Source organism: Pararge aegeria, chromosome 1, assembly GCF_905163445.1.
Source record: "Pararge aegeria chromosome 1, ilParAegt1.1, whole genome shotgun sequence".
NCBI lineage: Eukaryota > Metazoa > Arthropoda > Insecta > Lepidoptera > Nymphalidae > Pararge > Pararge aegeria.
Window position 1 is genome coordinate 13559050 of NC_053180.1, and position 72089 is coordinate 13631138.

The 72089-nt window shown below is 33.7% G+C and overlaps 1 protein-coding gene across 1 annotated transcript; it reads left to right on the plus strand.

Annotated features, from left to right (window-relative positions):
- Window positions 1-24778: 24778 nt before the first annotated feature.
- On the plus strand, window positions 24779-41705 carry LOC120626412 (titin homolog). The gene is made up of 6 exons (XM_039893936.1): window positions 24779-24854; window positions 26465-26676; window positions 27917-28130; window positions 36698-36875; window positions 40631-40767; window positions 41515-41705. The coding sequence occupies exons 1-6, from the start codon at window positions 24779-24781 to the stop codon at window positions 41592-41594; spliced, it is 897 nt and encodes a 298-aa protein (XP_039749870.1). The 3' UTR covers window positions 41595-41705.
- Window positions 41706-72089: the final 30384 nt, after the last annotated feature.

A 72089-nucleotide genomic window follows, 5' to 3' on the forward strand; every position in this document is an offset into this window, starting at 1 on the left:
AGGCCTGATGATCAAAGTCTTCGATCAGTGCGTGTTGCGAGTCGACTTATGGCTCCGAATCGTGGTTGCTGACTATGGTGCTCATAAGAAGGCTCCGAGTCACTCAGCGGGCGATTAAGAGAGCTATGCGTGTAGACTCTCTACGTGATCAAATTAGGAAAGAGGAGATCCATAGAAGAAGAAAGAAACGAAACATCTCGATGAGCACTTTGATTACAGATTCTGTTCACACTTACATTCACAAACTGCTTCATTGGTTTACGAAATTTTCACGATGTTCGAATAGTTATTACGGAGTCCAGATTTTAGTTTACTGTGTGGACCAAAAATGGTAACGTTTTGGGGTTTTCTGTCATTCAACTCTGAAGGTGACGTTATGTATTTCCGTGTTTTAAAGAGAGCCTCCTAGTAATAATACGTGGAAGTTGTGATAGGGCAGAGGTTAGGAACTCGACTTCACTTTCGGGGGACCGAGTTCAAATCCCAGCACGTACCTGCAACTGTAAGTTAAGTGCGTTTCAAGTAAGTAAAAACATCTCTTGCTTCTACGGTGAAGGAAAACATCGTGAGGAAACCGGCATGCCTGAGATTTCTACATAATGTTCTCAAAGGTATGTGGAGTCCACCAATCCGCACTGGGCTCTCATTGTGGGAGGAGACCCGTGCCCAGTAATGGGCCGATAATGGGTCGATATTATGATGATGATGATGTGGTTGTAATCGTTCAAGCCCGAAAAACTGCGTCAGAGCAGCGTGGAGGTTCTTAACTCTAAATACCACAGAAATTTACAACAGAAAAGGTTGTAACCAGCAGTTAGACATTGACAAGCTGAGACCAAAAAAAAATTTGTCCGACCAACTTCGACGATTTATGATTTCTATGTCATAGATTGTCGGGCTTATAAAATTAAAGACACAATATTTTTACGAAGAACTAAAAAAGCCTACCCCTGTACAATAAACCGCATAAAATATTATGAGCGTTGTAGTTTCGTGTAGGGGTTAATGTGGGAAAAAGTTTCAATAAAACCTGTATAAAAAGGTAAAAAAGGCATTCTTTGCTGCCATCGTCTTATATTAAGAGCAAAAGATGCCGCATGACGTATAAAGGGCATGTAGGAAATTGGTCGCAAAAAATGTAATTTATGGTCGCCCTAACGCTTGAGTTCGGAAGGCCGTCTACATTTTTCCATTGTTTTGCTATTAATATATTTTTACTTATAATAATAAAATTTAGTCATAAATGAAACCAAAATAATTTCGCTGTTTCCCTGTGTCTTACAATATGGTCTAAGGCCTTACTTACCACTAGACCAGGGATGCATGCGAGTAAAAATATTGCAAATTTAGAAAGTACCTACGTTATTTAGTTTAAAATAACTTATAATTTAGAACCAAGTGTTATTTTTTAAAACGCGAAGATTTAAGGCTTAATTTGTATAATATGCAAAAACCAGACACATCTGTGTGTGTTTTATGTAATCTGATCCTCAGAAAATTCAGACAAATTAAATAGGCATTTCACAAAATATTTCACCCCAATGGCCTAGCTGGCTAATCAAAAACTGCCTTTGTTTCGGAATCTTATGGTTTAGGCAACATCACTAAAAAGTCAAAATAAAATATTTCTACTTTGATAACTTTGAATAGATATCTTGTTATTTATATTGAGGTTAATTTCATTGCCGTTTATGAAACAAATAGGTGCTTGTCATATATGAAAATTCATTCTTTATTGGGATCGGTTAGAAAGGTCAGTCAATTGCACTTTAAAACTCTATAATCCATTACCTTTTTATAAAAGTCCAGTGGTTTGAATTAAATAATTTCTATGAAAGCACCACCAAACCAAGAACAACTTTGCCCGCATCCGTGCGCAAAAAACGTAAATACCCCTCGGAATTCACATTCCATGAATGGGAACGTATTTAAATTAAAAAATAAAAGGGCTGAAATGATCCTTTTACCAACGCAGCGTAAAAATGTACTCCGCTATCAAACAAGCTCTGCATTAAACGTGGTTGAGCTAAGAAATGGAAGCAGACTAGATTAAAAATACCGGAATGCTAGAAGGTTCCGTCCGATTTGGAACAATTTTTTTATTAAAGTATTCTCTGTATCAGACGTTTATATTACTTTTTAACTCTCTACCGCACACTCGAATTTTTTTTAATATTTGTATAAAAAAAATTAAATTTCTTTCTTCTTGCTCTTATTAACATTAAAAGGAATAATTGCCACTTATTTGTACCTATAACTTATCTGGTACTGGGAGAGTTAAATATCATATAAATGTTTTATTAAGAAGATAAGAACAAGAATGCTTTTACAGAAGACATACAGTATAAGTAACGTAGACTTTGATTGTTGAACTCAAAGCCAGTCAACGCAGTATAACTGCGTGTGGACCGGGTTCATTGGAAAAATATAAAGGTAGCGATCGTAGGTGACGATCACACGAACCCTGTACGGTTGACTTGACAAGAACATTTATTTATTTATTTATTCAAAGCACCACCAACAGAATCACATGAAATACATTGACATACGGTAATAGCCTAAAATATTAGAAACACATGATCATCTTGTTATAACTATTCAACCGTCGCTAAGTGAAGATATAAAAAAATAATGAAGAAACTAAACATACGTTTAGTTTTGTATGATTACCAAACGAAAAAAAAGTAAACAGATTCTGTTGTGTGATGTTAGTTATTTAAAAAAGAACGAAAGAAAGAAAGAACAATATTTATGTACTAAACAAACAAAATTTGACTAGCTAAGTATAGTAGCGCATTTTTGAAGTTGGCAGTTTTTCTTATATAAATATATCGATTTTATTATTCTTTACTATAAAATATTTGTAAGAACTGCTTAATCCGGGGATCTCAGAGTGGCGACCAAGATTTGACCACAAAATCGGTGAGTGAAAAGTGAAACAGGGTAGCGCGTTTTTCGGATGGGAACTTCAAAAGAGATTTGGCCCAACTGCTCTGCTGCTGCTGCAAAGAGGTATTCAATGTACCATATACAAGCTTGTGCAAAATGTCCATGTTATGTCGGCAAGTAAACTCGGAAATAATCCGTCTGACACAATTATAACGTCAAGAAACAAGTTTAACTAACTAAGCATACTCGGTAAAATATCAGTTTTACAAAAATGCCGATTGAAGCTCAGATTGCCCAGGTGCTGAGTATAAAATAAAATAAATATATCTCTTTATGTTATCTCTGTCATACTTTGAATACACATTAAACGAACCATTCTATATTTCTATGTTCCTTGTGTAATACCGCAATGCGTAGTGCCTTGTCGGACTGTTGAAAGCCGAATATATTATTCGTTATCTGTCCCTCGAGGACGCCATATTCAGAGCTCTTATGACGTTATGTTGAACTCTAAAAATTATATTAGGTACTTACAGTGGCGTGCTCAGGGTGTCGAACGGGGCACTTAGAAAGAACTTCATCGTACTCAGCCCATTAATGTATTAAAATAGGATAGATGTATGCAGAGCCCATTAGAAAGATCTATTGAGGGATTTTATAGTTTATAGATAAAGGCTAACAAAAGTCATATCGTTTACACATTCTTGCATGACAAAGTAAGTAATCTATGTTATTAATCATTGTGTAAGTTTATCATAAAATATTTTTATATTAGATAAAATATGTAATTTAATAATGATAGAAATTAAATATTCCTTATTTAAAGTTTTTATTAAATTTTATATCTTTACTTTGTGCGCCGCGCCGTCAACTGTTCGGTAAACTTATAGCTTCTTACGCTTAGGCTGACTATAAAAGATCGCTTTAAGTTTTAAAGTCGCCTTTGCACTCTAACACTATGTATGGTATGTTTCTACTGGTACTCGTATGTTTCCTTTGTTTTGTGTATCGTTTCTTTGTGTTTTGTTGTTCATATCAACCCATTACCGGGCCACTAAAGGGTATGGGTCTCCTCCCACAATGGGACGGGGTTGAGGCCTAAGTCCAACACGCTGGCCCAGTGCGGATTGGTGGACTCCACACACCTTTGAGAACATCACGGAGAACTCTCATGTATGCAGGTTTTCTCACGATGTTTTCCTTTACCGCTGAAGCAAGTGATATAGTAATTGCTTAAACGCACATAACTTACAAAAGTTAGAGGTGCGTGCTGCGATTCGAACTCGCCTCCGAAAGTGAAGTCGCGCTCCTACCCACTGGGTTATCACCGTTTCTTGATTGGTATATATATCATTAGATAAATACAATATTTTAGCGATTCTTTTTTTACTGTCATCATGCCTATTGCCGACAAAGTAATTATTTAAATAATTAATTTTACATTAATTTTAAAGTGTTAATTGCTTGCTTGGTGGACTCTACCACGGTAAATATATACGTTGCTAATTACCGTTAGATATGAAATGCAGATTATATATCAACCTCGATTTTTGAGTTCTTAGTATATTTGACCATATATCATTACACCCTGATCCTACTTTCGTTAGTTTCCTAGGAAAAAAAGATAGATATGTTTGTGCTTAGCTCCCGGAAATCAGTATATTTTATTTTAAGTAAGGCGATATGTACAGAAGAGTAAGATATCCTGGCGGTTAACACTATGGCACCACTGATTTTTCATATTTAGATATGTGCGTTTCTAGCAATTAAATATCGCTTGCTTGAACGGTGAAGGATACCATCGCGAGGAAAGTAGCATACTTTAGAGCTCTCTACAACGACAAAAGGGTTTTTAAAGGATAACAATAAAGGTTTTAAATATAATACGCGTAGTCGTAGCCTATATAAATAAACAAATATCCTACGACAATACACACATCGTCATCTTGCCCCAAAGCAGCAGCTCGTGTTATGGTTACTTAGATGTCTGATGAATATTTAATAATACTGATGCATAATAACTTACACAAATACTTAAAAAATACAGGTAACCATCTAAACGTTCTATAGAATATCATATAAATCGTTGTTTAAAACTTTTTACACACATTTTCCCTTTTATACAGCCCAGTTTTAGATTTCTACAAAAATTAAATTTCTCCTTAGTCAGGTTAAAGTTTTTGAACGTTTATTTTACTCCGCTAGAATTTGTAAAGTTACTACTGAAATTCTAGTACATTATTGATCGAAGCTATTTTAACAACATTGTACACATTATTATAGTTGAGTAAAATTACATTTCAAAGAAGTGAGAGTAAAATAAACTCGGCTACAATTGTGCGTGGATTAAACCTTACTTGTAGACTATTGTTAACAAGTGCATACACATAGAGTAAGCATATTCGCTTTCTAACAATAAACGAGAATAATGGCCGCTTTAATTATAAAATGGGAGTTAAATATCTTGCTCGGCATTTGAACTTTTATGAAATGTTTTATCAGTTGCAACGTGAGATGGTATTTTTTCTTTTTTTTCGCACGAAATCACTTGAAATATTAATTAAAATAAGATGTTGATAATCCCATCAGTATAATGTTATTATTACCGATATTTTAATAGTTGTTCTGATATTCAGGGCTGAGTCGAAGAGGCGAATCCTAGTTGGATTCGCCTGTTCGACTCAGAATTTATGAAAATAAGTTACTGACCCGTCTATTTTTCAACATTTAGATACCATGGGTTCCCTAAAAACAGATTTCCCCGTTAAGAAGGTAAAATAAGGGTTAGAAATTTCTATGTCATTATATAATATATAATGTTGCAAAAGCTAGAAGTAGGTATAGAATTTTACAGGTACCAATGTTTGGTGACTTTGTGAAAACAAACACGGAAAAACTAAGGTGCTATCCTCGAATAAAACGCTTTTTCCATCCTATTCAAAACAGTTAAACTGTAAAGGTAGTCAAAGTCACAAAGAGCTGTGTTTCTGTGAGCTCTGTGAATTTCAGATAAAACTTTTTGCATTTTTGATGATTGTGCCATACCTACTACCGAGTCGTTAATTCCGGGTAGAAGATAATATTCTTTACCATACATCAAAAATTTAAGTTCTCGTTTCAACAGAAGGACTTCTATATTTACTTTTCTTTGTTATCCGTATAATAAGCTAATATCAAATATGTTAATGAAGCAGTGATACCGCATTGGAGTTCGACTTTAATTTTGGAGGGCCGAGTGCGAATCGCAGCAACTCTAACTTTTCTAAGTTACGTGCGTTTTAAGTAATTAAAATATCACTTCCTTTAACGGTGAAGGATAACATCGTGAGGAAACCTTCATGCCTGAGAGTTCTCCATAATGTTCTCAAAGGTGTGTGTAGTCCACCAATCCGCACTGGGCCAGCGTGCTGGACTATGTCCTTAACCCCTTCTTATTGTGGAAGGAAACTCGTGCTCTATAGTGGGCCGGTAATGGGTTGATGTGATGAGTATGAAAGACGTTAGGTACCTGTTTCTCTTATAATGTTAAATTTCACTTTCGAGAGAGCGAAAATGTCGTATAAAATTTACTTATATTATTTTGGTGCGCGCCTTTTTGTGTGATGACGGTAGATCAAAATACACTTGTCACCATCCCTCTTCTTCGTGGGTGTCGTACGAGGAGTCTACCGTAAGCGTCCTCCGCGCTACCACCACCATCTACTGCGATTACCAACCCGTCTGTCCAGCGTGTTGATTATGGGCAAACCCTCGCGCAGGCTTTTTGTCCAGCAGTGGACTGTTGTCCCCTTGCACTCGTAGGAGATTAATGGATAACCCCACGCTGTTGCAATGCCGCGTAGTGGGTTTTAATGATTTCCGCGAGTGAGTGATACGCGGTACGTCGCGGAAGGTACGTGTATAGACAACGCTAATTTCTTAACTCTGGTCTGATACTGAGAGTTATCATAAATACCAAGCAACCTTTTTTGACTCGACCCGGGATTTGAACCAAGGATATTTTATAGATTTGAAATAAGGATATGATATATTATCATAATTCGTAGGTGAACTTACTTAGCACTAACTAGTCCAACAAAGCAATTGTGTTTTAAATGGATTAGTCTTACAAGCGCTTTAATTAAACATAAAGGGCCGCCGCTCATTGTGACTTCTTGTTGCCGTGACTTCTTGTCACAGTGGAGTGCTATAAAGATATAATTTGGAAGTGCGCTTACTGTTGCGTTACAATACAGCGAGTAATAGTTCCAGTAACCAATGGCTTTGGGTGCGCAGGTCGCGCTGCCACAAGTAGCGGCAAGTTCTTTGAAATCAAGGCATACAAGGTAGTTTTAATGAATATAATAACTTAAAAAATACTTTCACGTCAAACATAAAAGGAAGCAAATAAAAATATATTAAAATTCCATTGAAGTTGTTGAAAACTCCAGCAATTCACTTACCGAATAATAAAAGAATACATTTTTCTAGGTTTCATATGCTGAAATTCTAGTTATATTTTGGTTTCTCTAAGACCAATTTTGGAACACTAATGTTAATTTGTTTTTTAATGTTAGAATATTATGTTGTAAGGTAAATATCATTTTACTTCCAAACTGCTTTTAATTAATTAATTAGTTTTGCGTGATGTAAGCATAAACAGGTGAATGTAACATTTTTATAATAGCAGAGAAAAACATTGATCTGAAGATTTTAAAGTTGATTAAAAAATATTTTACCTGTAGTGCTGCTTTATTGAGTTTATATTGAGGCAGATATTGATAACGCCGTGTAGAGTGGTGATTACAACAGAATTTCGATTAACAAAATACACAAAGGAATTTCTAAGTAGACGAAACTATTACCTGAGCACCTCAACGATAAAAGAGATAGGTATTAGGCTGTCAATGAACTTAGGATTTATTTAAATAAATTTAAATTTCATTACTTTCTAAAGCGCCAGACTGGAAGGATTATCATTTTTGGGAGGACAAGCATTTTTATATCTTCATGTCTGTCTATTATCCCGTCCGCTTTAAGTCTGCGCGACCATGTATATAACGTGTAAATAAAAACCGATATATTACTTCACAGGCTTTAGAGGCACATTGTTTACTGTCTCTGAGAGTACTCTGTGGAACCGAAACGCTAATAGTTTTAAGAAAACCACTGCTACAGTACTGAAAAAAATCAGATATACCTAGCCCTAACATCACATGCAAAATTAAAATCAAGTGACTCCTGACACTTATATAATCTGTTGTAAAGGTACGCGTGGCGTAGCGTAGGTACTATGCGCGTATCGGTCTTTTATCTTCAATAGGGTTGTAGTAAGTAAACACTTAAAACATTTTATTAAAGCTCGTATGGATTAATAAATAGTATGCCTCTTTTGATTTAATATTTTCACAGGTTGATTCTTGAAAACCCGCTTACGCATTCTATGTAGTAGGATCACGTTGAGTAGGTGTTTTGTTTCAAAATAACTTTCGTTTACAAATAGCCCTCTAACTCTTAAGATACTGCATAAAAAATACAAAAACATTTTCTGCTATATATGGTCGTCAGTGCTGTGTACAGTTTCTGGGTACAAGTTTCGGAACATGATCGTCTTAAATTGTTTGATGTTTAGGTTTATTCAAAGTTAAACTTGTAGCTACTACACTGTCTATTTTATTGTCTGGGTGATAGGTAAAATTTAATCAAACAACCGATGTCTAATACGGTTCGGAATAAGCTAAAACATTACTTAAAATGACATACAAGTTAGTAAGTGCAAATAGACAAAAAGCTTGTTGTTGTAATTTATATTATATACATGCATTCAAATAAAATTTACACCTCATAAAAAAAATTGTCCTACGAGTAGCTGTGCACTACCATGAATAATAAATGCACGTTAAGTAAACTGTAACTTATCTAACTTTGAACTTTTTTATGGAAACGGCGTAGTAGCTATTATTAGTAGTACCTATAATACATACGTTTTATGTATGTGTATGCTAGATAACTGGTTTCTTAATTAGACAACCGGATCCTGGATTTCCGGGCCGTGGCAAAAGTTACAAGGTAATCAGGTACTGGGTTTTCCATTAAGATGATTCCACAAGCGGATGGACCAATTTAACTGTTGGTTGAATATATACTATATTATATATAAATCCTATATATCCGCTTGTCTTTGAGAGTACTATAAGCTATTGATAGTAGTGTTTTCCATTATGTTTCACAACCATCATTATGTGATAAAGAACTTTTAAGCAAATTTTAAAGCCCATCAAATTTAGTACAGCGGTAATACTGCTCCAGACGAGCTCTGTCTGCTCTGCTACTAATAGAAGAATGATGATATTGATATGAATGAAGCTTCAAAATTCATTTATTTCAAATAGGCCTTGTTTATAAGCACCTTTGACACGTCAAGTCACTATATTTGTAGTTACTCTACTACCGGTTCGGTACTACTCGGTTATAACGATAAGAGCCGGCAAGAAACTCAGCAGATTGCTCTCTCTCAACATCTTTTTACTGTTTGCAATAGTTAGAGTTTTCTATCTTGTGAGGTATGAGAGAGGAGCGGCCTACTTCCAAGCAGCCTTATCGGTAACTTAAGCATTTTTTATGCAACGCAACTAAATTGTATGCCTGGGAAGTCTCTCAGGCATATAGTTTCCGAGAATTCTCATCTTGCTAACGGTGAATACTTAGACGTACATAATCAAGTAGCTCGGATAATCCATTAACAGCTTGCTATTGGTATGACCCGGCGTCGGTTCTTGAAAATAGCATTGCTCTACTAAGATCGAACGATTAGAACTGGCGGTTATATTGCAGCTGAAGATACAGTGCTAGTAGATTGATCAGTACGCCGTGCAATAATTGTTGACATCATTCCACATGAAGATAATCTGGTGAAAAAAAAAACCGACAAAATGCTTCGTGGACTTTGCTCACGAGATTACCGCTGTGGAGTGGTGAGTCGACCGTTATCGTTACTATAGTTGTTTCAGTCAATAGTTTTCTTGTGTAAAGCTTCGAACAACAACTTAAGAAGCTCTCGCTTTTTTTTTGAATTTTTAGTAGTGTTTAACATTGTTGAGAATTTAAAAAATATATAAATAAATGATAGAAAAATAATTAAAGCTTATAGTAAGAACCCAGCATTAAGTAATCCTTTCAAACGTTTAAGTGTAATGTCAATTACGCAAGGGCACCCTTGCTGAGCAATCTGAGCAAAAACAACACTTCGAAGTTCACGTAAAGTTAAACTTTTGGTTAATTTATAGCGTGTACCGTTTGTGTTTCAGCTCGTAAATCTCTGGAACAAACAAAAAATACTTATTACTATTGTGCATGACCTCCAAATGTACGCTGAAGAAAAATATTTGTTTCAGCTTTTTGGGAAATATGAGTTATTGTGTATTCAAGTTCGTTTCGACAGAATGATGTTTAATCACGCTAGAGCAGCTCGTATTCAAAATATACCTTATATAAATAAACTTTACAATTTCTTTTGAAGCGTCAAACTTTGGAATGCTTTTATGCCGTTGTCGTAAATATCCGGTGGCGTGCACTCCACATAATTCGCGAAAGCTATAAGGCAATGCTTTACTTTTGTAACGTCGTAAAAAAGTTGCAAGCATGTTCATCCTTATTTAATTAATTAATTTAAATTCTCAAAGCTATGTGGTTTTTTGATTAAGCGCAAGTTTAGATTGAGAACCCCTTTCTATTTCGACTTCGCTCATTTTAGCTAACTAACCAGTTTATCAAACACAAAATTTAGCTCGTTTTGTTAAAAGCAAACATAAAAAGTCAACATTGATGCAACGCATTTTTTTAAACCGATGCATCAATGGATTAGATAGCTGGTGTAAGATTATTTATCATGTGGAGATAGCCTAGCGGTTAGGACTTCGCCCTCAGTTTCTGGACGTTTGAATTCGATCCTCGGCACGTATCTCAAACTTTACGAAGTTATGTCAGTTTTAAGCAATTTAATGCAACCTGCTTTAACGGTGTAGGTAAATGGTTTCCTAGCCATGTTTTCCTTTACAAAATTATTAGGAACTCTCAGGCATGCGCTTGCGCCAGTTGCGCTTCAGGGTTCTCCATAATGTTCTCGAAGGCGCGTAATGTCTACCAATCCGCACTTAGTCAGCGTGTAGAACTACTGGCCAAATCCTACTCGTGTTATTATTAAAAGCCTTTGGCCTTCGAGTCTAGCAGTAGTAATATTATTAATAATTATAATACTACTGCTAGACTCGAAGGCCTAGTACACTCGGTACTGGGGGGTTTTGCCTACCCCGCTTGTGTATACACGCATTGTAGTAGTAGCACAGAGGACGCTGCTGCCTGTTCTCGGTTACATTCCCCTAGTCGCCTCGTACGACACCCACGTGGTGACAAATAAATTTTGATCCGGCGTCGCCACACGGCAAATACGTAATGACGTGGGATATTTATTATTTACGAAAGACCATATCTATAGATATGTAATATATATATATATATATATATATATATATCTATATATATATCTAATCGTACCGACTATGAGCTGAGAAACCTAATATGTGTGTATAGTGGTATAAATATCATGTTATACATGCTCCAGATTTTTTGGAGGAATCACCATTTAGTTTTCCCTGAAATGTTGTTCTCAACTGAAAAACGCGTGATTAATTGTTTAAGGTTGATAAGCGAAGAGGAAGACTAACGATGGATTCTTAATGTTCCTTTTTTCAGACAAGGAATCTTTAAATTAATTTTATCTGATGATAATAAAATCTGTATGATAAAACCAATTTATTCAGAAACCATAATTATCTACGTTATTAATTTAGCACAAATGGCATGAAATGGAATAAAATTGAAATAACTGTACATAGAAGAATGATATGAAGAATTTAATACCACTTTATTGGGACTTCTTTGGCATGGTATTTTAGAATTGTTTTGGTGATACAGAGTCTAAAAAAAAAAAACATTGACATCAAGTGATCAAAAAGTATTTGTATGTTTACAGAACAGTTAGACTACGAAACAGAATATTTTGCAAGGCGCACTGTGATAAATGTATCAACGCTGAGCACATTGCTGCAAATAAGATGTCGCCGACCCTCCGTAGTTGTTTTTCCATTTTCCGCATAAGCCTTGAAGACGTTTAATTATATGAGAACAACTTCACTTCTTTATTTATGGCTTAACTCGAGCCAGCAGAGAGAAAATATATTTTAGTAACATAAGTAACATAAAATAATGCTCTATTTTTCTGGGAAATACAGTTTATTTTAGTTAAGTTGGAATCAGTCGGGCAATAAGGGTTCCGTGCCTTGGAAGAAAGCATACAGACAATAATTATTTGACCTATTCGAAAACGGTGTTTTAATTATTTGTTTTTTTTTTGATTATTGCTATCACATCAAGACTGTTATATTCACTCATACATCTCTCTTTTTATCACTTATACTAGATGGCATAGTTTTCCTTTTACAATGAGAAGAATTTAAGCCGTAGTCCACCACGCTGGGCAACTGTGTATTAGTAGACTTCTCACCTCGCCCTTGAGAACATTACGAAGAACTCTAAGGCATACAGGTTCCCTCACGATGTTTTCCTTCACCGTTAAAGCATCTGATATTTCATATAAATTAAAAATAATAACTTTTGATAGCCTATGGGTAAGGGTTCGGCTTGCCTTTCGGGGAGACTGAGATGAACTATGGCACGCATGTTGAACTTTTCGGAGATACGTGCGTTTTTTTTAAAAACCTATAGATAACTATTTTAGAATGTGCATGGTATGAAATCGCATGTACTAAAACTAACCCACATTTCAATACTTTATGCTGAATCGAGTCTGTATTGTATCGATATCTTATGAGAAGATTAAAAGAGTTCTCTGTACTATTGTAAGAGAACCCTAAAAATTGAAATTGTTTATGAAAATCTTGCTATTTTAGAGTTTACACAACCTAAAGAAGCGGCAGTGGAAAAGTCAACTGTGCAATCAGTGTATATCAGGGAGGATATTTGTAGCTTTGGGTTGTTGTTTGTGGTATTGCTTGATATATTGTTAAGCAATAGCGCATGTTGGTTTTACGGAAAGAATTTTTAGCTTTAATATATTGCAGTATTAATTCGACGGCGTCAATATAACTAATACCTGTAACGCACACATATACATATTAATTTCAAATGAATAATGATTGATGAAGATGGAAGGTATAAGGATAGAGTGTAAATAAGAATTTCTTTCAAACTAACGTGTCTACGTGTCTTATTTTTGGATCGTGTCTACTTTATATGCTATTAAAGGTATATAAAGTAGACACGATCTAAAAAATGAGATAAATTTAACATAAATCATACTTTAATTTGAAGTTTCTGTGATATAACGTAACCGATGTTCCACATTTGCTACAATATGAACGTTGGAAAGTATCCAAATTTTAAAAGAATTTCACATGTTAATGTTGCTACGGTAGTACCTACATATCTCAGTAGGGCTTATAGTATATTTAAATAAGTTTTATTATAGTTGCTAATATAATCTTCTGGTAGGTAGGGTAGGCTCATTTCACGAGGGACATTGTTTTGTTGTTGGTTTTTTTTTTCGACTACTTTGGCATCAGCTAAAAAAGGTTTTAACATATTTTATTTTAACACCCCTTAGGAGGTAAAATGAAGGTTCAGGTAAATAATAAATGCCTGATTTCAAACCTTTGTTAAATGTGTTTGTTATAATATAAAAAAAGCTTAAAATTTATACATTTAGTAAGTAAAATGAGAGTTTTTTTTCTTTAACAAAGTCGTTAAATGAATTGTAGGGTCACTTCCTTCAGAATATATCCATAGATTTTATAAATATTTCATTCAACGTGTGTATATATACCGTTTAGACCTTCTGTCCTAGAGAACCGATATTTATGCAATTAGCTTCATGATGAAGCTTGGTTCTTTTTTTAATAGTAATATAATTGACGGATCACGCCAGAAAACAGAAGGTCTGCTTTGCGACAGCAATGCTACTTTGCAGCAGAAATACACATGGTGGTAGTATTTGTGCAGATTGGTATAGACTAAGAAAAAAATCCGTTTTTTTTTAAATTTCAGAGCAAATCAGAAATTCTATGCGGAAAGAGTCGCTGGCAACCACTAGTGATTATACATATAAATAACTGCCATAACTAAGAAATTAATATAAATATTTCTCGTATTTGGTGTTAGACATTTTTTGCAAAAGTAATGTAATATGGTGGCACTATAACTTATTTAATATTTGCCGCTTGTACAAATATCCCCTACCATTTGTGACAGTTGTAATTTGGACAATATTACATATGGCTGCTATTAAATGTAATGTACCTAATATGATACAATTTCTTGAAAATATTTGTCGCACAATGACTGAATGAATGAATGAATTTGTTGCACAGGACAAAAAGTACATAGAATAAATAGAAAAAGTAAAACAAACAATTTTTTTTGTAACAAAATAAATTATAATAAAATTACCAGCTCTAATTAAAAACTAGCGAAACCTAACTGCTTATGAAAACTAAAAGAAAAGTAATTAAAACGAACGAAACGTAATAAGTTTAGAGATTTCTTTCGCAAAGATTAAAAGCGTCATACAAGATATATGACCATGTTTCCGAATTTCGACAAAAACTCAAGTGGCTTCCTATTCGTCGTCGCCGGGATATGCATGTACTTTCTCTTCTGTACTGTGTGTTATTTCATCTAAATACTCCCTCGTATTTAAAAGAGAAGTTCACTTTTCTTGGTGAGCAATCTGGTGTAAGATCGTGCCGTGCGCTGACGCTGTGTATGCCTTATCATAGGACAAAGTTTTATAAGCGTTCGTTTAGCGTACGAGCTGTGGAATTGTGGAATGCGCTTCCATTGAGCATACGACGATCCAAATCACTGGCGATATTTAAAAGAGCAGTTAAGGCCCATTATATTGTTAACGACTTTTAATAGTATGTATATATGTACTTACTCATTTATTGTATGTTAAAGTATTTAATTATGTAAGTGTTGTTATTATATATATTAGTTTATTTTTATATTTATTTATTTATTATATTATTTACTTTTTATCTATTTGTGCACACTAGTTTATGTATTAGCATGTAGTTATTTGCATGTATGTATTTTAATATTTGTACCACCAGCAGTCTATTCTCCTCTTCTTTTTTTTCCTAATTCTAAGGTTGCCTGGCAGAGATCGCTATTAAGCGATAAGGCCGCCTTTTGTATTACTACTTCTTTCGATGTTTCTGTTTTTGTTATATTTTAAATGTTGTGGTATACAAATAAAGAGTTTAATAATAATACAAGGTGGTGGAATAAAGCGTTTTGAAAGCTGTAATATTAAAAAAAAGTGGACTGTATTGATAGCCGAAAAAGAAGCATGTATAAAGATTAGGAAAACACGTGAAGGGCAAATCTGAATTAAAAGGAATCAACTCACGGTACACCCTTCGTGCATCTAGCGTGTCACTTATTTACACCTACACACTATAACTTCACCACCACAATATTCAATGAGGTGTTATGCGAAACGATAATAAATTTGTATAATTTTTGTCACGTATACGGCCATGCTTTATGTTCTCACGAATAGTGCGTGCGAGCACGACGGTAGTCGTTGGTCGATTTTTAGATCGTAAAACCAACTATTGAAGATAAAGTACCGACACGTGCATAGTTCCTACTCTAAAGTGACTGGAGTCACTTGATTTTATTTTTGCATGTTGTGTTTGAGTTTTATCTTATTTCTTTCAGAAAAAACTATGGTAATGGTTTACTCAAAAACATAAGTCACATACATAAGTCTCAGATACATTAAATAATGTACCTCTAAAGCCTCTGAAGTGGGTTTCATTTACACGTTGTATATGTCGGTCTAGGATAACGTTAAACCTCTAATTAATCTCCTTTGATTAACTGAAAACTCAATCATTAATTAGGATCACAATGATGATTTTAATCTCAAAATACCTATAATAATTCTTGAAGAGTTTCTAACTTGTTCCACGATACAACCGCAAGTGTGTCAGATGTCTACTATTTTTCGACCGAAGTGCCCTCTGGCGCCAAGGGTGGAAAACATCTTTTTGATTTGATATCGTTAGTGAAAACTATTTGATTTTAAGAATTGACAAAATTCTTAAAATAAATAGTTATTTCTTTAATATACCATATTTAGGGAATTAAAGTATTAAGGGAGACAAAATGGCGAATTAATGAATGGGATTCGCCATGTTTTTGTGGCGGTCATATTAGATTTAAAATTTGTCATAAGCGTATTCTACCAGTCAACTCTAAACTAATATTGAGGAAGTTGTGAAAAAAATTGTATTTCGTAATTTTGTGGTAGCAGCCATCTTGGAATTGAAATTTGTCATCGTGTATAGGATTCTAATAGTCCAGTACTTTCATTTGATATCCATATTGAGGGAGTTGTGAAACAATATCTAATTCGCCATTTTGTCGCGGCGGCCATTTTGGACTTACTTTAATCGAATATGGCTAAAAACCCTCCTTACTGAAACACCTTTCAAACAAAATCGAAATCGACTTTTATAAATCTCACAGCGTTTACTAGATGGCGTTTATAACAAATTAATGCCAATGTTACTTCAAATAATCACTAGATGGCACTGCTACCAAATGGCGCCTACATATTAGGGTGGCGCAAAAAAAACGACTATTTTTTTTTTTTGAGTCTCGGATGAAAAAATGTTAGTTTTTGATGTTTTAAGAGCCCTCTCCAAAGGACAGCTCAAAAAAAATTTTTAAGAGGTCACTCAAAATTTTTTTAAATTTCGAAAATCGTCGAAAATCGAATTTTTTTTTTTTTTAATTTTTTTTCTCGTTACGGTATAATTTTATAGACCAAAAAAAAATAAGTTTCTGAAAGTTTCAGTTAAAAATTTTAATTTTGAAAGGTCGCTCATATTTTTTTTTAATTTATTAGTAAATGACTTTAGATTTTTTCGAGTGACCTTTTAATATTAAAATTAAAATTCCGGCCATTTTTTTTCCTTTATTTAGTACAATAATCTATAAAAATACACCACGAGATGAACTAAAAAATCAAGGATAACAAAAAAAACACAATTTTTTTCTAATTTTATCATTTTATTTAATCAACTACAACATTTTAACAGTATTTTAATGTAAATAAAATTATGAGCGACCTTTCAAAATTAAAATTTTTAACTGAAACTTTCAGAAACTTATTTTTTTTTGGTCTATAAAATTATACCGTAACGAGAAAAAAAATTAAAAAAAAAAAAAAAATCGATTTTCGACGTTTTTCGAAATTTAAAAAAATTTGGAGTGACCTCTTAAAAATTTTTTTTTGAGCTGTCCTTTGGAGAGGGCTCTTAAAACATCAAAAACTAACATTTTTTCATCCGAGACTCAAAAAAAAAAAATAGTCGTTTTTTTTGCGCCACCCTACTACATATATTAGCTGTACTTCTCGTTTTCGACGAGAAGTTACTAAATTGTAGCGTGATGTAATGAAGCTCATAACCTTCCTCAATAAACGAGCTAGCTAAAGTAAACATAACTTTTCGAATCAGAATCTTAGAACTTACATACAAACTATAAGCTTCATAATATTCCTGTAAATATAAATTTACGAGTATTATTTCTTGCTGGAGTACTTCAAACAAACACAATATTATTACCTATATTTGTCTTATCCAAATAGGCATCATGTTTGTTTTGTATATCTCGGATCGGAAACAAACAATTTTGTTACAAAACAAATAATAAAGATCAGGTGTTGTCTGACTGTCTGCCCAAACTAGTATATAGTGGTAGAGCTTTTTGTGACAGAGTCGTCCGAGGTAGTACTATCGCAATGTTTATTTATGCCGCTAAGCAACATTGTTGCTTTTGTATACTGCTTCTTGTGTTTTTTTTATTCTTCTTCTGTATTTTTATTTGTGTACAAATAAAGAGTATAAGTAAATAAATAAATTGGTACAATGCTGTGTAATTACAGGCGCATGAGGCTTAACACCTACACCTCAAATCGATGGACACAGGTCGGCATGTTGCAGGACGTTGCTCCCTGCATGCCCTGTGAAGTGTGGCTCTGTTTATAGGCATTTTTCCACTTACCATCAGGAAACACCATAAATTATTACAATAAATTTAAAAAACTAATTTAGGCAAAATTTTAAAAAACTAACTTGTTCCAATTTTAAAACAGCCACTCCCTGCTATTTATGTGTGATTCTTTTTTTTCTGAAAATCACGGTTCATGATCTTACCTCTTTCCTATAAGAGATGCAGTCTATGCTCTGTGATATAAAGTGTGATATGGTGTTGAAATATTATGTGAATGTGTTGTGTGTTTCGTGGAGTTAAGACGTTAAAATGTAGGACGTAGATTCCACTTAAGAATGAGGTTTGGCTAAACTTTTAGGCTCCTTAAGGATAAGAGATTGTTTGAAATTCCTATGCTTTATAAAGTTAAATATGTAGGAACTTGGAAAGGTATTTTATAGTATAATATTAATCTATCTGAAGCTGAATGACAAGAATATTGAGATTGTACAGAAACTGAAGCACCCAGGCCGTTATTTTACGTTGGACCTGGATCATTTACATGAAATAATGAGAATCAGCCAAGCCAAAGTAATGTATGTCAAAATGTCCAATACACTGTGCAACCCAAAATTAAAAATTGATTTAAAATGTCGATTAATTAAATGCTTGGTCCACCCTCTTATATGGATGTGAAATGTGGGTATTAAATAGGAAGCGAGAAACCGACTTCAAACATTCGAAATGTGAGTATACCGAGAAATGCTCAAAGTCAGGTGGCACAGTTTCACATCCAATAAGAAAGTACTAAAACTAGTAGGGTGGACCGAGAACCATTTTGCACAGAAAAGTACCTTTCTTTGACCATCTACAAAGAGGAGACCAGTTTTTTTCCCCATGACTTGTACTAGAAGGTAAAATAGTTCGGAGCAGATCTCTAGGACGTCAGAGACGCAAATGGTAGGACGATATAAGGGGGTGGACCGCACTTTGTTACCGAGATCTAAAGAAAGCGGCACAGCGGCACGATCGGCTTTTCAATTGTTTACCGCCAAACTTCAATTTAAAGAAGATGGCACCCGATGATGCAACTGCTTTGAAAAATATAGTTGTTTATATTAAAAGCTTATAAAATAGATTGTGCCAAGGTACTTAGTTTTCTGATATATTTATGTAAATGTAATCCTACAGTAACACTAGTTACAATAGATTAAGCACCAATATCCTATTATTGTGTAAACTCGCTTTTCGAAATGCAATATTTTAAACGACACAAAAGAGACCCGTAGTACGGGTGATACTTTAACGGGTTATCGCGACTCTGTCGCGCTTTAAAAATAAAATAATGTGAATTTATTGTATCACTACCTCCCTATACAGAAACGTTAATGCATTTTCCCGCGGAATTTTTGTCCGAGAACAATAATGCCTGCTGTATTAAAATGTACTAGTTTTAACGTGCGTTAGATACTATTCTTATTTATGGTGTACTATGGAATATAAGCAAAATTTACTAAATATTCCTATATATACTATTTTTAAATATTTTTACGTATATTCTTGGAGAAGACATGATAATATTTAATTTTAGACATTTTTTAGTGATCTGTATTTTGCCTTCGGTCGTAAGAGCACCGTTGCTTAATATGGAAAAAGCCGTTTCTTACGTACTGCCGTGGAAAAACGTAAAGAGTCAAACTATGTAGACATGGAAAATTAACTGGTGTTTATTCTATTACACAATACTTAAATTTACTAACAAGTAGTAGTATGACATAATAGAGATTTTATTTAGACTTATAAACTGAGTAACAATGTTGTAATTATTTATCCATTTTGGACACCAATATATAAAATCACGTAAATATAATAGTAGGTATGCTTTTACGTGCTAACACAGTTTCCCCTCCTAACTAAACCCTTTTTCCATACCTATATTTTGGTCCGGGTATGCTTGCCAAACATTCATGATTCATTTATTTAATTGATTTATAATATTAACCTTTTATAGTAGATCGATACTGTAATGTTTCTAAAAAATGCCACAACAAGTCGCTCGTACCTTCAAAGTACTGTAAACGCATATCACCTGCGCGTAGAATATACGCCCTTTAGGTAGTAGGTCCTTATCAAGCTGTATATCATGATTACCACGAGGATTTCCCCTCCTGTAAGGAAAAAAAAAAAAAAGCTGTATATCATCAGTTAATTCAGTCTCCTTAAGAATGAGAAGGCTGTAGTTAACCACTCTGAAAACGTGATAGAGAACGAGAATTCTCATGCATGCAGGTTTACTCACGATATTTTCCTTCACCGCAACAAGAAATGTTTTAAATGCTTAAATTTAAAACATAGCTCTGAAAAGTTTGTGCCGGGTGCTTCCGTTCATCCATAACGCAGGTCAAATCGAATACGCTGTAAACCTTATTTTAAATATCCGGACACCACAACTGATATAAGGAGAGATAGTTTATAATTACACTAAAAATTAAAATTAATTTGCTATATTCCGCAAACTGCAGAAGAATCTGTTTCGTTTAATTTATAATTTCTTATCTCCGACACCGTATCCTTAAAATATTTTGACTTTACAATGAACAATTTATTAACTTAACAAGACTTTAATTGGTAATGAAAAGGTAAAACATTTTAGAAATTTACCTTTTTATTATTTTTTATAATAAGAAACACTGTTATAAACATTTTAATTTATATGGTAGTATATAGGTTTATATTTAGGTTTAAATATATTAAACCAGCTTACAGGCTACGACTTAGTATTTATACAAAATGAAACAACTCTTCACACTAATCGTGGTTAATTTGCATGAAGTTTGTGTTCAAATTAGTGTAATTATTGTGTACAAAAGCCAATTAGGCCATAGTTATTCGGTGCCCAGTTAAAATACTTAGCTGGTATAAAATACAAACAAACAAAATTATAGTTTCAATTAAGAGTTTCCAAGATTTAGCTCATTTTAGTAATCAAAAAGCGTACAGTTGGATAATTCAATACCTAGATTGTAAAATCCTATTTGAATAAAACATAAATTTTCTATCTTTTTACTAAATCTCGGTTTTAGGAAGTTTAAGGTTTATTTATTTAATCACAATTCCATTACAATGTAGATTATATAATTATTATATTTACAATAGAGAATGTCAATCAAATGTACACATTTGAAATGGAACCCTGTGAGGGCGCTATAACCAGATTGAGAGGCGGACTTATTATTGCCATTATTAAATATTCTCTTTTAGAAAGTCGGTTTTATCCCATATATTTCTTTCGAAAAGAAAAAATCGAGGGAAATCGCTGCATAATATAGTAGTCGTATAAGCATCATGCATTTGATTTATCGTCTGCACTGCCACCAGCAAGGGGACTCCATTTCAAAGTGTCAAAAAGTCAACATTTTATCCGAGAAAAATGTCAGGACGAGCGCCAAACTTGGTTTCAAGTTATACCTGTGCAATATGTAGCGAAAAAATATTTTATCTCGATAACTTTATGTATTAACCCAATGTTATGTATTAACACGCTGACCCATCACTGTTATGCTTGGATGCCTCTTTTAAAGTTAACAGCAAATTTGTAATGAATATTCATGCCGTTTGAAATGCCTTCTTGCATAAACAAACGGTTTAAATTCCAATAAATATTATAATTATGCAGGTAATGCTCTAAAAGTTAAAAATCAATTGGCTGGGTAAACGATAAGTGAGAAAGAAAATTTAAATGTTTTTTATCTACAAAAGAAATGAATACCCATTACAGAAGGAAGGTATTCTTTATAATCACGATACAAAAAAAAAAAAAATTACACGTACGTAAATTATTTTTTTTTACATTTTAAAGGGTTTTATTTAGCCTTATAAGATGCCTAACTTTAGAAAACTAGCTTGCGTAGTTACACTCTTCTGTGAAGTAGGAAGATAAAAACGACGATTACCCGTTAGTCAGACGAAAATTTGTCACGGACAGGTTAAGTAAGGAACTAGAATTATGCATAATATTACTTTGATATAAATTATGAACATTTACCCATATGTAGACAAATGACCACGGTGAGTATACTAAGATTCCGTTTAACCAGAAGATCATGAAATTCAAATGATGTTTGATCATTTTTTTTCGTCCATATTTTATTTCAGCTTATTTTACTTCATTAAAAAATAATATTATTAGCAAACGTATTCACATCTGTCTACGTTACGAGGTTGAAGAAGAAAATTTATGCAGGCTATTTTATCATTTAAATGCTCTTTTTAAAATAGTACCTCTAATAAAACTGGGTAAAATATTCATTCCAATGCATTATGTAGTATGAATTCGTTTCGTAGAGACTCTCATTAAATTTAGAAATCAGCAGCGAAACGTGGAATTATAAAGTGTCGGACTATGTTTTAAACGAAAGTTTTATTAAACTACTGATGTAAATAAAGTTGCATGGATTGTTACTGTGCTGGGATGGATTAAATCAGAAAAACAAAATCACATTTTTTTTATCACCTGAACTATTTTCATGATAACTAAAATTAAATACCTTGGAATATACACACAACAACTTTTGGAAATCGTTTGTACACGCATAATGTTAAGCCTAAGTTTTAACTTAAATTTATTTGAAAATATGATGTTAATTAATTGAAACGAGGGATAAGATGATATTGATTAATGAATAAATCATAATTCTAGCGTAGTGAAGCAAGCAATAAGAAATAAGCACACATAATGTTTATTTTCCAACCAAATGCTTTCAAAATACATTTGGTATTTGCAGCAAAGGTGGATGAAATCTGCATTCAAATATAATTATGCATGCATTCGTTCCTAGGAACATCCGTTGAATAAGGAAGTCCTAGCTATGGAACGTAATACGATGATATATATATTTTAATAAACCACGACAATACACACATCGCCTTCTAGCCCAAAGTAAGCGTAGCTTGTGTTATGGGTACGTCCCCGGACTCAGAAAGCTGCCCACTGCACCAATCGGCCGTAGATTTTATTTATTTATTACAGTTAATAAGGTCGTAAATAATGTGCATTTATTATTATAAGCCCGTCAGTAAACTATAATATTATGACCATCCACCAGCTGCTGTCTTGTTCCTTTAATTTATTAAAACTGTAACATTGTAAATTATGAATAAATTCAATTTATTTTTCGGTTTACTGCTTCGCTTTACAGTTTTATGTATTTTTTAATTACTGACTTGGTAAAATGTTAAGTGAAAGTAAAACATATTGTCAAAAACAAAGCCAAATTCAAATATTTCTTTATTCAAATAGACACATAGATAGCACTTTTGATGCGTACATTGCATGTAAAATATGATATAGAAGTGAGTTGATGGCGATAAATAAATTCGTCAACTTAAAACTAAAGCTACGAGGGTTCCAAACGCACCCTGGTCTAAGAAGAAACCCACAACAAACTTAGCCGGTTGTTATTTTTTTTGTTATCACCATCTCACATTGTCATTTAAAACTATTAAAGAAGCAACCTGGTTAGAGCAATAATTTACACACAAGAATTTTTATTGTTGACGTTTTATAAATTGTGCATAAGAAATAATAGAGCTTGTCCGGAAGAATTCTATCGACATGCTTATTTCTGCTTTCTAACCTACGCCTCATGTAAATATGCACAGGGCTGTACATTTTTGGACGTGTTTCTTGTATGCCTCGTAAAGTGATGTGTTGCTCAATGCATGGGTAATGGTTTTTCCTCTAACCATCCGGTGGGTCATCTGCTTGATTAGCCAATTATTTAAAAGCGTTGCTTTGTTTCAAGGCAGTTCTACTTGGAACGCCATTTTTTTAGTGTATAATAACAATATTGTATTTTAAGAGTAATTCTTTTATAAACATATATATTTATAATTAGAATCTCGGAATCGGCTTCAACGATTTTCATGAAATTAGTATACAGGGGGTTTTTGGGGGCGATAAATCGATCTAGCTAGGATTCATTTATATTGTAATCTCAGAATCATTTATATTGGACATACGACTTTTTTTTTAAGTCGACTTATTCGCGGACTTAGTTGCGCTGGTCCGCTAGTATGTTTTAATCAAACACAAAGTACAATAGGCCTAATACTATCACGACTTTTGTACAGTGCTTGCGTATAATTAATTGATGGATTTGACCGATTTGTTTGTCAAAAAAATTCTGTATACTTTGCCTGGTTAAGAATTCTACGTAACCTACTAATTTTAGGATTTGATTCGATTTATAGGTCTGTCACCATACTAGAACAAAGAAAGGATTTTTTAAATATAATTCTACCTTAATTTTTAAATAGAATTATATTAAAAAAAAAATTTAGGTAGCACTAAAACTCTTTTGGTGGCAACTGTATTTCTGCTCCTCAATCAAGTTTATTGTCCGGTTACCTGACATCTTCCTTTTGGCTATTATAAATGCGAATCGCCTTAACTTGTCAACCAATTTTCGTGAAATTTTCTTTACGTTCTCAGGGGGACAAAAAATGAGTACTGTTCCCCAGTGGAAGAAACAAAAAATTCAGAGAAGAATAACACGAATTGATTCAATAATCTAGCATAGCTGCGTCTAACGTTGCAAGATTGCCTTTTCAGCAATTTCGGACACGAATGTTCATCGGTTCGCCGATCTATGTGCCTCGCTCATTGCTACTTAGCTTCGCGCCTCGATTTTTTTTAACTTAACATAGCATTAATTTAAATATGTCATAATAAAATTGTGTTGCTTAATCTGAAATACCATTTTTACAGGTGCAGAGACATCTAGCCCAATGAAATCTCTATTTCTCAACGCTCGCGAATGAAAAGATGACGTCGGCTGGCCTGCTGATATTCAGCACGCTGCTCACACGAACACTATGCGTAATTGCACCACAGATACCAGGTAACCTCAACATCTTTACATAAATCAATGCATGCGTTTGTAAATGAATAGGTTTGTTGTGTAAATGAAGCTATTTCATAAATGTTATTATCCTTTTCAACCTGTGTGATTCTCGAGTGTCGCCTGAGAATATATTGGAGATCGGGCAGCAGCGTTTTTTGTGCTACTACTGCGGTCACCAAGCCGTCTGATCAGCGTGGTGATTAAGTATAGGACAACTCTTCTGTTTGGAGAGACCATTTGTGTACCAATGGACTTTTATAGACATCAATAGGCGGCCGATTGGCGCAGTGGACAGCGACTCTGCTTTCTGAGTGACTGTGGGTTCAAGTCCCACAACTGAAAAATGTTTTTCAGTGTCTGGGTGTTTGTTTGTAAACTATAAGTATTTATGTATATTATGCATAAAAAATATTCATCAGCCAGTTTAGTACCCATAACACAAGCTAAGCTTAATTTGGGGCTGGATGGCGATGTGTGTACTGTCGTAGTATATTTATTTATTTATTAAACAATGTTGACCTAGCTTTGTCTATTGACGATAACACTTTGATTCTATAATGTTGGTTATAAATTCACAATGGTCGAAAACTTTATACGATGAGCCCTTGAATTGCTATTAAGATGATTGAAAGTATTTTTAAGAACATGTTCCTGTTGTGGGAATCGAACCCACAGCCAGGCAATATATAGAAAGCAGTATCGCTGCCCACTGCGCCAGTCAGTTGTCTAAAGTGTTGCTCTTTTTGTATGATGATTTTCCACTTATCATCTGTTGGACTATCTGCTTGAGATTTAAATTACATATCTTGAACTAATTCGAATGTTATTATACGGACAAAGCAAATTTAAAGAAAAGCTTATTAAATGACGCTACCTACATTTTATAACTCTAAAAAATGTAGTGTAAAATTGCATACATAAAAATCTTTACTTTATCAACAACTGCATTTTTATTTTACAGTAACTAACATACATTTACCTAAGAAATGGTAACTACTTTACACGGAGCGAAGAAATGTTTCTTAACAAAGCATCCACTCCACAGTAACGGGTAGATTTAAATTTTCTTTCGTTTGCCATTTCCTTAACAAATTTTAAAACTGTTTCATTTCTATTTAATATTCGTTTGTCTCGTCTTTTACAATTTTATTACTTTCAGTACAGTTTGGATTTTACTCGGTCCTTCAAACGTTAAAGTTGAAAAATGATTGTTATGTAGAATCTCCGTTTTAGTTCTCTTTTTTGTTGTCGTTTATGTTTTGCGTCTTTACTGGATTTAAACGAAGTGTAAAATGATGTTCTGGAATTTAAACAATTTGCTCATTTTACCGGCTGCTAATGTTACATTAGAAAATTCGAAGTTTTGTTCCATAATTCTCATCAGACAGTACACATGAGTCGCAAGTGGATAATTTTTCATACTGAATTTGCAATTAACTTTCAAAATACTTACGTCACTAACATTTACGGTCGAACATTTTTAGACTAGTTGCTCATCTCTAAGAGTGTTATGAATTTTATAGTAATTGTAGCAGTGCGAATTCTTTCTCATGGTATAGATATTACGATATTTAGATGCAATTTTAAATCTGTTTGTGGTTTGGCAGATTTCAAAACCGGTGACAAGAAGATCATCAACGGCCCGTTCTGGCACGAGGTTTTCACGGAGGTGTATGAGGACCAGGAGGAAGATGTTTCCACTACTACGACTGAACCTTTGCCTTTCTTCGAAGATGATGCTTCTACCAATAACGTGACAGCTCAACTGGGCAGTCGTGTCCATCTACATTGTAGAGTCCATGACTTGGGAGAAAAAACCGTAAGTTGTTGGTAATGGTAATGTTTTTACCATTTCTCATACGGCCATTCGGGAGAAAGAACGAAAATACATTTGCTCTTGATACTAATCAACTTTATGCGGTTATCCTTATTCTAGTACAAAAACATAGTAATTTTAGTCTATGACATAGTTAGTTGCCACGGTCATGTTTATTTAGATGCTAAAGATAAAAAAACACGACTGCTTTATATAACAAAGGTTACAATAAAATATATTAAAAAAAAACGAGCATATAAAATTAAAAATAATTACATTATTTACGTAAGTAGATTAAATACTTGATAGTATAAGCAACAATGCAAAAAATAATCTAAATAAAAGGAAGGGGATAAAGATTGTGGAAAATAAGATAAAAGTTATCTAAAGTGGATTTGTACAAAGGTATTGGAATAGCGGAAGATTCAAAACATTAAAGGGATCAACGATTCCATCCTGGAATAATGGAATAAAAATTCAAGTATAAAGGAACCCTTTCTGTTTAACGACATTGAAACTAGCTTTAAGGGATCTTTGTTCTATCAAGTATATTCGTTCTTAATATAATATATAGACTCACTCAATTATTCTATGATTTTTTGATAAAATTTACATGAGAACAAACTTAGAAAAGGGTTTTTAAAAAGAGGATCATAAAAAAGATAAAGGTAAAGATATCTATTAATTATGGTCATTTATTAACATATATTTCATTGTTATTTATGTAAATTCATTTATAAATATTTAAAAAAGTTCGCTTAAAAACTATCTCTGAAATATATTATCGTGGCCATTAAAACAAAAAAAAAACAATAGAAAAATACGAATTAAAAATTCTTGTGTTGAGTGATTGCCAGAAATAGAGAACGAAATGTTCTAAAAAACGGTTACTTAGTAAATTGATGAGGTTAAAAATATAATATAATACTTTAAGTTAAATATTACAGTGATGTATAACCATTTCTTTTTTATTAAGTTAAAGTCATAATTGACGTCAATCTGAGTCGTAGGTGTTAAGCCTCATGTACCAGTGATTGTATGGACAACACGAGCTGTCACAAAAAGGTCTACTTCTACTAAAACTATCACAGCTGATAGGTCAACAATAACAAACTTATTTATGTTGCACTGGGTAAAAGCCATACTTTGAGTTTTGTTTGTCTTTGACGTTGATCGACTTTTGACTTTATTATCTGTGTTAACCTGGAAATATTATTATCCAATAGTAAAATGTCTCTAACAGATATCGTGGGTAAGACGGCGTGACGAAGATCTCCATCTTCTTTCTTTTGGACGCCACACCTATTCAGCAGACTCGCGTTACTCTCTAGCCTTCGAGCAGCCCAATGATTGGCGCCTGCTCATACAGTACGTGAGTGAAAGGGATGAAGGATATTACGAATGTCAGATTTCTACGCATCCACCACTGGTTCGACGGGTACTGCTTAGTGTAGTTGGTAAGCAAATATGATGTGACTAAAAAAGTATTTGGTTGTAGCGTCTAGCGCTATCCAATATAATTGTAACACAAAATAGCACACCATAATATAATGGTGATAGAAAGAAGTCCTCCAGTACTAGCTGACTGTTAATAATACAAGCTAAGGCCAGGCCTGATTTTCTCCTCCTCCTGGGTTCAGGCCTCCTCATAAGAGAAGAGGTATGTTCCCAGGACCAAACTTCACTAGTCTGACAGGGATAAGCGGCCCTAATTATCACATCTATAAGTGATCATAAGCACAACTGAAGGTATAACGTGCTCTCCGAGGCAATACTTAAAAATCTAACCCGATAATGAGGAGTTTAATATATTTACGTAAACCTTGAGTATTGGACCAACGAGTTAGCGCTCAAAATTTAGATTTTTGGACCACCCAAAATTGTGACGTAGACCCAATAAAACTTTATTCGAGAACCCTGTCGAAAATAGTGAGTTCGCTTAATAAAGGATTCAATATGGCATTGTATCGTATACGACGTTATACTGTAGGTATTCACTATCCAGTCTAAATTGGAACATGTTTATAAATCTATTGGTATTGGCAGGTTATTAGTTTTTGCACATATTGGCTAGATCGTATCACCGCAATATTTCATCCGAGATAAAGGTCAGGGCTGTACACGTTGCCCCCCAAGTACAACATATTGATTTCGCCTTTTGATTAAACTTCTCTCAATTATTGGATAGACATAGGTTACTTTTGGCTATAATTAATAACGTGTCCGTAGGAAGTTTCAAATCAGATGTTTCCACATTTTGCTTGTGTTGGTAGTTAATTACCTTTTATAATAAGCCAGCTGGTGTCCATAACTTAGTACGCGTGTATAAAAGTTTTGAGAATCCATTTTGGGACAATATTAGATATTCGTTCATGTTATCTATCTCTGCAAAATTATTAGGAAAATAGATTAATAGAGAAAAAGTGAAATACACAAGTTAGAGAAATACACGAAATTTGTATAATGGATCAATTAAGTTATCTGTTTTTATACAAATCTATAGTAATAATATTATCACACCTCTTTGTCTAAGCCCCTGAAAATGTTGTATTCCTATCTCATTTTAAAAATTAGATTAACAAAGATCTTAAACGGAAATTCTATCCAGCTTTACTGTTTAGAATTTCTGCTGCAGGCCAAATAAACTTCAGGCCAACTCTTAACAATAAGGCAACTAAAATTCAAAGCACAAGTCGCTCGGAGACAGAAATCTAATCCGAATTCCAATGCTAAAGAAATAAACAAGGAGATATTTCAACTACAATAATATACCCACGATTATAGTTTCGTATTTTGTTTTTGTTTTGCTAAAGGAAATTAACATTGCTATACTTTATTATTATACTAAGCCCCACTGAGCCAGCGTGGTGGACTACGGTCTTAACCCGTTCCCTTTCGTGGGCCGGTAATGGGTTGATAAGATGATGATGATGATACTTTATTATAAGCGGTGTTAGCCTAGTGATTATGGCCTTTATGGCCTTTGGGGGGACCGATTTTAATCCGCGGCCCGCATATCTTACTTTTCAGAGCTATACGCCTTTTTAATTAAAGCAAATAAAATATCACTTAATTTTACGGTGAAGGATAAAATCGTAAGGAAAATATGCGTAAATGAACTGTGGTTGAACAATAGTTCTAAACAACTATTTATATAAGGAAGCCTAACTAACAGATATGTACAAGGATCACTTTCATAGCTTCGCTTAGCTTTGGTCTGATGAAAGCGTGTTCATCATGGCCAAGTTTTTCATATACATACGGAACCGATGGATAAGGGTGAGAGAATAAAAAGATGAAAGCGGAGATGAGTAGCGAAGGATATAGGTATGTTAAACGAAAGTGAACGAATAGGATTACTTCATTTACACAGCTAAGTTAATCTTTTGTTGAAAATGAGTAATGACCTATCGTATCTCAACTTAGTTTCACTAACCGCACTGGGTAGCTTTCTGATGCTCAAAGATGAGCAAATTTTAATACCACGTGGAAAACTATCCGTGGTAGTTTTAAATACTAATATACTCATTCTGTTAGCTCAACATTACTGAGGTTACATACGAGTATCAGCACAAAATCCTTGGCAAATTGCGAATCAAACTAAATAACTTTTTAGCCCTTGAATTTTTGTGTCTGTGTCCCAAGGACAGCTCAAGATTACCTCTGGGTGCTCAGGTCAGATTTTTATCAGAGAATTATCTTAATAAGATGTTTTACAAAACTTAATCCCTACGACTTTTTTTAGATACCGTGACAATAGTGTTAAATTTTTTAACTACACTAAGCCCTTACAAGCAAAATGTATTTGATTAGGCTCCATTGCTATAGTATCTGGTGGTAGCCCAGTGGTTAAGACTTCGCCTTCACTTTCGAGGGGCCGCGATCGAACCCCAGCCCGCAGCTCTATCTTTTCTAAGTTCAGTGCGTTTGAAGCAATTAAAATATCACTTGCTTCAACGGTGAAGGAAATCATCGAGAGGAAACCTGCATTTCTGAGAGTGCTCCATAATGATCTGATCGGCGTGTGGAATCCACCAATCCGCACTGGACCAGCATGGTGGCCTATACCATTTGCGCTGTAATAGAACACCCGTGACCTGTAGTTGGCCGGTAAGAGGTTAATATGATGATGCTATGTCACTTCTCAACAACAACAATCTAGACACTAAAAGCATGTAATAGTCGGTTACGTACCAAATTGTATCCATTAAAGCATTAGTATTTAAGCAATATCTTTACTTACAAATGAAACACTGACTACCCTAATTGTAAAATTATTGAGACATGTTGTCGCTATCTACTTTAACGTGACCTTCATAAAAAAGATCATAGGGTATCTATTTTATCCTATTTCATAAGTCCCATTACCTCTAGTTTACCCAGTTATTTAAAACAAACTTAGAAATCGATCGACTTAACTACGACTTCATATATTACTACATTGCTAATACATTTTTCTAGGCACAGAATTGCCCTAAAGATCGTGCTTGCTACGATTTCGTCTATCTTTCGATGGTGATTCTTAGTTTGATATTGCCACCATCCAGAAATCACTAACTCCATTTTCAACAGGTAAATACATAAACAACGGTAAATAACTTAGACTCTTCGAGTGAAATGGATTTAATTTCGCAATTCAGCGCATAATTTAATTTAAGTTTATCTATCTACTATAACGTTCACGTTAGAACACATCGTAGGAATAAGCAATATGAACGAGCCTCTGCGTTTTATATGCATTCACTTATGTGACCATTGTTCAAATAACAATGAAATTCTTTCATATTATTAATTTCTTAGTAATATCTCACTTGGCAAAGGACTCTAGCTCTCATAGAAAAGATGGGAACTGAATCACGCTGCTAAAATCTTGATCGTTTGGTTTTATCACCAGTTAGTGATATTATCCCGGACAAACGCAAATCTCCGGTGGTGGACAACGCCATACTCCTAACTCGGTTGGAACTGAGAATTTACACAATAAATTAATACCCAAAATTTCTTTAGCTCGACACGAAAATTGAACCCAAAATCTCGTGATCAGTAGTCAAACATGTTAGCCACTAGACACACGAAACAGTCACCTTTACACCGATTTTAGGAGTAAACATTATACATTTAATAAACGATAATTAAGGTATTGTGTTAATTAATATAACATGTTCCACTGGGAGTACAAACTTAGGTTCAACGCTCATCTAAATTTTCTACCAGCCAAATAAGTAAAACAAAGGTAGGTATTTTAGTATTTTATCGACATTGTTAAAGGTGATACTTCAAAAATCCTAACCCATCTTTCGAACGTCATTTACATCGCAGCTTTAAGGGTTGTTTTGACACCACCAAAAGGTCTGTTGAGTTTTCTTAAAAAATATTTATCTGACTGCAAATTTTAAAATACTTAACCTGGAAAAAACTTAAAATAACCATTTTCTAAGCTATTCATGGCAAAGTTTAGTAGACCTCTTTGAATGGACGCTTATATAAACATATACAATTTATAGACTTACGTGTACATTTAAATTTGTATGTGTATTCAAATTTTAAAAAGGCGTGCAACATAGAAAAAAAAGAAATTAATACATAAAACAGTGTTAGGAGGAAAACATGGAGAGAAGGGAGGGTGCTTCCGCCGCGGAAAAGGATGTCACTAAAACCTTTTTGAGAGATACTCCTCAACCAGTCTCTTAAATAAATGTTGCTAGTTACATTATCAACAGGCCATAAAAGTTCACTTTTGTACCCTAAAGCCCTAAAAGTAAAGCCCTATCCAAAAGGAACAATTTGCCCATAATCACCATTCTGGGTAGACCGGTTGGTGACCGCAGTAGATGGTGTGATGATGGCACAGAGGATGCTGCTGTCTGTTCTCTGTTATATAGTCCCTAGACACCCACGGGAAGAAGAGGAGTGGTGACTGCTTTCTAATCTGCTATCACTACACGGCCTTAGTTAGATGAGACTCGCAAGAGTTCACTCTCTCCATAATAAGTTCAGTCCACTCGCACTGACGCACCCGTTTCACCCTCTGAAGGTTAGGTAAAGAGAAAATTACTCTCTGTATAATCCTCTGTCTGTTTCTAAGTGCCGTGAAACTTTTAAGGCGTTTAAAAAAAAGTCAAAGGTAATTTTTAAAATGTGTTGTTAGGTTATTCTCTCAGTCAAATAATTAACTATCCGTGATATTTAGAATAGAATAGAATAGAATAGAATTTGTTTATTTATCAGAACAACACAAACAGACTTACATACGGAGTAACTTAAACATTTAGGTAGTACTTATTTAATAATAGCTTAAGTCTAAGATTTGTGTCGTGCCAATAAAAAGGTTCTGACTCAGCTTAATGTTCCGGATACTAATGTACCCACAACGCTTTTAGTAGTATTTAGTAGTTATTTTATCGTTATTAATGCAACTGTTCTATATCATCTGATATCATCCGTTTGGATGATATAATGGTCATTATAACATTGGGTGTTTTAATGTTATCAATAGCTAACTGCTTCAGAATCTTTTAAAGAGGATTCAAAGCATAGGAGTAGTCATTGATGGATCATGTTTTGGACTTGGAAGAGGTTACTGCTCGCGTAGATAAAACACTAACCGAGTTTGTCGTCACCACTGGGATATTTGAAACAGTTTCTTCGGTATGGGAAAAGTAAGCTAATCAAGGAGGTGTAGCGACACATATGTGCGCGTGCAGTGCGTTTTGCTGATTACTACAAAATGTATTGCACGACGACACACGGGGAGTCCGCCCGTTCTGGCCACCATTGGCAGTGGTGTTTGTGCGCACAATAAACAATACCAGTGCTATGACGTGTTTCATTTAGACACCCCGATAGGGCATGGGTGAAGTGGTGACCCCGACGTGACGGTGACCGTGAAGTGAAATACGTAGGGATAAAGTGGTGACCCCGCGCGAAAAACAACATGCAGCCTGCACCAGCTCCCGAGTTTGTGCCTGTGCCTGGGCCGTTACAGAGGTATTTGGGATACTAGGGAATTGATCGGACATACAAAGGCCGCGTAAGATAAAGGTTGAATAAAGAGTCGTAGAATAGTCACAACTCTAAATTTGTGTACTCCTCTATTACTAAAGTAGTAGAGGTCAGTTGTTCGCTAGGATTTTTAAATTAAGGTTGACCTTTTCTTGTTATCGATAACCTTTAAAGTAAAAAATTGTAAAGCGCGATCCTTTTATTATGAAAATTGCTTACAAGGGTCTTTTATACCATTACAATTTAGGAAATATTTGATGAGAGTGATGTAAAATTTATTTTTAAGTAATACTCTTAAACAGCTCTGATGTTTATCCTAATTTTTAGAGTTAGGGTTTCGTAAACAGTAAACTTGAGTAAGACTTAAAACAAAAATTATGAAAACAAGAACAAATATTGTACCTCGTTGAAAAATAGACAAGAAAAATAAATGTTGTAATATTTGGTATTAAAAAACATGAGCTTATCTACTCGGACTAAGAAAATATATAAACATCACTCATTTATGATATCATATTAAAACGATATCCTAAAACTAAGAAGAGTAGGAAAATATCTGATAATCCTCGCGCGATCATATTAAAACTTACAAGTCTGGGGAAAAAACGAGGTCTTCAAGAAGAAAAAGCTACGGAAAAAAACCAAATATTATATAAAAGAATAACATGCTTAACACATAACATAGCATAAGATTGAACTGAGATTACCCTCAGCATGTTATGGAAAAAAGAAGAGAGCTACATAGCAATTGAAAACCGAAAGAGAAAAAGGAAATAAAGCCATAATCACATATGACAAATTAGTTATATTATAAAAATCGAATGTCGCTCCCATCCCGGAAAACAGTAAGTAAAGATTGCTTCCCCTCAAAAAAAGCAGACCAGTCAATTTCAACCACCCCTTGAAACACATGTAAACAAAAAAAATAACTAACCCCTTCAAATACTCCACACTTCCAGTTTTCCTACGGACCAGTGAAGCCGGAGTTCTAAATTATTTAATAAATAAAATTCCTACAATCGACCAAACACAATATTATTATATAAATTAAATCAATTAGCCCCCTCTCAAAAAAAACAAGAATACCAAGTAAAGAGAGTAACAACACAAAACATCTTCCAAGCCGGCTGGTCACCGTGGAAGACCACCACCAGCTCCCAAAAAATGTAACCACCAGTACTCAACAAAATATCGACAAAAAATCAAGCTTTATGGAGGAAACCTACAATTTTAGGTCCTTATCCTCATACGATCGTCTATTAGAAACGCAGGAAGTCTTAAAAGGGTAAAGTACGATATCATTGGCATATCAGAGGTCAGACGTCTGTGTAGTAAAATAGAAGTTATGAGCATTTATATCCAGCCATCCATATATCCAGCCCCACAATATCACCTTATTTTAAAGCTGAAATATTTTTCATTGCACACAATATTTCGATGCCCAGAAATCTTTTAGATACTTTAATAATATAGTTTGAGAAATGTTTACGTTCAAGATCTTAAGCTGTTCTACGAGTTTTTCATATCCTGTATACTTATACTGTATAGGAAATCTTCTTAAAGGTTTATATGACAACAGTTTAGGAATAAGTTCTCTCTTGAAAACTGTCTCGCTCTCGTTTATTATGAAACTATACAACGAGGAGCCAAGCTGTAAAGTGATAAAGTTCTTGGAACTTTTTTTTAAATTCCCGACGTAAACAGAGGTTTACGTAATGTTAATATAATGTTCGTGATATCTGGAGTGATGGAGTGTGACCAAAATAAAAGACAAGGAATTCACCGACGAGGAATTCACCGAGGACAATCTAACTTACACCTACGCGACGGTGAAATCATTCATATTGTATTACATTCTTTCTGTACTAATATTGTATATAATTCAACGTTGGCGATACCTCTTTTCCTCTCAGATCTCTTAGTTATACAGAAACCAGATAAAAAATATGCCAGCAGTTCATGAGGAAAATTTTCACAGACTTTGACACAAACAAACACACTACCTGCATATTCGATTTCCGTATTAGCGTAGGAAAATACGGTGTCGCAAAATATTTTGTATTTTCAAATTGTCAAAACCCATAAATCATTTCCAGAAGGTAATAAATCATTAAACGGTATACGATTTTTGACTATTTTAAAATTCATTTGACAACTTCACCGAGCGGTTTACAATTCATCAATTGTGTTTACAATATATGCATGCAACTGATAGAATATTCAGTTTACTGGTATTGTCACAAACGAATTTCATTAAGTTAAGACACTAAACAAATTATGTAGGCGTTTTTTTGCATCGTTGCAGTTAGCGATGGCTCGTTTCGATCAATGGATTATTGGTTTGCCTAAAGCAGGTAAAAGACAACGGATCTAGCCTCGTTATTTTACTGGTTTGACAGAGCTTCCTGACTTGTTGGTTTAATAGGCATGGTGACTAATTTTGACTAGTCTAAAGTTCGGAAGCATATAGTACATATATCCTACTGTATAGCATGACACCTGAACGAAAATTAATTCAATGTGTTTCTGAGTTTTCATTATTTCTTATTCAAGGTTTTATATAGTAAGATGTTTTGGAGGATCACTAATTAAGATCTACCTTAGGTTAACGACATAGTTTTTGACCATGGAAGGCTTTTTAGGAAAGGAACCTGCCTGAAACGTAACAAAAGGACCTTATACCTAAGCCTCAGCGATCTGTCCGGCCGTCTTTCCATCTATCAGTCATTAGTCTATCAGTCAGAGAGCTAAATCTCATGAACCATACTAGGTAGAGACTTGAAATTTTCAGAGTATGTCGCCGGCCGGCCGTCATATACTTGTTTGGACTAATACTATTAAATTAGACTGTTTCTATGAAAAAAAAACACATGTTATAGTATTTCTCTTGTTTCTCTTAAGAAAGTAAAGTATTAAAAATAGTACAGGGTATTTTATCTTGTATGATGCTTGACTATTTCCAGCAGTGCTACAATAATAAGCTTAGGATAATATCAGTAACTAATGTTCTTTTTTCCCGTAGTGCCAAAAGTTGAGATAGTGGACGAACGTGGTCGACCGCTCCAAGACAAGTTCTACAAGGAGGGTTCCATCATAGAGTTACGATGCGTAGTCAGTGAGGTCCCACAGCCAGCTCGGCAGGTCAATTGGAAGCATGGTGGAAGACTACTCAACTATGACACCAAGCGAGGTGGCGTCAGGTTTGTTCAAAAATTATTTTAATCGTTGTCTCTTCAGGTTCTTCTTACTACTACTTTAGGTGGCTTAGGTACGAGACTGTCATTAAAATCTGAGACGTGTCTGAATCTGTGACGTGGATGTTACATACATTTTCGCAGACACTCATTGGTACAGTGTTGAATGCTGTAGCATTTGGAGTTTACCAAACTACTTTAAGTCTGGTCCGACTAAAATTGGTTACTACCCTAACATCAATGCTTTAGATATCTCGTACGATGAAGTGTAAAAATGAAATGTGATGTAGGTAACGAATTAAATGATTGAAGTAAACGTTTCGCGTTCAAGTCTGTGAAATATTTATAAGCATGTTTTGAGATACCTGTTTATAACTTTTGTTGGAGACAAACAAGAGCTTCATATTCACTTTAGTGGCTTGCCTCTATAAAAGAAAATAAAAAAAGACAGATTTTTTTATCCAACATGTTAGCCCTCGACTGCAATTTCATCTGATAGTAAGTGATTCTGAAGTCTCATATGAAAGGCTAACTTGTTAGGCGTAAGGCGGATACATTACAGCCATATCCTTAATCGGTTTGTACACAACATCGTAAATCACAAATTCCCAAATTACCTCTGCCGGAGATCAACCCCAGGACCTTCACTTATACAGCGCTCAGGCCCACCACTGCGACAGGAAGGGTAAAGAGAAAAGTACTTATTTGCAACCATATAGGTCATCAATATGATTGCAAAAATTGAGGAATTTTACAAAACTCGTAACTTAATCTTATTAATATTTTCAAACAAGAATAATATTAACAGGAAGATACGAAGATAAAGGAACAAACAAATAATTTTCTAAGGATTATTTTAAAAGAGAATTTTGTATAAAATATTATTGCGTAAATTTCTGCTTGAATTAACTGACACAAAACTTTTACTTTCTTTGATCAAAAGGATGGGTGCTCATATAAATTAATCCAATAAATATAATACACAAAACAAACTTGATAACCTAACAGGAAATAGAAGAGAGGATATTTTTTGATTATATGCTACCAAGCATAAATTGTCCAAAGAGTTGATACTAAAAGATTAGGTCTTACAAATAAACGTGATATAACATCGGAATAGCTCCACAGTTCTTTGTCACACTTATATCATATGCAAAATTTGCCGCGCACCGCGCACCTTGCGCCTGAGTAGATTTTTGAGAATTTTCAGCGAAATGCCTAAAAAAACAATCTATACAACTTATCATGGTTTTGTAAACTAGAATTGTTATTCTAGTTACACTCTCGGAGGGGTGAAAGCTAAATTTGTAGCACAAGTAATGCTACTAAAACATAAGGCAATAGTGCTAAAAATATTTGCAATATTTTGACATTTAAATAGTCAATTCCCTATAGTTTCACCCGCGGTAACTTAGTTATAAAGGAATATTTGTTACTCTTCTATTAAAGATATTGAACCTTCATGGATTTTTTTTCACCTAAAGTATTATATTATGGTAAAATATTTAGTCAGATTTTTTTTCTTCTAGCCTTGATTTATAAAAAACATTATTGCAGGCTGCAATGAGATTGTAGGAATGAATAGTAACAATCAAAGTTTTCCTCTTGTAATATTAGTAAAGAAGGCGAACGAGCTAAAGCGAATGCTGAATATGGAATTTCACACATGTTTCTATTTATACGTACTCTTATAATTACATTCATTATTCATTGCATTCATTCGTAAATTAAGATGAGATGTGATACGAGTTTTCTTTTGATCAATAAATACTACGGTGAGAATTATAGAGGATTATTTGCAATGCAAACGTTAATTCTTTGAAATATGGAGATTACTTTGTGATCATAACAATATTCTAGACACTGATACTGATAACAAGAATGCTGAAACAAAAATAACATAAGTCTGACTAAATATATTTAAATAAACGTTAACTTTCCATGCATAATAATATAGTAACATTTAATTTCATAAATTCTTACACTGCATGAAAGAAAACGGTTGAGATACAGCTCGAGTAGTCTCGGTTAGTCTAGAAGGTTAGAAGTTGTAAATTAATAAAGATTTATAACAATCTCTCCTATATATACACCGGGGAGTTTAAATTTTTGTTCCTAGTCTGCTTGTAAATTTATAAAACATTAAAATACAACAAAATTGTTTAATAAGTACATATTATAAAAGAAAAACATTAAAGTGCACCAATACAATTTGTTATATAAGCATATATTAAATATTAGCTTCATAAAAAAATAAGAATAGAAAAAAACGTTAAATAATATTTCCGTTCTAAATTTATGGGATGTTAAATAAAATTGATTGATGATATTATTTGATCTAGTCCTGGAAGATTCACTCTTGAAGGAGATTCAATTGAATAGCGCATAAAATTAAAGCCATTTAGGGTGAAATAATAATTAATAGGGAAAGCAGATCGGATTGCATTGAGTACGAAATGACATTAGGATGGTGTAAATTTATCCTAATAACCATTCACCTTAATATTATTAAGAAATTATGGTTATATAAGAAAGCTCTACTATTTACAGAATACTTTTAAATTTAAAAGATTTTTGGCTTAAGCAATTTATGTTGTCAACTGGACCTTGGAATATAATATTTAAAAAAATACAAACAAAGAAAACTGAGTAAACAATGCTTCATAGAAACTGGTAATGTAGCTTAAATGAAAGTTCCAACATTGCAAGGTCATTGGTTCAACCACTTTAATATCAAACAAAAGCTTTTTGGAATGTAATAAAATCGTGAAAAATTAGGGTTGCTGATACCGCGACAGTAACTTATGTGCGAAGAATGAACAATTACGCCTGGAGACAAATAATTAATTACTCGTGATTATTATTGATGTAACAAAATACGAGTAAAAATAACAATATTATATAAATGTGCCCCAAGCGCAAATAAAACTGCCTATTTTAATATCTGTGGTTTTGTGATTTACTTTCCTTTAAACGACCAATACTCTCAAAACAATAGTAACCGTAACTGAACCGATTTATATCTTGCAACAACATAATAATAACAAGGAAAGCCAACCTAAGCGTTCAATTTCCGAACAATTTGAATTCTGAAAGTGTAGACAAAGAACAGTAGCGGCCCTTTGTAAACGTATGTGAATATTTGGGTCCGAGATTTATTTGAAAGAAAATTGTAACAGTTAAGACTCAGTTGCCTTTTGTTTAAGAATTGTCATGGTTGAATAAATGTTTTAATTAAAACAGTGATTTCATTATGTGGGTTTCCCTTGGGCTGCCCAATTTAGATTCAAAGTGTCATTTCGTGTGAGTTAGCACAGTCGAGGAAGTGATGGCCTTGTTGCTTCATCTAGAACAATTTCTACTGAAACTCTGTTACTTTAAATAATGTTCTAGTGCTTAGAATAATTTCTGTTTGCAACATTCTTACAGTTTGGCTATTTGTTTATTGAGTTTCAAGAATAATCGCATCTTATTTCTGACAAGCACGTTTTTTACTACTTAGAACAAGAGTTTATGTATATGTGTGAGTTTATATGTATGTATGCGAGTTTTTTAGTCCGCTATAACTTCTAAATTACTGAACTGATTTAGATGTATGTGATATAGTTAGAATTGTTACTTTATCCCAAGTGAAATTGACTAAAATAAGTGTGTAATAAATTCAATATGGCAGCTGTGTGACGCCATTTTCAAATTTGGAAATTCGTAGAGTGTTTACAGTTATGTTTTTAATTTCTCTAATTACGTTTTTGTTTCAACAGTGTCAAAACCGAGGCTTCTGCAAATGGCGCACTTTCTAGGCTTTACATAGCGAATGCAAATAGAAACGACTCTGGAAACTATACGTGCTCACTGGCGGACGTTGCAGCGTCTGCTGTCTTTGTACATGTGTTGAGAGGTATGATTTTTGTGTTTATTACAAATACTTTTATAACGTTACATCATCACACATAGCGTTAATAAAACCGGGATGAAAACGATGCCTTAATGTACCTACCAAATACTATTCCAGGAAATCGAACCCAGAACCGGATTATCCTGATCCGGACTAAAACATGGTATTAATTAAGCCGCGTCTGATATAATGGCCGGTTTATTATTTTATAAAATGCTTAGAAACGCTTATTTGTAGGTAAAGATATATACATATAAGGTAAATAAGTTATTAAGAACATACAGAATTCACTAAGGTGAACGCTTAGAACATTAGAGGTAAAATAATAACTGTCAACGGCTAAGTGGTATGAAGTGATTTACCGTCTGTTCGAGAAACCAATCTAAAGTGGAGTGGTTTTTGATGCTTAAATATAACTTGGTACATGGTTTTTATATGTTCTTAATTCTGTGGTAAAAGATCTTTCGAATAAGTTTTTTAAGCATTTATCAATTAATATAATAAATAAAGCGTTAATAAATATATTTCAGACGCGGCTTCGTTTCGATTGCGGCCACTAGAGAGAGAGTGTAGAGAAGCAAAAGCTTTTCTGCTTATAAAATATAATCTCAAATAGTCTCTCTAACTAAACATTTTGATCTTATAAGCCAAAGAAATAACCTCACTACGATTCCCAGCCGAGTGTTATTCTAATCGATATTCATATAAACCGATTTCACGAATTGTCGATTTATTCAAATCTCTTTGCAGGCGAAAATCCTCTGGCGATGCAACGGGGGGGAGCTTCAATACTACACCCCACTCTGGTTTTATTGAGTTACATCAGCTGACATATATTAAGCGCGTAATGTACGCGCTACGTTGTGTAAAAAGTAACATACGAGTAGCTATAACCATATTATTACGTAAGGACAATTAATATGTTGGGATATCTTAGCATTAGATACTTATAAAATATGAAATATCAAATCATTCAAGTATAATCTACGAAAGTACGCCATTGAATTTGGATATTTGTGCCGATTCTGTTGGATAAAACAAATCTCTAATCTAAAGTGCGATTTATATTAATTTAAGCCTTTCAAATAATTATAGACCAGAGATTTGTGTTCCATGAAATTGTCATCAATGAGTTGAAAGATTCGGATATTAAAGATTAGCTCTGCATCACATGGAAGTAAATCAGATATTACTTTATATCTATCAATAATTTAACAAATATGTATAGGTTTGCGTTCGAAAAATCAGTGGATGATTTGTTTCCCTTTAAAAAGTATTAATCGCTTATTAAAAATTGTTAACTAAGTTTTCAAAGAGAACTTAAAATTGCTTGAACGTCCGCACATGTGTATCAGCACATTTTTCTCTAGCGGAAGTTTTACTTTGCAGTTATGAACGTTTATTGCTTTTTAAAGAATGATCGAGTGCAGCCAAAGTTAGTTAACTTTGAGAACAACTTGAAGAACTTACCAGTTATAAAGTGTTTGAAAAACTATAGAACTTTATTGAAGTTTAAATTTTGCCTTTATAGGATCTTTTACAGGGGGCGCGAACAGCGACTTTGATTATGGAGGTTTGATCGAAATTATGTGTACAAATAAAAACAACTCGCCTCAAGAGATTGATTGAGCATCAATATTAATGTTCGTTTATTTATTATGTGGATTATATTTTGCTGACTCTCAACCTCTGAACCGTTTCTTGCGAAGATTTTTAACGGCCTCCCTGGCGCAGCGGTGAGCGGTACTTTTAGTTGGGAGGTCCGGTGTTCGATTCCTGACAGAGATAAATTGGAATTCTTAATTTCTGCATTTTATCGGGTCTAGTCTGGTGGGAGGCTTCGGCCGTGGCTAGTTACCATTCTACAGATAAAGATAAAATAAAGAAACCGATGAGTGACAATGGTGTTATATCACTGACATACATACCGTTACCACAGGTTCCCGACTATTAAGCTTGACTTAAAACTAAAGTTAGGAGGGTTCCAAACGCGCCCTGGTCTAAGAAGAAGCACAAAACAAACTTAGCCGGGTGTTCCTTTTTTTTATCACCATCTCACATATGAAAATATTTAAGAAAGCAACCTGGTTAGAGTAATAATTCACACCCATGCTTTTTCTATCGTTTACGCAAACCTTAATACCATAATAGAAATTTTTGTTGGCTTTCGCTTAATATTTCTCCAAATACTCATGTTCCAAGTGATGCTTTTAAAATACGTTTATAATTTAAAAATATTCCGTAATGTCCTTTCAAACTGTAGGTACCTATTTCTTCCACGACGATTACATTCTTCATTTAAAAATACTATTGCACCTAATCTTTCTATTCCTGTTTATTTCCCCTCCGGCGTTTCCACATTGTTTTCTTCAACAAAGTGGATAAATTTCAAATGGCCGTCCACTGCAACTGTTTACGGGCGGAGTTACTTTACTTGAGATTAACTTTGAATTTCTACGACTGTAATCCGAGAGTTGGCGTTTCTTTTCCTATAAACGTCCAAAGAAAGTTTATAAAATATATTTAAGAGAGCTGTTGAGTTTATTTAACAAAAATGACGTTCACTTTTCATTATTATGCGAAGGATATATTTTTTCACTAAATTTAATAATTTAAATCAATTATTATCCCTAACAAGACAATGGTTAGTGATGATAAAATGTACATTTTTTTGAGGAGACTGGAAGTAACAATGCAGGCAGTTTTCGCAAGGCAATAAAATTTAAATGTTTTATGGGTTCCACTTTATTTAACGTACAATCAGCCAGGAGTTCTCACGAGATATCTTTATTCATGTAAAAATCGATCGCCGTGGATATGCTGAGATTTGTTGCATTGCAATCCGGTCTCCTTGACAGTTTGTTAAAACAATTCTATTTTTAAAAGTACTAAACGGTTTCAGTTTTTTCAGCACAAAAGACGTGTGAACGCTCCCATGTAGAATGTAAAGGCCATCACATGATCTCTTAAATTCATGCTTACTGCAATATAAAGTATGAGTACAATTTCATATTGTAAATTCAGTTTCAGATTTAAACATAATTTAAACTCATTTAGAGTGTCAGTATCATAATGCGTAGAAACCGCATATGGTCGCATTTGGTTTCTAAGCAGTATCGTACTGAAACTTCAAATAATTTAAGGGCAAGTCTTTGCCTATCCCCTATAGATAAATAGCGAAGTCTGAAAAAGCCTTAGTTAATTTGATAAATTCCCAAATTTAATTTACATTTATGCACCCGTAAATTACTGTGCAGGTAATTCATAAGTATTTCATTTTATATTACAAGAATGAGTAAACTTCAGACTGAGTTATGCTACTATTACCCTGAGAGTATTAACGTTTTGCAAGAGTTCAATGGTTCGGACATGAAAATTCATACATATTGTAAAATTTACAGTTATTGTTGTATTTGAAATATTAATGATACTCGTAATTTAAAAGGTGTTATTCTTATTTTTTACGTTAGTTAATGTATTTTTTGCAAATTTTTGAATGTGCCGACAATAATTTACTAAATTGCATGTTTCCAATATTGAATACAATTTAATTTTCTGAATAATATTTCACCTTCAATCTATCATCAATAACTATACAGAGCTTTGTCCTGACCGTCTGCCAGACAAGCTACAGCCCAAACGGATGAAATTATGGGGGTATATTCTTTGACGACATCTGGCGAGTCGCTGGGAGCCACTGGAGGTAACCGGCCCAGGACTGTGGATTGTGGAACTCTCTACAAAAGACCTATGTGCAACAGTGGACGTCAATTGGTTGAATTTATGATATTCTTTGAGCACCCTGGAGGTGTACTTACTAAAAAAGGTGTTTTGGAAGTTCTTTCCCTTAACCGGTGAAGTAAGCTCGTATTGAAGCCTAAATTTTTCTCGTTATATTAATGAAGCTTGGTATTTGGGATACGGGTTACAGAATAAGAAACACGTGAACAATATCATTATGTCATATTTACAGAATATCTGGGCAAATATTTATTATTTTGTCATATCCTAAAGGCATTCAATTAAAATATGGTTATTATAAAGTTTGATGATCTCCCTGACGCATTGGTGAGGGCTGTTGTTTTATAAGTGGGAGTGCTGGGGATTTGGGAATTATTAATTTCAGATTTTTCTCTGGTCTGTTCTGGTGGGAAACTCTTAGACCGTGGCTAGTACCCTACTGACAAAAACGTGTTGCCGAGTTATTAAGCGTTCTAGTACGATGACGTCTAGAAACCGATTAGGGCTTATAACTGCGATACCAGTAACAGGTTATCCCGCTACCATGCTAGATTGCATCATAAATTACCATCAGGTGAGATTGCTCACAGGGCTCACATGTAGCAAAATAAAAGAATAAAAAGTTTGCAATCATTAACAGAACGACAAGGTTATTAATAACACCTAATTACATAAACTTGAAATTTTTCGGAAAGAGTATAATTTGTATTTTATATTTATTTACGCCGTCACAAAATAATTAGGTATTATTTGGTTCAACGAAGAGGAAGTTCTATTACTTCAGAATTCTGTTTGATGTGATTTAGACGATCAATTGATTGAATTTCCACTCGTGGGTGTTCGCAGGAATTTTAATATCTCGTTACGAGCACAAATCTACTCACAATATAGTTTCAGTGCCAAATTGGTATGGTACCAGGTTTGGCAAAAAAAATGAACTTATCGAAACACAGATCGTTTCACCAAGGGTTATGAAATTCATCAAAAATAAGTGCGAATACTATACTAGGGTAAGATTAATTTAGTTAAGAAAATTTAAAGATCATTAATGCTCAACCCAAGCCTTCTTGATATTTCATGCCGTAGAAAAAACAATTTGTAATATTAATTTAATTAACTTATTAATAAGAAAGTCTCTTTTTCGTACAAATACGACGATAGGTCCCGATGACTGTGTGATGGCCAAGTAACCTGAATAAAAAATAAAATAAAATATTACTCAGCTTAATTATCTTACAGTTTGATTGCCCACGGGTCCTTGCAGATGCAAAATGCTATTATAAATTATGAAAAAAGAGCAGGGCATTATTTTACGCTCGCTCGCAGTAGTTAGAAGGAAGTGCTTTTTTATATTAATGCCGTTTCCTTCCTTTGTTGACGAAATGTTCTTTAAAATGCAAAGCACTTGATTAATCTGGGTACCTGGTCATTTTATAGAAACGTTATTTTAATAATAAAACAATCACTAAAACCCGAAGTTCACTTTTAATTTGATCTATTCTTCACATGGATGAAGATTGAATTAAGTAGAACTATCGATGTACAGGGAATAGATAAAGAATATAGCACTACTCAAGTTTGAAAATTTTATATTATAATGGTTATGGATTTTTACTTATAAGAAAATTCTGGCAAACTCCTTGTGGTAACGGTATAACAATTGTTGTTTAATATATTAATACATTGTTTGTTAAAAAATATTAAAGTCAACATCCTTTAACACGCGACTTAATAATATTAAAATGTCCGCTTGTGTTAAACAAATATCAATCTGACTTTCAAAAAAGCAATGCTTGTTTATGCGGTGCATGTTTTAAAAATACTTGTCAATACCGATTTCGTCAACGATTCATCTTATAATCGACCAGTTCGCGATTTTTTTACATTTTTAGATTTATTTACAATAGTTTAAAAGTTTTATAAATTATTTCGATAAAAGTTTGTGATAAAATGGTTCTAAATTGCAAAATAACCATGTATAATGGTACATATTCGTTGCAAGATACAACAATTTTATAGCAAAAGTTTTCATATTATGATAATACATAACGCAGATCAGTACGTACTGCCGATTGCAATCGCATGTTACGAGTAGTAATGCCTACATTTACGGACCTATACTTTAACGGCCCTAATTATAAACATTAGTGAAAAAGTAATAAACTGGTGATCCCCACTATCCCCACAGTACCAGTTGAAGTACCAGGTTAAATACCAGTTTACATAAATCTATAAAAAAGTTTTTCGATGTTTATCTAGGATAATAAAAAAATATATATCAGATTTAATAAATGAGACTCCGTGACCATCATGCCCATTATTAATGTAATTTTTTTAAAAGCTGATTTTTCGATTGCAAAGCTATTGTTTAGTACCCAACATCAATGGAGCCATATAATTAGTAAATTCTGTTTGGATGATTCTGTCTGTATTCAGCGCTTGACGATAATCATACCCGTTAGAAAGCTATGGTGAGGTCTAGGTTGGAGCACCCTTGCCTAGAAAAAACCAATTTACTCTTGCCTTGACTCAAGAAACACAGTTGCCGGGAGGGCGTTCCACATCCTAGCGGTACGTATTAGAAACGTGGATAAAAACGTTTCATGCGTGTTCATGGAATATCAATCACATAAGGATGCCACCGCTCACGGCGTCACGCTGTTCTATGGTAGAACGAGGACGGAGGAACAAGGTTGTAAAGTTCCTGAGCACACCCACCGAAGTATATTAAGTTAAACATTGTTTTTGTATGAGTCATTCGCACTCACACACTGTGTCGTGATACGCACACGAAAGGTTACATTTTCTCATTTGGCTCGCTAGCCCACCTTTTCTGACTACTGGCTAAAGCTAAGGCAAAACCTGGGCAACAAGGGCAAAAAATTAACCACAACATGTGTCCCGCATATAATATGCTCCACAATGAACTAGATATACAGTCTGAAATCTAAGAATTGAAGGGTTTGGTTATAATTCTAAAGCTAACTATTAGGTGTTACTAAACGTTTGTTTTAGAACTTATCATATTATGTACTTATACTTACTTACTTAACATAAAATCTTTCGTCACTTCAACCGCCTTTGGAACTAGAAGTTCAACTAGTATATCATTGATTAAAGGATATTAAGACGCGCCTGTTTAAGTAAAGCGTCTCCGTCGCAAATTTATACGCCGCCGCTTACGCGGGTTAGACACCTTGATTATGTCTTGCCTTAAGTGGATTGCATATTACAGTGGGCAGCAGTAAGTGAAATTTGTTCCCCTATCTACTTCAAAATACAGGCAAATAAGCGTGTCGTGTATTCTATTCGTATTCCAAACATTGTCAAAAAGCATTGCTCTGCGCTGGTACAACCAATGTGCAATCAGCATTACTAAACTATCAATAAATTATGAGTGGCGATTGTATTATTGTATCATGGCGTCTAATGTTATATTAATTTATTACTAAATAATTTAGTCATCTGGTTATAATTATATAATAATTAATTAATAAGATTACTAACGTTATTCTGGATGTACACAATTGTTAAATGTTTACGCTCATTTTAAATAGAACTGGTAGATAGATTTCGGAATATTGTACATAATTGTTTTAATGAATACAATTTAATTGTTGTACAAATTACGCCCATTAATAAGAACGATTAAAATTAAATGAAATGTTCATCTTAAAATTTATTATTTCGTTGTCATTAAAATGGTTATGGAATTATTGTGATAATAATGTTTTGAGTTAATGTTTTATTTTCGTATAGTATCGGTTAAATAGGTACGCGCGTTTTTTTGTTATTTTGTTTTATTTACGTAAGAATATGTTTCTTTCGAATTTCGTTCCTACCTCTTTTGTGGATTGAAGAATTAGTTAATTTGCCACTTGAGTAATTTTAAACTTGAGAAGGCTCTGTAACCTCAGTATATAATGTGTACGCTAAAACCGTAGATTTGTTATCGATAAACGGAAATCGGTAACATCATAGTAAAGCCTTGTTTTAATGCTTAAATCCGTCCACACTCTTACAACCTTTGCTCTTGGCGGAATATTAAATATATATAGATACATTTATTATCTATACAGTATAATAACATGTGATTATAAACTTATAACATTAGGTCTATTTTATTTTGAATACTTGGTAGGTCGAACGTGCCAATCTCATACTAAGGTTACTGGGCCATGATACTTAATGACTACGTGCATCTGTAATATTCTAGAATGTTTGATAGACACATTACGATTCCTAAGGAAGTACGAGACGTCTTTAGACAACGCTAATATTGTGACGCACTAGTAAAGTTAGTCTACTTTACGTAGCTAGCTTTGCTTATGTTACACCCGTTTTAGTGCGACCTAGTTCGAAAATAATATGTTTATTTATATTATTATCGTGAACTTACTAATTTTTGGGTTATTCAATTTCAAAAATAATATTAAATCTCTTATCACTTTGTAAAAAATATCTACTTTTAATTATATATTTTGCTCTGTCTTATACTAAATATCTGGAAATAATATTGTATTGATAATGAATGAGAAAGAATGATGTTGTTTATAATAAACTGATATTTCATTCCAAATTTAGTTTCCTTTTATTCCCATTATGTTTTCAGATTACTGCTTGCTTACTTCAGGATATCATTACTATTAATTTTCATGTCTAAGATATTATTTATAAGTCCACTGCATTGTGACCTCTGTTTACATAATACATACAAAATAACTCTTTTGCAATTAGAATAATTCAGTTGTTTGTAGGAAATAGCACTAAATATTATGAATGAATATTATGAATAGCCGTTGGTATTTTTTAGAAGTTACATAAAAATCAGTCTATATAGTACCAGGTGATAAAGTTCAAGTTCATGAAATTATATCGTATTAAAGATTCATCTTAATTTGGTCATTGTCATAAGTCGCAAAAAAAAAACGTTTTTACCCTTTCAATTACGAAATTTGTCACTGAAGCTCACTGAAATTAACAAAACTGATGAACGCCAAAGTCGTAGACAGCGCTGTCACAATAAAACTCCGTTCGATTACGCTTGAACTATTAGATTTTTTAGAGTTAATAAGATCATTAAAATACTGTGACCGAAATTGATCTTTAACGCCATAGTATTTCTATAGATCATTATAGAATAAAATTAGTTAGGACGTATCGGAACCATCGTTATGTAATCACTGCGAGTGTTTGTTTTTAAATCGACTGTCAATTTTTTTATGAAAATCATCCTTATCTTCTCTCTTGGCTCTCGTGGCTAAGATTTAAATGGGTCAAGCAAAATAAAAGTTCCTCAGTAGGTACGCTGGGACTAAAACCGGATTTTTCTGCAATAAAATTTAACAGCAAATTAACATTATTACAAGGTAGGTAAAACCGCAAAGTCCGACCCACTACGCAAAGTTTAGTTGTTTAGTAAACTTTGACATCAATCTTTTGTAAACATCTACAATCCCGACGGACATTACCTCCCTAACTTATACACGAGTTTTGGTTTGGCTTAATCTGATATGAAACTTCATATAGTTTTGTACTGCCTAAAATTAAATTAAGTAGTGCTTACCTTTATGTACTTCAAACCAACCGATAGAAGTCCAACTATAGAAATTGTTCTTATGAAGGGATTTCCAAAATTCATTGTCTTGTGCAGACAGTGTCCGGCGGCTAGCTGAGATTTATTGACGGTGCAGTGGGCAGCGACCCTGCTTTCTGAGTCCAATGCCGTGGGTTCGATTCCCACAACTGGAAAATATTTATGTGATGAACATGAATATTTTTCAGTGTCTATGTGTTTATTAGTATATTATAAGTATTTATGTATATTATTTATAGAAATATTCATCAGTCATCTTAGTACCCATAACATAAGCTACGCTTACTTTGGGGCTAGATGGCGATGTGTGTATTGTCGTAGTATATTTATTTATTTATTTTATTTGATGTCTGTCCACATATTTGTCCCTATGTTTGTGCTTTGTTTTTTATATCGCAGGTAATAGAACATTGTGATTTACGGGCCTTTTCTTAACAAGCTTGTAGGAAAACAGGTTATATATATTTGTTGCCTGTAGCAAATTTTCCCCGATTTGAACTTACCGGGTACTGTATTGTTGAAGATTTTCTATTAATTTTCATATCGGATGGCTTTCATTCTATATTACGTTACGCTTCATCAATTTAGACCTAAAATTATAACAATAGCAAAATTTTAATTATTACGATAAATAACACTACTTTGTGATGATTATCAACACTTTAAATGCAGTATTTGATGTAAGTTATAATTATATTTAAAAGTTCTAAGCCGATTGATGGCAATGTTTCATAGTTAGTTTTGCATTGTGTGTTTTACTTAATTATACTCGTGCGTAGACTAACAAACTGAAACTCACTCTGCATGCTACGATCGGCCTCTGTTGGGTGTTTTTAAATCCGCGAAGATGAAATCTGTTGGAGGATCATAGTCATAGACCAAAGCATTAGAAGCCCGAATAATGAGCGCGTACAGTGTTAAGCAATTTTCTAACACACAAAATGTTTCGTGCTGTCTAGGGGAGAGAGTACTCTATCCATAATAGTTATTGTGGTGAAATAATATGCATAAATAAAGAAGAACCTATTAATATAAGAGAACCTACCCCCATCCATCATACTAATCTTTATCCATTCTAATAAAAAAATGTAAACGTCTTGTTTAAGAAAGCGGAACTGTGAGTTACTATTCCATCGCATAAAATCTCGAGTTCCTTAGACCCTTTAGGTGGCGACCCTAATAAATACAGGTAAGTAATGCAGAGAATTTGTCTGGCCTAAAACAAAATGAAGACTCTTTTAATTTCTTATACTATGAAGCTCACGGGTTTCATTCGAATTTATCTACCAGTTTCATTTGTGACTAAATATTTAATATTTAAGTTAAGTTAATTTTATTATAAATGCTTATTTTATTTACATTTAGCAAATGTCATAGTTCGATATTTATCTGGCTGGTTTTGATGACGTTAGAAGGGTTACATTTAAAAATATAATATAACCCCACTGACCCAGTGTATAGCCCTGACCTTGCTCCTTGAGATTTTCACCTCTTACGATATTTTCAGCATTATTTGGGCACTGTCAGGTTCACATTAAGGAGGACCGGCAAAACTACTTTGCGAAATTGAAGCAATCGCACATACATATTATATCTGCTATTGCTATAATCAAATAAAAATATTTCAAAAAAAAATCTTAAACTGCCGTATAAAACACAAAGAAACAATTTCCTATTATAAATATACTATTAAAACTACTTATTGAATTTAGTTTTATTTTTATCTTTCGTATCAAAAGGAAACTTGCATGCTCCTAAAACTTAGTTTACAAGTTTACAAAAACAACACTGGAAACACTGTTTTTGTATGAAGCTCTAGGATTATTTGAAATTTACGTTGAAAGCTTTCATGTTTCGGAAACGGAATGCTAAAGGAATTAACTGTTACCTAAATTTAATTCAAAGAATGTGGTGGCTGGTGACAAAATTAGTAAAGCACTAAAAATTTTAGAACTTTCAGGGAATGCTCTAGAATTTATGTAATAAAACGATACTTGGTACGTAAAAACAAGGTAATAACAAAGGTAGAAAACATTTCACTAAGAAACGGTGATAACAGGGAGTTTAGCTAAATAAATAGCAAGGATATATCAAGAGATATGGTCTCGTATCTTTTGATATATCCAATTTTTATATGTGCCAGCATATAAAGATGGGTTGTGTCTCGTATGTTATATTTATATAGGTATCTTATTGTTGCATGTCAGCAGATTAATTAATAGGAAGTAAAGAAATTTTTTAAACACAGTGTTTAAAGGACTTTTTTACTTCACCTTTATTAATTATACTACCTACCTATGGTGCAGTCTAAGATGGAACCTAGCGGATAACCTAACCAGGTTTGGCGGTTTTATGAAACACATATCCCTACGGTTTCAACGTGGCATCGTACCGGAACGCTTAAACGCTTTGCAGCACTTCTCATGATTCCTGACCAGACAATATTCAGAAACTATAATTTACAAAATTGTCCCTGCTGGGGATCGAATATCCCACCAAAAAGACCACACTGACCACTGTGCCAAGGAGTATGAACAACATTGCCGATATTACTTTGATAATCTTAAATAGAGGTACCTAACAATATAGAACTTGATATCATCATCATCATATTTACCCATTACCGACCAACTACAGGGCAAGGGTCGCCTCCCACAATGAGAGGGGTCAAGGCCGTAGTCTACCACGCTGGCCCAGTGCGGATTGGTGGACTCCACACGCCTTCGAGAACATTATCTAGATCTGTCATGCACAGGTCTTCTTTCGATGTTTTCAACGTTGAAGCAAGTGATATTGTGATTACTTAAAACGCACATAACTTAGAAAAGTTAGATGCGTAAGTGCGTGCTTGGATTCGAACTGAGCCCCCCGAAAGTGAAGTCGAGCCTCCTACCCAATGGGCTATCACTGCTTCTTGATATAAATATGTTTAAATAATAATTTTATATCTCGATGGGTTGGTGGTGGTGGTGGGTAGTCAACTTACTACAAACCAATAAGCAATATTTATTTAAAAAAAATTAAGACCGATTTGTACTTTCAGTAAAATCTTATGTGAAATTCAAAAACTTGTGTGAAATTATAATTCTAGTCATTTCATAAAAGTCTTAGATACTAGTATGCTTATTTCAATAAAAAGTTTTAAGTTTAATTATTTTTATAAATTTGCAGTGGTATTTCTCTTTACTACTATCTATCCTATTTATATTGCCAGGAGAACACTGGTGTTTCCCTTTTCATCACATCCATTATTTAATTGGATTTCATTGGATCCAAAAGTTTCCAGTTATACCCATTATGTCAATTTTATGTTAAATATAATTTGAAATTTAGTTGTTTACTAATATGGTTGAGAGTCGTCGAAATACAGATTTTGTCTTTTAAAAATTGACAGATAGAATCATTCAAGGAACATATTGTTTTTATAACTAACTAGCTGTTGCCCGCGACTTCGTCTGCGTTTGATTTTGATTTTTAATGTGGCATTAAATTTAGTTGTAGTTCTAAAAAAGATTAAATTATTCAGTATCGCTAAACCTTAAATGAGGGGTTTTGCTGCTGTCCGCTGAGGAATTCTGTCCTCTATCTCCAGCCAAAGTTTGGGTAAAATTAAACACACCTCTATGGTACAAAAATAATTATGTAAATCGGTTATAATTTGTCGGAGTTATGGTGTAAAATCACTCATACCTTCTCCCAAAGGAACCGAACTTAATGTCGGGATAAAAAGTATCCTATATTATTTCTAACACCTCCAAAAATATGTGTACAAAGTTTCATGAGGATCGAGTAAAAAGTATTTGCGTGAAAGCGTAACAAACAAACTTACATTGACATTTATAATATTAGTAGGGACAGGGATAACTAGTAAAAGATTAGCTCGCGAGCAAGGGTAGTGTCGCGTAGTGATAGAGCTTTTTGTGACAGAGCTCGTCCGGCGAAGTACTACCACTATGCTTATTTCTGCCGCAAAGCAGCACTGTTGCAATGCTGTATTCCGGTCTGAAGGGTGTGGTTGCCGGAGTAATAACATGCACATGAGGTAAACACACAGGGCGGCACTTTGTAGGTGAGCAATCTGCTTGGTCCGCCAATCAAATCTATAAGATATCATCCATGACGACATTGACAGCTTGAATACCGCATCTAATTACCAGCAGACAGAAACTAAACAGTCTCTTTTCTTTTAAATTTATTATACTTATGCCCGTTTTCAATAAACCTAGGCATCGCCTTAATCGGATGCCTAGTGATTTAGGTGATTCCTAGAAAATAGAAACGTTTCACAAACTCTTATGTGATCTCTAACGACGTCAGGCGCCGTTTAAAGTTACAAAACCGATTCGCGACTCGGCAAGATTAGTGGACTCGTAAACTGACACTTGACAGATGAAAGAAATAAAAATTGTTTTTTTTTAATAATTGATGAAATGTAATCATCAATTATTAAAAAAAAAACAATTGTAATCATCAATTATTAAAAAAATCATCTATTCATTCATATTTCATCTATCTAATGTATGCTCCGGAATCATTTTTGATTAGGAGTTACTTATTTAGACATTGCTTTGTCAGTTGTTAGTGAAAACAAGCATTAATTTCTTATATTAAAATAGTAACCAAATATACTGATGTAATACTCTTGTGGGAGGTAATGGGTCGATACGATGATGATGATGTTATACGCGCGACCTATCTATTTTTTGTAGCTACGGGTATGTCTTACGCCATTGATTGCCTTGAAGAGATCGCTAAGTAGAGATAAGGCCGCAAATTTTGTACGCTGTGTTTTGATTGCTTTTCGGTTTTTCGTACTGTTGGTGGTGTACTACAGTAAATACTGACATATTCATTAATTTATTCATATAAAAAAAATCTTTTACCTCTTGGCAATGTACCGTACAGGTATTAGTTTTTTGCTATATAGATGGAAACTACCAGCCGTATTATTCTATCCGGCAGAGTCGCAAAGTTAATGTTAAACGCTAGTCCGAAATGTAAAGTATTGCATTAATTATGACGATTAATGAGAAATGTATATTTAGCCCTACTATTTATGTTTGACTATTTGCGGTTATTTAACCTGTAATGCATGTTATTTGTATGGGCTAACCATTCATCTGATAACTGATGCCGTGTTTGCTAAATAAAACGCATAAACAATAAACTAACTGGTAGGGTTGACACAAATACAACGTTGTAAAATTAATGCCGTTTTTTATACTCTTTCGCTTCTTCCTTCATCCGTACTCAAATTTGAAAGTCGCAACCATCAATCACATATCAAGTTTTAGGCGACTGTTTTACCCCAAATAGTTAAAGTCGTTGAATGTATAGCGACATCCAAGTTTTAGAGAACTTTATATAGTTTTTTAAAATTATATCCTAATCTTTACATACTACTAACTTAAGGGTAATTGTTTATATAAATTATTATTCTTTCCTTGTTGAAGAAAAATAATGATTTGAAAAAAGTGTTAGAACCAATCTTAACAGCAACAAGTTTAATTCTTGCAGGTTTTTTATTATTATCAAAAATACTCAACGAACAAATATAACTTTTTACTAACAATATTTTTTTTAAGACGTCTAACAGTTTATTTATGGGACTGGCCGCCAAAAGCTGGCGCCCTTGAATTTGCTAAACTAAGCCGTTAGGCTAAATAAGCCAGCCTTTGGGTCATCAGACCTGTAGACCAATCTGTAGCACACGAAATTAATGAAATGTTTAGTGTTCGATGACCAAGGGCCCTGTGGCTCGCCGCCAAATTGCTGTCATTACAAATAAAAGAGTATTTAACTAAATTTAACGGCGCTTCATTCGAGCAGATTCGACAGAACACCCGCTTTATGTAATATTAGTGAAGGAAAAAGGATACAGTAGATATGCGAATGCAAAGCTGTGGCCAGATCTAGTACATTATATATATATATAGTCTGAACAAAGAGTAATTTACTAACGATCGAACCAAAGGTCTCCAAACCAATTTTGGATGGGTAGAAGTGAACAATATTTCGCAATAATTCAGTACGCGCAAACAAAGTCGTGATTCGGGGAAGCCAATATTTCAACAGTCGTCCGACAATATATCAAGTTTTCCAAATTAAGGTGAGTACATAGCCTGAAATAATGGAGAAATCATTTTTTACTAAGTCCTCGCACAAAAAAAATAGTATTCACAATACCAGTAGCACATACCAAACATACCGTTTGTAAAAAAAAATCTTTAATGTTTATTTTGTTTTTATATAATAGATTACTAGTTTAAAACGATTACATGATACTCTTGGTTTCACCCGCAAGTATAACTATAGTGCGTGAGTGATGTGTTATACACAATATAACATAACTTACACAAAAGGTTATTACATGTAAAATTAATACTTGAAATCGGGTTGGTAGTTCGTATGATCAAACATAAAAACAAAACAAAAACATCAATTTCATAATATGTGGATAAGTATATTTTAAAACAAGTACTTTCGCAGTTCTTAAGCTATGAAAAATAGAATACCGGCTTATTCGCATTGTTTAGTAGTGTTAGTGATGCCACTTAAAACTTATAGCACTATTGTTTTTCAATAATCATGCATTATAAGGGCCGTAGAATACAAAGCGTTCAGTATAGTCGTATTGGGTCATTTAAATGCACGCCTTTTTGAGATTGAATACAGATGTAGGGTTATTTGATGAAAAAGCGATGAAATAAATGAGGGGCGTTGTATAGTGTTACTGTCAGCGTTTTACAGAATACTTTATTCGCGAAATTTGTATTGCGAAATCTTTGTTAGTTTTCGTTGCTTTGAATTATTTTTAAAAACTAGGTTCACCTGATTTTTATCCAATAATAAAAAACTTGATGTTTATTAGAGAATTCTAATTTTAGTATCTATATTATTCAACTAAGAGTACGATGTTGTCTCTTAATTTAACAGTAACTTTTAGTTGTTTGTGCTAAAAGCTAAAACCGACGTGCATTAAATTCACTTAAAACCTCCAAAGTGGGTCGTATCCATTTACTGACTACAGTAAGCATTGCTTACACAGCGCGATCGATTATATTTTGCTGCTGCTACTGCCACCCATCTCTCAAATTAACGGGTTCCTACGGGATGCTTTAGAAACAAAAGCAAGCGCAGACAAAGTAACAGGCAATAGCTAGTTGACAAAATAAATATTGCCAATATTTATTATCCATTTCTTCAAAACGCCCCGCACACATTCATTAGTTCAATACTAAGCAGAATATTGCTTAAAATATTGTCGTGTATATGGTCAGCCTTAGAATCTAGGCCTAAGACCTCTATTAATAATAGGGGTGCACTATATACTAGTAGTATATTTTAATTTTAAAATCTTCATTCATGTCCATTTGCTAAGTTCTGCAGTATCTGACAAGTATTGAAAATTGAATTGTACGCTTTAACTATGACCGCACCCTATCCAGGATTGGGGTCAGTATTATCCCTTACCCAACTGTTACCCAATATCTGCTTGATAAATTACCCTTTTATGCGAACACAAGTCCTCCTAACGCGTTTTTAGTATGAACATGGCGTGATGACTTTTAAAATGACTCGTATAAAATAAAATATTATAACAGCTCGGTACTATAATTTTCGCATGCCTTTACCGCCGTTATGGGTTATTTATAATAGATACTGATTTTAATCTATATATTTGGTTTTTATTCTGTATATTTGGCTGGTAGATTTGTTCTTGATCAGATCCTTTAAATCGTGTATTATTATACGATTAAAAGGACCTGATACCTGTTAAGGTTATGAAAATAAAATGTTCCCATCCGACCATTAACTTATTGTATTGAAAATAACTTGATTTCGGGAAATGGAATATACTTAATCCTGAGGAGAAGAGAAACAAATCTCGTTAAATTTAGTGCTGGCTCAACGCCAGCCTTCCCGCAAACATATTGACAAATGATGATACACCTCACCAGTGCGGGTTAGTGAGCCCTAACCGATTTATTTATTCTAGTGTTCTCCTGCCATTAGCAATGTGTTAGCGTTATGGAAATATATTGAAACCTGTTATAAACTAGGCGGTCATTCATCCAGTCGATGGGCCAATCATCCCAAACCATAAGGGGCTGTATGCTTAGTTAGTTTAATGAGGTTGAAAGAACTTAAACTATTAATATTCTTGTCTATATTTCTAACTCGATGGTTCACTTTAAATAATTAATTTTTTTTATTTTAAAATGTAAAAAGTACCTCTTACAACTATTGTTAAACGTTTTTAGAAATTATGAATATAAATTTTTGAAAAAATAAAATCAATAATGTCTATTGAGTATTTCGGTGGCTTTTAATACAAATTTTTACTGACATTTTTTCCTCAAAGTAAAGGTCAAAAATATTTAAGAATAATACCAAATACAATTTATAATGATGATTTCAAATAAAAAGAAAAGCAAAAAAATATTTTAAATTGCAACGTTAAGCTACGTTGAAACTGAAATTAAATCCGATCATGTGACGATCTCAACTCATACAGCTCATACAATCACAACCAAGTCAAACATTTGTTATGTTAAACAGAGGTAAACTATTAGCTCACTGACTTGCAAATCCGTTCTTGTCATCCGTCGTTAACTGATAGCGATTGACTTGCACATCATTTTGAATTCGTGGAATTGCAAGCGATTCATTTGTTGTAGTGTACTCACAGAGCGTGTGAAGAGCGCGTCAGGACAAAGGTCGCGATTTCTCATCCTAGTCTGGCAAAGCGCAAAATTGGACCAGGAAATTGAATCTGAAATCGAAGAAGAATTGTTGAACTGACTAACTTAACTCGATAGATAGATAATTTATAGATTCCAATTACCAGAATCCAATTTTCCTCACAAAGGTAATTAATTTATCTGTCTGTTTTTGTTAACTACGAAAAGAAAGATTGCCAAGGATTCGTAAATCTATCTAGATTGAAATACGTGATTCCAGAGATACCCCATCTACTTCTATCTTATATAACATGGTACAGAAACTCAGAGTGACTATCATATGAATTGAAAAAGGCGTTCAGAGCAAAACCTAACAAACACTCTGTCACTGAAAACTTAGTGATTAAGACTTAATGTATAAGTATTAAAACCATTTAGATGTTTTGAAGTTAGCTTTATTAAATAAAAGTGTTCAATCTAAACTAGTTTAAAGGGTCCAGGTCCTGTCACTACCTTATTTATACCTAAGCTAATATATAGGGAAACACGGTTATTTTAAGATGGTGTAGGTGCTTAATTTGGTTGTATATTTATGTATTATCTTATTAACAATAAATGCAGTCAGTAAAACAATAAAACCGCAAAATCGTAGCAACGTTTTGCAAACCGCACGCCTGTCACTACAAAATTTAAGCTAAATAAATTTAATTCTCGTAACAAAAGGAGTAGCGGAAAATTTAAGTTAAATTCATTGTAACAAAAAGGATTTAATTCTTTTGTTATTTGAATTGTTATTCAGTGTTACAGCGTATTACAGGATAAAAATATTCAGATCACGTGTCAATGGTTATGTTGACTTTTTACTTATATGAACGTTCTTTGACTTCTTAGCACTTGACATTCAATGCTCACATTTTTTTTGTTTTTATATTTAGTTCGCAATACTGTTGTTCGCAATGTTGTTGTTGTTGTATTATATTATTTGACATGTATAAACATGAGCATGCAAATTCATTGGGTAAATGTTGCGGCTCTACAGAGCTAAATCATAGCAAAATTAAAATAGGAACTAAAACAAAAAAAACTTAACATTTAACTATTTCTTAACTTAAGCTTAATACTAGGGATACTATCGCCGAAGATATCTATAACGAAAACAATCTTGTAGAAATTGCTTATAAAGGACTAACTAAAGTGTAGCTTGTTCATCTGAGGCAATTTTATACGCGGCAAGTTATTCCACTATTCTAAAAATATCCTTTTTTTATACCAGACCCAATTTAGTTATTTAATTTTTGTGCTATTTCAATTAAATGAATGGAATTGTGTTTCAAACAGCTATTTGCTTTCTGAATCAAATTTGCTTGCTTGACTTCATACATACTCTCATACACGAATGAAATAAATAGTTACACGAGCTTGTTGCTTCTTGAGCTATTTCATTTTGTAACTATTATGGACAAGCTTTGGAATATTGTTGTTTATTTCTTAGAGGGTGATGATCACTAAAATACATTGCAAAGGTTAAGTAACTGTTGGACTATAGGCCTCTTCCAACGGAAGGGTTTAGCCATAATCACCGTTCTCCGTTATATTTATCTGTTAGTGCCTCATATTACGACCGCGATGAGAGGAGAGGGGTGGGTACAACTAATTTCCGATCTGCCGTCATCACACAGCACATTGAACATACCTATTTAAGCTTCTCTGAAAGTCAATCATAAATGTTCTTTAAAATAATAATTTGACTGGCGCAGCGCGATTCCCACAACTGGAAAATGTTAGTGTGATGAGCATGAATGTGTTTCTGTGTCTAGGTGTTTATATGTATATTCTAAGTAGTTATGTATATTATTAATAAAAATATTCATCAGTCAACTTAGTACCCATAACACAAGCTACGCTTACTTTTGGGCTAGATGGCGATGTGTGCGTTGTCGTAATATATTTATTATATATATTTAATTTAATATTCCTTTACTTAAAACTAACGGACCCCGCCGACGTCGTACTGCCTGTTCCAATTATTGTGTTCTCAAACCAATATAAATATACCGAAATATATTCACAAAATTTCATGAAAATCGGTCAAGCTGTTTAGGCGGAGCTAGGTGATAAAACACTCGTATAGAATACGCAAGTAGAGTACGAAGCATAGTTTCTATATCAATAAATTCATCAGTCAAGGCCCAAGGTTAAAGTTCATATTCAAAATAAAAGCGATTAATCTTCGAGGATATGTCTATAGTAAACATTTTTGTGTTTGTCTTTGAATTTGAAATAACTGCCTTGAAATAACTTGAATAATATATAAAGCTTTAAGATGATGTCCAAAGCATAGCCCAACCCTGTTTTAAAAAATATTGTCTTTCTGTTTGCCCAGGCTTATCTATAAAAAGCTTTAGACGAAAAGGTTTTTTGAATCTAACAAGCACAAAAACCGTGGTTCTGCCTCAAAAAATATAAAAGTATCAATTTCTCCAAATGATGACAATTTTGAAAAAATAAGGGATGCAGATTTATTTTTAAAAACGGAACTGAATAAAAAAATTTAATTAACAGAAAGGATGATTCTTAATATTATTCGCGTATAAAGTCGCGCGGAACTATTAGCAACATTATAAATAAAGCTTCTGATTGGAAATTTGCCAAAAGATTCCAGACCGGGATCACTTGAGAAGGTCAAATGAGGGATAACAGGATTTATTGTCATAGTAACTGAGCGAAAGTTTCGGAATTACTCGTTCATCCCGGAGATAAAACTGACAATATTGCTACTACGCCAGCACGAATCGCCCATTCCATATTGAAATTTTCTAAGTGACTCAAATTAACATCGAACCGAACTATGTAGGCTTTCAACATGGAATATCTACCTATTGACGTAGACATAATTCATATAAGGACTGGAATCAGTTGTGTTGTTTGAATATTTTAGAGATGAATTAAATAACTGCACAAATATTCGTCACTGTTTAAACTATGCATGACCCTAGTCAGCTATGGTACCGAAACATTGTTGCTAACTATAGAAGCTCATAGTCACTCAGCTAACGATATAAATACAATGTTTTATCGGAGTATCTGTATGCATTAGGTAGGGTAACTTTTTGTGACAGAGCTTGTACTGGGAAATACATTGCTATGCTTATTTCTGAGTTCATTTTTGCGTTCCGGTCTGAAAGACATTTTTACTGGTTCACTTACATACAGATGAGTCTTAAAACCTACGCCTTAGGGATCAACCTAAGGCGTAGGTTGCTTTAAGAGTTGCTTCTCTCAACTCTCTCGTCTTCAATGAAAATTAAGTTTAAATTGCTATAATCCGCAAAAAACAGGGAAAATCTGTACGGTGCAATTTATACATTATTCAATCTTGATATTCAATTTTATATAACCTTTAACTAAATTGTTTTACCTTTTTCTGATCTCTATACCAAATAGACCTTCCAAAATGTGGTTTTTACGCACGTTTCGCTTCAATGCAAGAGCGTCTTTAAAAGATGTTGACTTTGCAATCAATAAATAGTTACTAAGTACAGCGGATGACGTAAATGTTTGTCTGTTGAACTAAAGATGTTTAGGAGAATAATAAGGGATATAGATAGATATTTCCTCCGATAGCTGATAATGATATTATGTAAATGATATTATAATGATATTGATAATGAGTACGCGTCGAGTGGCAGCCTGAAGTGCACTGTCCTAGTTACGAGCAAGAGGCCGACGATGCAGTATTCGGTTACACGCAGTGTCCCAAACAGTAGCCGTAGTATAAGATTTGCTCGCTTGCATTCGAGAATGGAAATGTCATTTTCGAGTATGGAATAACTGAACATCGGAATTAAAATATTGATCTTATTTGCATTATGTTTACCTCAAAATTGCCTTATAATTCTTTAACTTGGAAATTTACAGAACGTATGTAAAACAAAAATAAGTACAAGATTTGCGACTCTAAATCGAGTGACATTAGGTCCATTTTACTTTGCGATACAGAGTTCAATACTCGAAAACGACTCCTCGATTGCGAGCAAGCTAATCTTGTACTAAGGTTACATATGTCTGCACTCCACGACCTCCCTGGCGCACTGATGGGTTTGATTCCTGGCGAGGGAAATTTTGGAATTTATGAATTTTCTCTGGTCTAGTCTGGTGGGATTGGGACGCTTTGGCATACCCGTAACAGGGATTGTTGTCAAGGGCTTATTTATAGTCGATTAAAAAATACTTTAAAAGTAATAAAAAAAAATGCATAAATACACCTGAAAAACACAATCTAACGTTCTGGGGCAATATTAGCGCCACTATTTCCTGAAAACTTTTATTATTTTGTCAAATAGATCGGTTAAGGTTCACTAGCTCCCTCTAGCTAAGTGTATCGTCATTTGTTTTGTCAATATGTTCGCGGAAAATTGGCATCAAGCCAGGAACAAATTTATGAGATTTACTTCTTTTTGCTTTGAATTTAACCTTTCAAGTACTGCAATATGAAAGTTATAATACTATTTATATTTAACGAGTATGAAAAACTTTAGTTATATGTTTCGACAATTTTAATAAGGGAACGACAGAGCCAATATAGGAACTATTTTTTTTTTGGTATGACTGTCCGTCTGTTTGTTAAACCAATATTTACCGTTTCATTTAAAAAAAAACCGCGAATAAAATCCCGGCCATAAACTATTTGCATATGAAATATTATTGTGATCGTAATATTCTATTGTTCAATTTGCACAAAATATAATATCCGCGCTATCTCAATGTTGCTTCAACCCATATCTGCTATAGACTTTTATCTATAGCTGGTAAAGGAACATTTATCGCAATTTCCTCTCCGACTTCATACATTATCGGGAACTAGACTGGGATGATGGACAAACGGTGTTTGCGATAGTTCAACGTCTTCACCGTGAGATATCGACCTCATTTTCCGATACTGTATACAATTTTCTTCCTACTACTTTATTGTGTTCTTAATGTTTTTTCCAGCTTTCTATACTTTTGTGTGGGGTACAATAAAAGTACCTACTTACTCTCTTTGTTATTTTGATCACAAGTCTATCATTAAAAAGTCCAATAAAGTTTTTGTTATTTCTCATCACTTAAATATTACCTTCGCATGAAATTTGATCAAGTGCTATATACCAGAAACTCAAAACATTTAATGTAGTTTTTTCTTGGATAAAAATCACTTTTCGGCAGTAATTCGTACGTTCAGTTAATCCGTTCGTTATTGCGTCTTTCGACTTACACTTCCAATGTCCATCGTTTGTGGCTGTATCTTGCTACGAGGCAAGTCCATCACCATTTTAACGTTAGATTATAGTGCATGACATAATTTATTTTCGGCTTCTTTCCATAGATTTCTGACCACGAAGTAATCTTGATTTCAACTCCCGACGCAAAAACGATGGGGTGTTATAAGTTTAAAGTGTCTGTGGCATCGTTTTTTTTATTATGTTTTAAATGTGAATTAGTCGGTAGTGTTCTTAGCTATGTTTGTTGGAAATCGATCAGAGGTGCCGTCACCACACTATGACAAATTGCAAATGCAAGATGGCAGCCATCACAAAATGGCGAAATACAATTTTTTCACAATTCCCTTAACATGAGTATCATGTCAAATCAATGGGCTTGACTACTAGAATAATATTTATTAAAAGAGCAGAACTTTATTAAAAGTTAGGTGTGTAATTTTTTTTAAGTAAGATTTTAGTGTCGTATCATATGTGACAATAATCGATAAAGTTCACTGCAGCATAGAGGGTCTACTTTTTAAGACCATTTTTTAAAGAGGAGACTAAGCATTCAGCAGTGGAATACTCGTGCCAAACTGACCACGGATAATGTAAAATCCGTCAAATAGTTATTTTTTTCTAATTTTCAGGACTTTTTATTTCCAGTAAAAGTATAAAAAGGATGTAAAGTGAGCTATCAAATAAATTGCGAGGGTTGTTTTGTTTATCATTTTAACATTTTCGTAGTAAATTTTTTCGGGTATCACAAAGTCCATGGCCGGTTTAAAAGCGTTTCTCATATTATCTATAGATCTCATAACAGAGGGGATGCCTATGGCATATGGGCTAGTGGTGATTTAATATGTTAAAAATAAAGAAAGAGATAGGTGTGACCGTGTGATTATTGTTAAGACCGCAGCGTAGCGCCTTCAGCGCGTACAGCTACAAGACAAAGTTTCTAAAGAAAAGAGCTATTTTACATAGACGTTATACAAAGAAAGATAGATAAACATATATATCCTTCGAACTACAGACATTTAAAAATTGAAATTAAGGATTATACAGTTGCCACTTGGACTTGTTTGGACTATAAATTAGGATTTTTCCTTTGTAACCAGTAATCAACGTTTAGCTTTATTAATACAATAAGTGCGTTTTTAGTCCAAAATTAACAAATTAATACGTGAAACGATTGCTTGTGGTTGTCATTAACTCAAGTTGCGTCTTTAAAGTAATTAAAACGGTTTTCCTTATCATTTGTTGACGAAAAAAGAATGTTACAATTATTTGATAAGTTTAGATACGTATATATGACATACCATATATATTATTTTGCTCACGGTATCCACCATTATCAACCGACCTACTACAGGACACGGGTCAAAAAGAGAGAGGTTGGCCCAGTGCGGATTGGTACACTTCCTTACACGCACTTAATGATATTATGGTTTCTTAATGACAAACCCAAGATACTGGAATGGCAATCCCGAACTGGAGAACTGGATATCAAAATATAACTGCTTGACATACAGAGCGTTCAATTTAGGAACCAATGAGTTACAGTTGACATTCATCGGTGATATTAAGTTGATGAAATCTGACCGGCACAATGTTTAAATTGGCGACGTTACCTACTAATAACTAAAAGGGAACTTGACGAAAAAAGAGACATAGTCTTAGATATATCTAACGTTCTAAATTAAGTAGCCGCACTACGACTCGCACAGTAGATACGGGCAAATTGCTATTTGCTTATTAATTCAGCAGGTGCACTTTTATTGCGGTAATGAAGCTACTATGAGCCTCATAAGAAGACTCAGAGTCACTCACCGAATTGAAAATGATGATGATGATGAATGAAGCTACAATTAGACACTCACTCTACGACATACTACACAAAGTAGTCTCTTATAATAGTAGTCTGTTATAAGTCAGCTAGTAACAGCCGGTTCACACTACGCGTTGCGGCACCGCACCGTAAAGATGTTGCAGTCACACGGGATCCACCATCATTTTCACAACATAAAAATCTGCTACGATCAGTCGCATGCATAAAGAGAATGCCCTGAGTATGCACTCAGCGAGCCAATGATATAAAATATATAATAAAGCTAAAAAAACTTAAGGATAGGCATAGTAAGAGTTATAAAAAGCCTACCCTTAAGTTTTATAACTCGTTCTGGAGATTTTCTTAATTTTACATTATCTGCATACCCTGTGCATAACCTTTATGCACACAACTGACTCCGATACTTGTTCATTGCTCCACCGCTTTGATAATCGTGTAGACGACGCAGCTCAGCAACAAACTAAAAAAGGAACAAATCCGCAACATTATAATTGTAAAACAACATAGTCAACAGAATAAGTAATTTGACCAAAGACCTTTTTACCCTTACTTTTTAATACAGTTAGGGCAAGTTTGGAATTATTTAAGCATTCGTGGGCCATCTGTAGAAATATATTCTGGTGATGATAACGCTACATTAAAAACCTATCAACGCAATCAGATTACACGTCTAGTGAGACAGTGTCCTTACGCGAGGTTCACTTCGCTACTCCGCGTACAATGGAGTCTGTTAACACCGTTCTTCTTTTAAATTGGTTTTATCCCGACGTGCGCTAACACAGTTTCCCACTTAAGGCTTGTTACTTGATCCGTGGTTGAAATAAGTAATATTGTGAGAATAGTCTTAAGCTATATAGCGAACTTAAGGTTAACTAAAGATCTTTCGGTTATTTAGGTAAAAGCTATTTGCTTTAACTACTAACTTATGTAGAGTTGGAAACGAATCTTCTGTTTTCATCTCAATGGTAAACAAATAAGCTTCAAAACAATAATTTCAATCTAATAAAACAAAACAATCTGTCCCACAACTTTAAAATAACTAATGAACACTTGTCAAGCTTCATTCATAGTTGACGGGCTATTGCTGTTTTACTAAACTAAAATTATAGTCATAGCGATAATTCAGTTTTGCACCTGACGCTGTCGACTTATTCTGCTTCCCTCGATATTTTATCATTCTCTCTTTCATGTAACGAAATTTAACATAACTTGCCCTTAAACTTTTATTTTCTAAATTCTCATCAAAAAATATATTAATTAACCGCCTGCGAAGACTCAATTCAAAAGGAAGATCTTGGCTTTCCTGAATATTTTACCCGAGTTTAATATCCAGCTTAGAAAGCTAATATATAGCTTAGAAATCTATATATAAGCTATCTAAGCTGTATATATAGCTATCTAAGTATGTATATAGTCTAAGTCCACCTTGTTCCTGCTAAGCTAAGCGAAAAGCGTATCTCCAACAACTTGAACTTCGCAAAATAGGCAATTCGTGCTGCTGACTCCTTAGGATAGGACAGTCCCGTAAAGCTGAAGTTTGCTACGCTGCATTTTGGCAAAACTCGATTATTATAACTAGAAATGCAAACGTCACGAACATTACAACACTCACGATTTTGTGTCAATCGTATTTAGCTCTATTGGTAAAAAATTAAAATCCATATGTTTTAAGTAGGCTTACTCTGTCTTAATCTACTTATTGATAGTTGCTCTACCAATGATTTGGTAGGCATAATCTACTACCAGAGAAACTCAGCGGTTGCCCTTTTCCAACATCTAAAATTTACAATTTGACTTTAACTATTCGATCTTTTGTGTAATGAAAGTAAGTACAAATTTTTAACAGATTCCATATTCTTGAATGAGATAAGCCAGTAATTTGCAACTCGATAATAATAGGAACCAGTTTTTTAATTGCTTGACAAGAAAATGGAATTGTGTTCTGTATACTCTACTCAATAAGATGTGTTTAGGCACACGAAAAAATGTTTTTTTTTTCAAATAGAAAACTGAAGAATTTGTCTGAATTTCGTAGGAATTGGCACGAATAGAATTAAGTTAATGTGGATGGTTTCATAATTTATTGTTTATTTTTGCTTCGCAAATTTGAGTAAAGTCTCGACCAAAGCACTTAAGAGTTCTCGTTTAGTTTGAAAGGAATTCTCTAGCGCCTCGTTTTTTTAAAACAATTTGCAAGTATTAAGTTTCACCTCGTCAACAACAATATTGGCGAAACAAAGCAATAGACGGTCAATAATTCGTCTAATGCTTCATTTCAGGCTTGTACAGTAATGTACCTTTATTACCATCGTGTCAATGTTGTCGTATTGTGAAAAACGATAAATTCCGGTTCAATACAAGCTGCTGCCGCCGCCGATAAAACGGGAATGGACGTGGCCAGCGCAATATCCGGGTTTAGACACCGGATAAACTACAGCTGCGCCTAAATGCCTCTAAACTTTTCCAACGGTAATATTATTGTTACCAAAATCACATTTCTGTTTTTTTGTTTTTGGGTTCTGCTTAATTTTTATTCTAAAGCCGACATGAAATTAAAATCGAGTCAAAGCCAAGTACAGCAGTTGCCAATTTGATAGTGATAAAGTTTGTACAGACAAAGAAACATATACATAATTAAATAATTCATGATTGTATAGATTATAAACCTTTTCAACCGACTTTAAACAAGGAGGTTTGCTTGGATGTTTTTTTTGTATACTTGTTACACGATTACTCCGTCAATTACAAATTTGAGTGGTCCCGTTTTTCTTTTATATGTCATACCTTAGAAGTGGTTCCATTTCAGTTAGGTAAAGATCTATTGAATGGATCCTGAAAATATATAGGGAAGTCTTCAAATATTATACGCACACCAATAGCGATTTGAGTATATTTGTATGTAACTTGAGCATTTTATTTCGAAAAGCGCTGATTAATTACGACAAACTGATGACGAAGATAAAGGATGGCCACCAAAAGAATATGTGGACTCATTCTTTTTATTTTAATAGCTAAAGATGACATTTCGCTAAACCTTATAACTTATAATAAAAGATATCTAAAATACCTAACAATTGTTCATTGTAAAGTCAACATTTCCTAAGGCTGTTCCGAGTTGGAGAATATCCGAAGATCTGCTCGGTGAAAAGTATATATTGAAGAAATTATAAATTACACTGTACAGATCCACTTGGTTTTAGCTAATAGCAGAGAAGGTATAGCAAATTATGGTTTATTTTCACTGTATATCTTTAATTTTTTTTTTAAGCAAAAGGTACGGCTAGGTACTGGAAATCTATCGGTATAGTACAAAAATATTAAACTAAACAAAATGGAAATAAGTTGTCATAGGACCTTTGGCTTACCGGCAATGAGTTTAATTCCTATAATTGGCAAACTGTTGGCTTTCAGTTTGATTTCGCATTGACCTTTTATGTTGACTCATGTTTTAGTGCTAACTGTGCAAACTGCCATTCTCTGAATAAACTTGCGTTCATCATTGATGCAGAGAGTAAATTAAGCGTAATATAATATTTAGGTGTGTGTGTTCTCCTTGCCCAATGCACATAAACATAATATGGGATTCATGTACCTAATAGCATGTAAGCACAATATTAATGCTTAGGTAAAACCTTATTTTATGTTTTAATTTAAGTTATAGTTTAATATTTGTAGAGGTCGTTTGATGTTTGTGTTTTTGCAATTAATGTAACGAAATGAAGAGTTAGACTATATTATTAAAATATGTTACTATTAATTTTCACATTGTTTTCAAAGTACCTTGTGGAAATACTGCAACTAACTGAGAACACGAGTTATGACTGCGTGTGGTGAATTTCTATAATGTTAAAAAGAAAATTCAATGTATGCAAAAACAATCAACCTAAAGAAGTTTGACTACAAAAGTATCCAATTATACATTCAAAGAATTTACATTTAAAGTGGTCCTAGAAACGCAAGAAAGGCTTTTGGTATTAAGAAAGTCGTATGAATTTAATATTCGTGTCACTTTGCGCCCTAACTAACCCGGGTCACAGATTCACGTGTTAGTTACACGCGTATCCGTAGCGAAACAAAATCATGCTAATTTATCTGCAGTTCATTACCTGAACGCTAAAATTGAGTGTGTACATGCTCCGAGTCCAATTAAAATCCAATTTAAACACTGAATTAGTGTTCTGTTTTTTTTAATTTCATCATAATTTATACTTGCTTCTAGCACATGCGCTAATAAATAATAAATGAATTCTAAATGTATAAATGAATTGAAAACTTATTTTTATTCCACTACAAGTTATATTAGAGGGCTAACCTGTTAGGTTAGTTAGGGAGTATGGTAGTCATACCCCTAATCGGTTCCTACTACACGTCTATGTCGATAGGGTGGTAACTAGCCACGGCCAAAGCCTCCCACCAGACCAAACTGTATGTAACAATTTTTTTTATATACTTTACAAAGAACCATGTGAACATACTGCAACTATTTGAGAAGACGAGTTATGACTACATTTCGTGAATTATTTGATGTTAAACATAAAAAATTTAATGTATACAAAAAAAATCAACCTAAAGAAGTTTAAATACAAAAGTATCCAATACGTTAAAAGCATTTACAGTGGTCCTAGAAATGCAGGAAAGGCTTTTGTCATTAAGCCAGTCGTACAGTGAATTAAATATTCACGTCACTTTGAGCCCTAACTAACACGGGTCACAGATTCTTTTGAGATGTCACAAACGTTTCTATCGGGGTGCATTTAACTACTGTGAGCTTTATGCAGTGACTTTGGCTATTTGTAAATATCTAACCAAGTTGTAACCGTGAACCAAGCCAAAACTATACTAACGTTAAAAAGATGAAAGATTTTTTTGTTTGTTTCTTTGTACCCAATAGGCTCCCAAAAATGGACCGATTTTTGCCATTTCTTGGCTAAAAGAAAGCTAAGCTATTACAAAGTAACAAAGGGTATAATTTATTTTCAAAAACATCCTTAAGAAAATTACAATAATGTAACCCTTAGTATAAATTTTTTTTATTTGAAAATTATTAATGAGACATAAAAATACTCAGTATTACCTACAAAAAGTCCGCGAGTGAATAGATCTAACTATACTACTAGTATTTAAGTCGCCATAGCAGCTTTTATGTTCTAAAATTGTATTATATCGCCATTAGGAATAAAAGTGGGTTACATTAGTATAGCAGTATTAATTCTTATTCAAATAAATAGTTTTATCATCAAGGCTAGGTATCTATATAGCAGTAAAATACTTTTTATTTTATTCGAATCAGACATTTTGTGGGCAAGTTATAAGGACTACATCTTTACAATATTTTTAAAAACTACACACGATTTAAAAAATCGCAGACGAAGTCACGGTCAATAGCTAAACTTATTATAAAACGAGCAAGTATTTTGCGGGCTTATTTTATTATAGCTTTAAATTATTATTATCGTGTATCGAACATAATGGGTACTAATTTCCAGACTTTCCATACAAACATACTGAGACATACATAATCAGACAACTAATAGGATTGTTATCTAAGATATGTATAGCACGAATTATATGTAATAGCATGAAATGATACTATATCCACAGTCTAATTAGGTACATGATTGAGTCATTAAAAATGGTTAAATTACCTATACTAATCAAAATAATGATTATTTAATTTTATGATCTCTCTACGTATCATTATTACCTAGAGTCGTTTGGCTTTGTTAGGATAAATAAAATTAGCTTTACCGCTATTTAAGCTTTACGGAATATATTCCGTGTAGATTTTGATAAAAAAACATATTTTGGCGTTAAGTTTACGTACCTTAAGTATTTTTGAATCTAATTAGTTATTTTGTCTTCTAATTTACGCTTTTACGGAAATATTTGTTTCAAACTTAATAGATTTTAACAGGAAGGATAAAAAAATCTATATTTTCGCCACAATGAAGCATCTGGCTTAGCCTAGCTCCAGTGCTTCCATTATTCTCAAAAATGTTTACTCTTCTGCAAATATCTTCACTGTACTTACCATTTTTTCTGCTATTGCAGCTATAAATAATGATATGGCTGCAATTTCTGAGTGGAGCAGGCAATATGGGCTAAAGGTCAATCCTGCAAAATCAAAAGCTATCGTTATTGGTAGCTCAGGAATGATCGCGAGGGTTGATTGGCTGAGCATTCCTTCTGTTATTTATAATGGCATCGCTATTCCT

Excerpts from the sequence above, each read along its gene's own strand:
- LOC120626412 (XM_039893936.1), top strand. The coding sequence starts at position 24,779 with ATGACGTCGGCTGGCCTGCTGATATTCAGCACGCTGCTCACACGAACA. Across the intron at positions 24,855-26,464 it reads AATTGCACCACAGATACCAG|ATTTCAAAACCGGTGACAAG; the intron begins GTAACCTCAACA and ends GTGGTTTGGCAG. Across the intron at positions 28,131-36,697 it reads GGTACTGCTTAGTGTAGTTG|TGCCAAAAGTTGAGATAGTG; the intron begins GTAAGCAAATAT and ends TTTTTCCCGTAG.